Raw genomic sequence first — 72,089 nt, forward strand, 5'->3', positions numbered from 1 at the left:
GGGTATTAGAGGTTCATTGGAGGGAGATGTGTAGGGAGTATAGGAAGGCAGTGAAATCAGAGGAGAGAAGGCAAGGAGAGTTGAAATGATTGAAATCACTAAGTCTGAGAAGTTGCTCAGTATACAGGCTGTGGGAGGAAAGGAAGGAGGATATTTTGGTGAGAAACTCAGGGTGCAGCTTGGAGGGCAGTAAACAATGAGGACATCAAAGGAGAGATGGGGGTTAGAAGAAGGTGAAGTGCTCAAAACCGTAGGAGTAGGTAGGTGAAGAGATCAAGGTGTGATATGGTGATATGGGCCACACCGCTACCATGCTGTAAAAGACAGCAAAAAATAACTAAAAGATTGATTAAGAAAGGGAAGATAGATTATGAAAGTAAATTAGCAAAAAATATAAAAACAGACAGTAAAAGTTTCTATAGTTATATAAAAAGAAAAAGGGTGGCTAAAGTAAATGTTGGTCCCTTAGAGGATGAGACCGGGAAATTAATGGTGGGAAACATGGAGATGGCAAAAACACTGAACAATTATTTTGTATCAGTCTTTACAGTAGAGGACACTAAGAATATCCCAACACTGGACAAACAGGGGGCTCTAGGGGGGGAGGAACTAAATACGATTAAAATCACTAAGGAAGTGGTACTTGGTAAAATAATGGGACTCAAGGCGGATAAATCCCCTGGGCCTGATGGCTTGCATCCTAGGGTCTTGAGGGAAGTAGCGGTAGGGATTGTGGATGCATTGGTAATAATTTTCCAAAACTCACTGGACTCAGCAAAGGTCCCGGCAGATTGGAAAACTGCTAATGTAACACCCTTATTTAAAAAGGGTAGTAGGCAGAAGGCTGGAAACTATAGACCAGTTAGCCTAACATCTGTGGTTGGTAAAATGTTAGAGTCCATTATTAAGGAGACAATAACGGGACATTTGGATAAACATAATTTAATAGGACAAACTCAGCATGGTTTCATGAAGGGGAAGTCATGTTTGACAAATTTGCTGGAGTTTTTTGAGGAAGTAACATACAGGGTGGATAAAGGGGAACCAGTGGACGTAGTGTATTTAGACTTCCAAAAGGCATTTGACAAGGTGCCACACAAAAGATTATTGCTCAAGATAAAAAATCACGGGATTGGGGGTAGTATTCTGGCGTGGGTGGAGGATTGGCTATCTAACAGAAAGCAGAGAGTTGGGATAAATGGTTCGTTCTCAGATTGGCAACCAGTAACTAGTGGTGTTCCGCAGGGGTCAGTGCTGGGTCCCCAACTCTTTACAATCTATATTAACGATTTGGAGGAGGGGACCGAGTGTAACATATCAAAGTTTGCAGATGATACAAAGATGGGAGGGAAAGTAGTGAGTGAGGAGGACATAAAAAACCTGCAAAGGGACATAGACAGGCTAAGTAAGTGGGCAGAGATTTGGCAGATGGAATACAATACTGGAAAGTGTGAGGTTATGCACTTTGGCAGGAAAAATCATAGAGCAAGTTATTATCTTAATGGCAAGAAACTGGAAAGTACTGTAGTACAAAGGGATCTGGGGGTCCTGGTGCACGAAACTCAAAAAGTTAGTATGCAGGTGCAGCAAGTGATCAAGAAGGCCAATGGAATGTTGGCTTTTATTGCTAGGGGGATGGAATATAAAAACAGGGAGGTATTGCTGCAGTTGTACAAGGTATTGGTGAGACTGCACCTGGAATACTGCATACAGTTTTGGTGTCCATACTTAAGAAAAGACATACTTGCTCTCGAGTCAGTACAAAGAAGGTTCACTCGGTTAATCCTGGGGATGAGGGGGTGGTCATATGAGGAGAGGTTGAGTAGATTGGGACTCTACTCATTGGAGTTCAGAAGAATGAGAGGCGATCTTATTGAAACATATAAGATTGTGAAGGGGCTTGATCGGGTGGATGCGGTGAGGATGTTCCCAATGATGGGTGAAACTAGAACTAGGGGGCATAATCTTAAAATAAGGGGCTGCTCTTTCAAAACTGAGATGAGGAGAAACTTCTTCACTCAGAGGGTGGTAGGTTTGTGGAATTTGCTGCCCCAGAAAGCTGTGGAAGCTACATCATTAAATAAATTTAAAACAGAAATAGAAAGTTTCCTAGAAGTAAAGGGAATTAAGGGTTACGGGGAGCGGGCAGGAAATTGGACATGAGTCTAGGTTCGGAATGGTCATGGCCCTGTGGGTAGTGGAGTGGGCCCAGGGGCCGTGTAGCCTGGTTCTGCTCCTACTGTGTTCTAATTCTGTGTTAGATTTCAGGAGATGGTTTTATTCCTGTTCCTGGCTGGGGTGGAGATCGCCTTTACAGAAGGTAAGTACTGTAGAAAATATAGGGACAGAGTGATCTCCTGGAAGAATTTCGATCGCCTAGATGGGTCGGAGAGGAATTTCCCAGATTTTTTTCTCCCAAATTGGCCATTGGGTCTTTATCTGGTTTTTTGCCTCTCCCGGGAGATCACATGGGTTCGGGTGGATGCACAGTGATAGAAGATTTGAGGTTAGGATCAGATCAGCCATGATCTTATTGAATGGTGGAGCAGGCTCGAGGGGCCGATTGGCCTACTCCTGCTCCTATTTCTTATGTTCTTATGTTCTTATATTGTTGAGGTACTATCAGTGAGCATCAGAAGGCTATTCCTCACCTCACATCCACGGGATAAAACAGAGATTTCTTCATTTATTTTCATATTGTTTTGAGGTTTTTTTTTAACCAAATTTCAAAATGAATGTTTGACCCGAGCTGAACTTCTGACTTCATATCCGCTCCATTACAAAGACCACATATTTCCACCTCTGCAATGTTATCCACCTTCCTACCTGCCTCAGCCCATTTGCTGCTGAAACCCTGAGCCATGCTTTGTCACCTCCAGGCTAGACTATTCCAATGCTTTTCTGGACGGCCTCCCATCCTTCGTATACTTCAGCTCATCCAAAACTCCGCAGCCCGAATCCTATCTTGCACCAAGTCCCACTCTCCCAGCACCTTTCCACATGACCTGCATATGTTCCTGATCCCCCAACACCTCAAATTAAAAATTCTCATCCTTATGTTTAAATCCCTGCATGGCCTCACCCCGCCCTATCTCTGTAACCTTCTTCAGCCCTATAACCCACTGAGAATTCTGCGTTCTTCCAACTCTGGCCTCTTGTGCATCCTCCATTCCATTGGCGACTGTGTCTTCAGACCTAGGCGCTATGCTCTGAAATTCCTTCCCTAAAAGTAGAGGCTATCAATATAAGATCGTCACCAAGAAATCAAACAGGGAATTCAGAAGAAACTTCTTTACCCAGAGAGTGGTGAGAATGTGTAACTCGTTACCACAGGGAGTGGTTGTAGCGAATACTATAGATGCATTTAAGGGGAGGCTAGATAAGCATATGAGGGAGAAGGGAATAGAGGGTTATGTTGATAAATTTAGATGAGGAAAGATGGGAGGAAACTCGAGTGGAGCATAAACGCCGGCATGGACTGGTTGGGCCAAATGGCCTGTTTCTGTGCTTTAGATCCTATGTAATCCTATGTAATCTCTCCACCTTCCTCTCCTCCTTTCCTTAAAACCCACCTCTTTGATCAAGGTTTTAGCTATTCCTCCAGTATCACTTTCATTGGCCCAGCGTCCATTTCTGTCGGATCATGGTTCTGTGAATCACCTTTTGGAGACTTTTCTAAATTAATGGCACAATATAAATGCAAGCCATTGCTGTTGTTGTTTACACTTTTTCTCTGAGGTTTGTATGGATTTTCCACTGAAGTTATGGTGGATCATTAGGAGAACCTCCCACAGAATTTCTACCCAAATATGTTTTCCAGGATCAAGCTTTTAGAGAAATCTAACTTTATTTGTGCCTAATTTGACATAATTTAGCTGGTTGGGGCTTTTGGTATCTGATGCTGGAATTCAACTGCTTTTTCAGCAAATACGGTATTGCGCAAAGCCTACCTTATCCAAAGAAATGTGATGTGTTTCTCTGTCATTATCAAGAGGTGCGATAATAGTTAGGTCAAATGTTGAAAAGCAATTTGACTACCATGACAGAGAATGATAATATTTGAAGCTGAACGAAGATGTGTATCACTTGGCAGGGTTTTTCCAGTTTTAGATCTGGTATTGAGATAACCTATACTGTTGTTTCATACAGCTTATCAACCCAATACTTTTGGTCAATACTGCAGCACAAAATTAATTAAGGCTGTAAGTTGATGCTAATGTTTAGTTTCTTGGATGGGATATGGCACTTTGCAATAATAAACATGAATTACAATTGACTTTGGGCTTTGTGCTTGGTCCTTCTCAAATATACCAATACAATTAGGTGCAGGTCACGTTGTAGTCAGATGGCTAACTAATGGTTTATTGAGTACTTTCAGGTGTTCAGGAGTGTTGAGTAATGTTAAAATTAACTAAACATTACATGTAATTTAAGAGTGCATCAGCTGAGTGAAGCTATTAACAACTACGAAGTATAACACAACATAACCACAGTGAGCTGTTTTCTTCTTCCTTATTCAATCTCCAAGATGGCAACTGAAGTTACCAATTGGAAGAATAAAGCTCATTTGGTTGGTACATGAAGAAACTTTGCTGATGGTATTTGAGAGTTGGTGGAAATAGAACTGACAGACGATGGATGGTAAACTATAGTCAATCTCCAAATTATCGGGGTGGAGGCCATAGAGGGAGTGGGTGAGGGAGAGACTGGTGACTTCATGGCAGCCCAACAGTTAAGTGTTTTCTTCAAATACTTCTTCTCGCTAGCCCTTCAAACTCCCTCAGTGAGTATAATGCAGACATGTCTACCCAAACATCCTGCTACAGTATTCACCTTGCTACTGTGTGGAGAGGTACTTACTGCATACTCCTGATCACACATCTTTTCCTTTTTGTGTAGGTGCCTCCCAAGATGACTCAGCTGGCACCAAAGAGAGCAAAATGCTGGCTTATCACATGAGCAGCTGTCAATCGCTCCTCAGCACACAGGCACCAGCACAGAAACATCCACTTTGGGGAATCAGATAGAAAGTCAGGAGGAAACACCTAGTGACACTAGCGAGGAGAAGGAAGTGGAGGTGGTGGGAGATGAGCAGAAACAAGAGAAAGGGCCAGACATGCAGGACTGATGGATTCATACCTTACTAGGATAGCATAATGAGATGTGCTCACTAACCAGCAGAAGTGCTTCATACAGTCCTTTGAGAAGTTTTAGAGCTCCCTGCATTTCAGCTGTGGTTCAGTGGGTAGCATTCTTGCCTCTGAGTCAGAAGGTTGTGGGTTCAAGTCCCACTCCAGAGACTTGAGCACAAGAAATCTAGGCTGACACTCCAGTGCAGTGCTGAGGGAGTGCTGCACTGTCAGAAGTGCTGTCTTTCGGATGAGATATTAAACTGAGGCCCTGTCTGCTCTCTCAGGTGGACATAAAAGATCTCATGACACTATTTTGAAGAAGGGCGGGGGAGTTATCCCCGATGTCCTGGCCAATATTTATCCCTCAGTCAACATCACTAAAACAGATTATCTGGTCATTATCACATTGCTGTTTGTGGGAGCTTGCTGTGCACAAATTGGCTGCCGTGTTTCCTAGATTACAACAGTGACTACACTTCAAAAGGTACTTCGTTGGCTGTAAAAGCGCTTTGGGACATCCGGTGGTTGTCAAAGGTGCTATATAAATGCAAGTTTTTCTTTCTTGCATGGAATGTTGGAGATTATGCAGCAAGTGCTGCTCTGACATTTATGTGAAAGAGATTTGAGAACCTGTAAAACATCATGGAGTGAGTGATCTTCAGGGGAGCCCATGAGGTTAGAGGTTAGAGGGCCAGGGCAAATACAGTTTTGCTCACTAACACTGTGTCTACCACTGTTGGGACATTGGCTCCAATTTGCAGGAGGCTCTCATTTCTGGCCTTGAGAGATCAGCATGAGATCATCTTGAGGGTGCGCTTCACATTCCTTTGTAGTGCCAAATGTCTGTCTCCACCCAGATCCCTGGTCATCTGCAAAAGGCACCCAGCAACTGGGGCAGATCAGGAAGAAGCACAGATGAAGCATTAACCTCTTAAAGTGATGACCCATCTGTCCAACCCAGCCAGCCCTGTAGAAGAGGCAGTTAGTGGACAGGAGCAGTCAGCTAGCAGTTGCTTGGCTAACTCATAACCCAGCAGAAGATGGAGATTACCACATCTGAGATAGACAGGAATGGAAGTAAAGACAGTGGTGATTAGGTCTGACATGTTATTAATAGGGCTACAGTAGAATACAGAGGATCATAGGGCCACAAGTGCAGCTTATACATGAATGTTTTGTCAATCATCAATTGATGCACCATTCTTCCTGATGACTATATATGTTGCATCAATGAGACCCTGTACTTTAGAGAAGCCTGCCATCTGGTGAAAATGTTGTGTGCTCTCATGCTGTTGCTTCCTTTCTATGTGGAAAATGATAACTTCGTTACTCCTGGCAACAAAGCTTTTGTGATCTGCTTGTTGTATATTTGGACTGAAGTCTGACTAATGTGGCAAATGTCACTACTGGTGGCTTGAAAGGATCCAGTGGAACTCAGGCTTATCTGCCTGATTCCATGCTGTACATGTTCTGCCTATAATGGGCCGTCCTCGGAGTACAACATCAGGGAATCGTCCTTATTTTTCATTAGTTATCATCTTTGTTCATTTCCTATCTTGAACGACTATATGAACTGAAATATACAGCTCTTTGTGTACAACAAATAGCGCCAGACATATACCAATTACTGTGAATGCTATGTAGCTTTTACAATAATCACCAAAAGTTAGTTATATAGCTTTTGTATAGGGATTAAGACAACAACATTTTATATAGGATTTAAGACTAGACATTTAAAAAAGCGCAGACTTAATTGCATTAGTGACCGCATAATTTACAGAATGAGTATGCAGTACAAATATTTAGTATATTTCAAAATATTATAAGAGACTTGAAAGCGAACAGCAATCAGTCTGAGATGCAATAGGACATAAAACATGTTTGAAACAAGGATGTGAATAAATATGAAGTTCTAGAATGAACAGCAAGCCTCACTGTTTGGTATGAATCAGGACTGGAATATTTTAGAAAGAAAGAGAGTCAGATTTCACAGTCCTTAGCTGTAGAAAATCTTTCAAATGCATAATTTCTAACATCACAGTCTCACAGAATATCCAGGCATATATTTTTTGTGATAATTATTAAAGCATTATTTTGAGTTTGTATTTCCATTGCATGACCTTAAAACAGGTTTCAGCCAACCACTTCAGATTTCTTCAAGTTAATATGGCTGTCTTCATATTGTGCAAGAAATAATGGTTTGAAGTGCTTAGAAATTCTGTTAGGTTTCACATAATCAATCCATTGCTAAACTATTTGATTACTACACAGTGCAATTGATTCATTTATGCATTTCCTTCTAACAAACTTTTATTGAAATGCTATGGTGTATTGGTTCCTAAAACTAAATTGCATGCGTAATAAAATATTTCCATTAAAATTATTTTGGTTACATAATAGCACTTTTATAAAACACAACTGATTTACCTATAGCATTGTAATGTTATTGGACAGTTCTATAAGTATATTATTTTTAAACAATAGCTGTGTTTATACGTTGACCTGTTGCCTTTCTTTTGCATAACCAGTGACATTTTTTAATGTGAGTTCAGGACTTCTGCTTTGTTTAGATCACACTCCACTCCTGAAAAACTCAAGGTTCTCAGGATACACCTTTAATAAGGAATTTATAATCCATAACAAGCCTTTCATTCTTTTAGGATGGGAATATAATCAGAGAATGTGTAATAATCGACTAATAGATGGCTCCTGCTTTCTACTGTTCCTGCTCACTTACAATCATAGAATTTCACTGCTCAGAGGCCATTTGGCCCATCGCCCCTCTGCTGGTCCACGGGTCTCTGAAAGAGCTATCTGCGCTTTCCCCGTATGCTTTAAAATGTTTCTCTTTCAAATACTTATCTACTTACTTCTTAAAATCTCTTATTGACTCTGCTTCCACCACAATTTCAGGTAGGGCTTTCCATGTCTTAGCAACCCTCTGCATAAAAAAACATTCTCCTAACCCCTCTCTTCCTTTTGGTGATTATCTTAAATTTATGCCCTCCAGTTACTGGCTCAATGACCAGTGGAAACAGTTTTCCCCCATTTACCTTATGAAGCCCTCCCATAATTTTGAACACCTCTATCAGTTCTCCGCCTAATGTCCTTTGTTCTGATGAAAAAAATCTCCAGCTTCTCTGGGTTTCCCCCATAATTAAATCCTCTTATCCCTGGTATTATCTTCATGAATCTCTTCTGTACCCTCTCCATGGCCTTGATATCCTTCCTAAAGCAAGACACCCAAGACTGAACACAATGGGATAGATTTTGACTTTGTGCGATGGTGTAAAATGGGTAACAGTGAATCAGCAGCCCATTTTACATCTCTCCCATTCTAAATCTCCATTGACTTCAATAGAAATAAAAATCAGGAGAATGTAAAACAGGCTGCCGATTCGCTATCACCCATTTTACACTATTGCACAAAGCCAAAATCTACCTCACTTTTAATTGCAGGCTAACTAATGATTTGTTTAGGTTTGGCATTTCCTCTGCTTTTGTACTCTAGACCCCTATTTATAATGCCATACATAGTTTTTTACAGCTTGATCAACTTGTCCTCTCATTTTTAAAGACTTGTGTATCTGAATTCCCAAATCTCTTTGCTGCTTTTAAAGCTTTACCATTTAGTGTACATGTTCTCTCCTTGAACTTCCAAAAATATATCGTCTCACATTTTTCCATGTTTAAATTTCAGCTGATATCTATCTGCCCAATCTACTAACCCATTAATTCATTTCCACTTTAAAAAAAATTAAACAACATCCAGAGTAAAATATGACCCACTGTCCTTTTAAAGTTTTAATTTTGTTTATGTGGGATAACAGTAGAAGTCAACCTCACAAAAATGCAGTCACTATTTCATTAGAATAATTGGTTGGTTTCTCTGGCCAGATCACACATGGAAAGGGGAAACATATTTATTGATTTTGTGTAGTTACTGAGCCCACACGAGTGACTATACTTACTGTGGTTAACTTAGCTGTTTCACGCTATCTAGCTCAGTAGTGCTTGCTAAATATAATGTCCTTAATACTTCTTTCTAAAATACATTTTAAAAATGGACCAGATAAAAATTGTTAGTGTGAATTATAATAAAAGGTTGATTGAAGGAGTACTGATAGTAGACTCACTTTTCCAAGTTTCATCATCTCATTATTATTCTATGATAAAACTTCTGATGCTGAAGTCGCTTATCTGTTAAAAAACTGTCCCGCCGAATGCTATCCGTTATAAAGATCAGTTTCAGGAACATGCAGCTCTTGGAGTCACACCACTGACCTTTTCTCTTTGCCCCTGGGTTCCTGCCAATCACAGTCAGAATTCAGGGGTGAAGCACAGAGGTCAACTGCACGAGTACACAAATCACATCATTAGAGACTGTAACAACTTATACATTTTCACAGTAGATGCTGCTAAGAAGAACAATTTTCAGCTGGTAAACTTTAGTTTCCCTATATGTAAAAAGAAATAATTAGAAGCAATTGTGGGCCAATGCAGTGTTAATATTTCTTACTGAATCAGGTGGTTACCAACAATGTTCCCACTAATTTTATTTTTGGGTGCGTGGCCCCTTCAACGGGCTGTGCGGCCCATTCAAATTTCTGCGCATGCGCGGTTTGTCCCATTGTAAAGCCGGCAAGTGGCCTGCGAGGGACCTCCAGACCGCCGCGCAGACGTGCAGCTTAATGGGAAAATTGGTTACCAGCATTTCTTCCAGTTATATAACCTTTATCCTTTTGTCTTACTGTAAATAATCTAAATCTCAGCGGTAACTAAATTTAATCTTAATGGGGACAACATTCCTCACTGCTAATTTTAGCTACAAAATGTATGTGAGTAAAAAGTAGTTTCTTGTCAGGAGGAAGCACCAATGGATGATTTCTGTGCTTAGCATTGATCTGAACATTCGTACCTCTCCAAAAAAGGAGTGGCAACAACTAAGAAGTACGATTTTTGCTTGTTCATGCTTTGTTAAAGGTAATCAATCAATGGCTCAGTCAACATCCCAGATCTGCATATTCAAATTGAAAAGTGAATATTTTACTCCAGATCAGAGCTGGTAAACTTAACAAAGGAAAAGATTTTGAAGTATCACTACAGCAGTGGCAAAAGTGCATAATGCAGATGAGTTTTCTGTCTGACTGGATGGGTGTAGCAGTTATTGGGGGGTGGGGAGGTGGGGGGGTGTGCATATTGCAATACCTCAGGAAGAGAAACATAGGGCCACTTAGATGGCATAAGAAGCATACAACTTTCAGCAGGTAATGCCCAGGAAGTGGCTGTACTGCAAGAGTCTGCTATCTGGATATGGCAGAGGAGAAGTACAGGAGTAAACTAGACTCACCAGGGAAATATGACTGAGCCTTGCTACCTGGCTCATGAAGAACAACATAGACAGCCCACCATCTGCCATGCACTAATTATGGTAGTGAAGATCATTACTGCTCTCAACATTTATATCACAAAGGTCTTCCAGACACCTACACAAGGTTTTTTTAAAATTCGTTTTTGGGATGTGGGCGTCGCTGGCAAGGCCAGCATTTATTGCCCATCCCTAATTGCCCTTGAGAAGGTGGTGGTGAACCGCCTTCTTGAACCGCTGCAATCCGTGTGGTGAAGCTACTCCCATAGTGCTGTTAGGTAGGGAGTTCCAGGAATCAGATTCTTTTCTTGTTCAGTTTTTGCACAACCAATACCTATCTTAAATGCAATGAAAGAATAATGACTGTTCTCAAAGAGATTTGAAGCTGACAATGAGTGAATCTTAAGGTTTTGATCCTCAAATCCTCAATTGACACAATGGGACCATTCACAAGAAATGCTTCTACTATTGCTATAGTCTGTGAAACTGCATTCATCACTGCAGATACCTCTGGTATTTCTATATGGCCAGTGACAAACTGTAGTGTGTACAGTTGGTGCTCCATTACATGAATCATGTCAAGGCATATCTGGATTTTGACTCACCACATTACTTTTCAATGTAGCGTGCATGGAGGGATGTAACTCTGCAATATGGCGCTGTTGCTATAATACCCTCCATTTGAAAATGAATCAAATATCCCCATACAACTAATTAGGTGGCTTCAACATGCAGTACCTCATCAACCACCATCTCTACAGCTATTTGCTCACCAAGAACAACAATAACTTGCATTTATATAGCTTCTTTAGTGTCAGCTGTGGCTCAGTTAGTAGCACAGTCATCTCTGAGTTCAAGAAGGTTGTGGGTTCAAGTCCCACTCCAGGGACTTGCGCACATAAAGCTAGGCTGACACTCCAGTGCAGTGCTGAGGGAGTGCTGCACTGTCGGAGGTGCCATCTTTTGGATGAGACGTTTAACCGAGGCCCCATCTGTTCTCTCAGGTGGACGTAAAAGATCCCATGGCACTATTTCGAAGAAGAGTAGGGGAGTTATGTCCTGGCCAATATTTCTCCCTCAACCAACATAACAAAAACAGATTATCTGGTCATTTTCACGTTGCTGTTTGTGGGAGCTTGCTGTGACCAAATTGACTGCTGCGTTTCCCACATTACAACAGTGACTATACTCCAAAAGTACTTCATTGGCTGTAAAGCGCTTTGAGATGTCTGGTGGTCGTGAAAGGCGCTATATAAGTGCAGGTCTTCTTTAGTAAAATTTCCCAAGTTGCTTCACAGGAGCGTTATCAAACAAAATTTGACACTGAACCACAAAAGGAGATAGTAGGACAGGTGACCAAAAATTGGTCAAAGCGGTAGGATTTAAGAATCATCTTAAAGGAGGAGAGAGAACTAGAGAGATAGAAAGGTTCGGGGAGGGAATTCCATTGCTTAGGGCCTATGCAGCTGAAGGCATGGCAGCTAATGTTGGAGCTATTAAAATCAGGGATGCACGAGAGGCTACAATTGGAGGAGTGCAGAGATCTTGGAGTGTTGTGGGGCTGGAGGAAGTTACAGAGATAGGAAGGGGCAAGGCCATGGAGGGATTTGAAAACAAGGATGAGAATTTTAAAACTGAGGCATTGCCGGACAGGGAGCCAATTTAGGTCAGCGCGCACAGGGGTGATGGGTTAGGATATGGACACCAGAGTTTTGAAAGTGATCAAGTTTATGCTGGGTGGCAGATGGGAGGTCAGCCAGGAGAACATTGGAATAGTCATGTCTAGAGGTAACAAAGGCATGGATGAGGCTTTTAGCAGCAGGTGAGTTGAGGCACGGTGGACACGGATGATGTTACAGAGGTGGAAGTTTGTGGTCTTGCTGATGGCGCAGATATGTGGTTGGCAGCTCATCTCGGGGTCAAACAGGACACCAAGGTTGCAAATGGTCTGGTTCAGCCTCAGACAGTGGCCAGGGAGAGGGATGGAGATGGTGGCTAGGGAACAGAGTTTGTGGCGGGGACCAAAGACAATGGCTTTGGTCTTCCCAATATTTATTTGGAGGAAATTTCTGCTCATCCAGTACTGGATGTCAGACAAGCAGCGTGACAAATCAGAGACAGTGGAGGGGTCAAGAGAGGTGATGGTGAGGTAGAGCTGGGTGTCGTCAGCGTACATGTGATACCTGACGGGTTTTCGGATGATGTCGCTGAGAGGCAGCGTGTAGATGAGAAATAGGAGGGGGTCAAGGATAGATCCTTGCGGGACTCCAGAGGTAACAGTGCGGGAGCAGGAAGAGATGTCATTGCAGGTGATTCTCTAGCTACGACTGGATAGATAAGAATGGAACCAGGCGAGGGCAGTCCCACCCAGCTGGTCAATGGAGGAGAGGCATTGGAGGAGGATGATGTGGTCAACTGTGTCAAAGGCTGCAGACAGGTTGAGAAGGATGAGAAGGGATAGTTTACCTTTGTCACAGCCACATAGGATGTCATTTGTGACTTTGACAAATACCGTGGTTGGGGCAGAAAACTGACTGGAGGGGTTCAAACATGGAGTTGCGGAAAAGACGGATTTGGGAGGCAACAACACATTCAAGGACTTTGAAGAGGAAAGGGAAGTTGGTGATGGGGCGGTAGTTTGCAAGGACATAGGGTTCAAGGGTGGGTTTTTTGAGGAATGGGGTGATGATGGCAGATTTAAAGGGAGGGGGCAGTACCTGAGGAGAGGAAACCGGTATCACTATCAGCTAACATGGGGGCCAGGAACGGAAGTTGGGTGGTCAGCAATTTAGTGGGAATAGGGTCAAGGGAGCAGGAGGTGGGTCACATGGACAAGATGCGCTTGGAGAGGGCATGAGGGGGGATAGGAGAGAAAGTAGAGAAAGATGCAAGTTCATGGCTCGGGTAGGGGGTAACCTATAGGGAAGTTTGGCTTGGTGGGCTAGGGGAAGGGAGGGAAGCGGCAGAGGCAGCTAAGCCAGTGTTTGGTTCCTACAATAGCAAAATACTGCGGATGCTGGAAATCTGAAATAACAACAGAAAATGCTGGAAAATACTCAGCAGGCCAGGCAGCATCTGTGGAGAGAGAAACAGAGTTAACGTTTCAGGTCTGGGACACTTCATCAGAACTGGAAAAAGCTGGAAATGTAACAGATATTAAGCAGGCGCAAAGACAGTGGGGGGGGGGGGGGGTTAGGAGGGGAGGAAGGAATTGAAAGAACATACTGTGAAAATTTTTGCAAATGGGAATGACAAAATCATACAGCATGAAAAATGGGGGCAGGGATTATTATCTGAAATTGTTGAACTCGATATTGAGTCCAGAAGGTTGTAAAGTGCCTAGTCGAAAGATGAGGTGCTGTTCCTCGAGCTTACATTGAGCTTCATTGGAACAATGTAATAGGCCGAGGACAGAGAGATCAGAGTGGGAGTGAAGCGGAGAATTAAAGTGACAGGTGACCGGAAGCTCAGGGTTTACCCTTACGGACTGAACGGAGGTGTTCCGTAAAGCGGTCACCCAATCTGCGTTTGGTCTCCCAAATGTAGAGGAGACCGCATCATGAGCAGCGAATACAGTAAAAGATCTCTCTGTCCTCGGCCTATTACATTGTTCCAATGAAGCTCAACGTAAGCTCGAGCAACAGCACCTCATCTTACAATTGGGCACTTTACAGCCTTCCGGACTCAATATCGAGTTCAACAATTTCAGATAATAATCCCCGCCCCCATTTTTCATGCTGTATGATTTTGCCATTCCCATTTGCAACATTGTCACAGTATGTTCTTTCAATTCCTTCCTCCCCTCCTAACCCCACCCCCCTGTCTCTGAACCTGCTTAATATCTGTTACATTTCCAGCTTTTTCCAGTTCTGATGAAGGGTCCCAGACCTGAAACGTTAACTCTGTTTCTCTCTCCACGGATGCTGCCTGGCCTGCTGGGTATTTCCAGCATTTTCTGTTGTTATTTTTGGTTCCTTACTCTTTGCTTCCTCATCATTACCATTATATATTTGTTCTATTTTATGTATTTATGTGCTGGTGTCTGCTTCAAGTATGGATGGTGTTGGTTAGTGCTCAGGTGTGAGGTACTGTTTAGTTGTGGTTGATGCTCAGGTGTGAGCTGCTCCTTGGGTGAGGCAGGTGCTCAGGTGTGAGCTGCTCTTTGGGTGAGGCTGATGCTCAGGTGTGAGCTGCTCTTTGGGTGTGGTTGATGCTCAGGTGTGAGCTGCTCTTTGGGTGAGGTTGGTGCTCAGGTGTGAGCTGCTCTTTGGGTGTGGTTGATGCTCAGGTGTGAGCTGCTCTTTGGGTGAGGTTGATGCTCAGGTGTGAGCTGCTCTTTGGGTGAGGCAGGTGCTCAGGTGTGAGCTGCTCTTTGGGTGAGGTTGATGCTCAGGTGTGAGCTGCTCTATGGGTGAGGTTGATGCTCAGGTATGAGCTGCTCTTTGGGTGTGGTTGATGCTCAGGTGTGAGCTGCTCTTTGGGTGAGGTTGATGCTCAGGTGTGAGCTGCTCTTTGGGTGTGGTTGATGCTCAGGTGTGAGCTGCTCTTTGGGTGTGGTTGATGCTCAGGTGTGAGCTGCTCTTTGGGTGAGGTTGATGCTCAGGTGTGAGCTGCTCTTTGGGTGAGGCAGGTGCTCAGGTGTGAGCTGCTCTTTGGGTGAGGTTGATGCTCAGGTGTGAGCTGCTCTTTGGGTGAGGTTGATGCTCAGGTGTGAGCTGCTCTATGGGTGAGGTTGATGCTCAGGTATGAGCTGCTCTTTGGGTGTGGTTGATGCTCAGGTGTGAGCTGCTCTTTGGGTGTGGTTGATGCTCAGGTGTGAGCTGCTCTTTGGGTGAGGTTGATGCTCAGGTGTGAGCTGCTCTTTGGGTGTGGTTGATGCTCAGGTGTGAGCTGCTCTTTGGGTGTGGTTGATGCTCAGGTGTGAGCTGCTCTTTGGGTGAGGTTGATGCTCAGGTGTGAGCTGCTCTTTGGGTGTGGTTGATGCTCAGGTGTGAGCTGCTCTTTGGGTGAGGTTGATGCTCAGGTGTGAGCTGCTCCTTGGGTGAGGCAGGTGCTCAGGTGTGAGCTGCTCTTTGGGTGAGGTTGATGCTCAGGTGTGAGCTGCTCTTTGGGTGTGGTTGATGCTCAGGTGTGAGCTGCTCTTTGGGTGTGGTTGATGCTCAGGTGTGAGCTGCTCTTTGGGTGTGGTTGATGCTCAGGTGTGAGCTGCTCTTTGGGTGAGGCAGGTGCTCAGGTGTGAGCTGCTCTTTGGGTGAGGTTGATGCTCAGGTGTGAGCTGCTCTTTGGGTGAGGTTGATGCTCAGGTGTGAGCTGCTCTTTGGGTGAGGCAGGTGCTCAGGTGTGAGCTGCTCTTTGAGTGAGGTTGATGCTCAGGTGTGAGCTGCTCTTTGGGTGAGGTTGATGCTCAGGTGTGAGCTGCGCTTTGGGTGTGGTTGATGCTCAGGTGTGAGCTGCTTTTTGGGTGAGGTTGATGCTCAGGTGTGAGCTGCTCTTTGGGTGAGGTTGATGCTCAGGTGTGAGCTGCTCTTTGGGTGAGGCAGGTGCTCAGGTGTGAGCTGCTCTTTGGGTGAGGTTGATGCTCAGGTGTGAGCTGCTCTTTGGATGAGGCTGATGCTCAGGTGTGAGCTGCTCTTTGGGTGAGGTTATTGCTCAGGTGTGAGCTGCTCTTTGGGTGAGGTTGATGCTCAGGTGTGAGCTGCTCTTTGGGTGAGGCAGGTGCTCAGGTGTGAGCTGCTCTTTGGGTGAGGTTGATGCTCAGGTGTGAGCTGCTCTTTGGGTGAGGTTGGTGCTCAGGTGTGAGCTGCTCTTTGGGTGTGGTTGATGCTCAGGTGTGAGCTGCTCTTTGGGTGAGGCAGGTGCTCAGGTGTGAGCTGCTCTTTGGGTGAGGTTGATGCTCAGGTGTGAGCTGCTCTTTGGGTGAGGTTGATGCTCAGGTGTGAGCTGCTCTTTGGGTGAGGTTGATGCTCAGGTGTGAGCTGCTCTTTGGGTGAGGTTGGTGCTCAGGTGTGAGCTGCTCTTTGGGTGAGGTTGATGCTCAGGTGTGAGCTGCTCTTTGGGTGAGGCAGGTGCTCAGGTGTGAGCTGCTCTTTGGGTGAGGTTGATGCTCAGGTGTGAGCTGCTCTTTGGGTGAGGTTGATGCTCAGGTGTGAGCTGCTCTTTGGGTGTGGTTGATGCTCAGGTGTGAGCTGCTCTTTGGGTGAGGTTGATGCTCAGGTGTGAGCTGCTCTTTGGGTGAGGTTGATGCTCAGGTGTGAGCTGCTCTTTGGGTGAGGCAGGTGCTCAGGTGTGAGCTGCTCTTTGGATGCGGCAGGTGCTCAGGTGTGAGCTGCTCTTTGGGTGAGGTTGATGCTCAGGTGTGAGCTGCTCTTTGGGTGTGGCAGGTGCTCAGGTGTGAGCTGCTCTTTGGGTGTGGTTGATGCTCAGGTGTGAGCTGCTCTTTGGGTGAGGCAGGTGCTCAGGTGTGAGCTGCTCTTTGGATGCGGCAGGTGCTCAGGTGTGAGCTGCTCTTTGGGTGAGGTTGATGCTCAGGTGTGAGCTGCTCTTTGGGTGAGGTTGATGCTCAGGTGTGAGCTGCTCTTTGGGTGAGGTTGATGCTCAGGTGTGAGCTGCTCTTTGGGTGTGGTTGATGCTCAGGTGTGAGCTGCTCTTTGGGTGAGGTTGATGCTCAGGTGTGAGCTGCTCTTTGGGTGAGGCAGGTGCTCAGGTGTGAGCTGCTCTTTGGATGCGGCAGGTGCTCAGGTGTGAGCTGCTCTTTGGGTGAGGTTGATGCTCAGGTGTGAGCTGCTCTTTGGGTGCGGCAGGTGCTCAGGTGTGAGCTGCTCTTTGGATGCGGCTGGTGCTCAGGTGTGAGCTGCTCTTTGGATGCGGCTGGTGCTCAGATGTGAGCTGCTCTTTGGATGCGGCTGGTGCTCAGGTGTGAGCTGTTCTTTGGATGAGACAGGTGCTCAGGTGTGAGTTGCTCTTTGGATGCGGCTGGTGCTCAGGTGTGAGCTGTTCTTTGGATGAGACAGGTGCTCAGGTGTGAGCTGCTCTTTGGATGCGGCTGGTGCTCAGGTGTGAGCTGTTCTTTGGATGCGGTTGATGCTCAGGTGTGAGCTGCTCTTTGGGTGTGGATGGTGGTTCACTGAGTTCAGCTTGCGTTGTGAAGACAGTAACGAGGATATTGTTAAGACATAAACACACTTATTCACATTGGTGCTGTTTTGCATCACGTGCTCAATTAGTATTTATGGACACGTTGATGTAAGAGAGCTTGTACACCATAGAATATATGTTTAATAAGGACATATTAGTAGTTCTGTGTAACCTTTGCATTCCTACTTTGAATGACAACACAGCTCAGATCACAGCAAGCTCCCACATTTCCTTCTCAGGGATGGCATTGAAATATGGCCGCATTTTAAGATTAGATTGGGCAGCCACACCATGATGGCCCTTAGTGGAGGAAAACCATCAGGCGAACCCTGAACACAAAAGTCTGGTCTGGATTCAAATTCAAATGCTAGATGTGAAAGGATTGTTCGAATCCACTTTATCTTACCCAGCAGTTTCTTTTTGTTTCACTATTGGGTAACATTACTGTTAAGCTGTGCGGCTGTGCAGTGGTCTGGAGGTCCCATGCATGCCGCGCAGTGGCTTTTAAATGGAAAAAAAACACGCATGTGCAAAAATTTGAATGGGCCGTGCAGCCCATTAAAGGGGTCACGCACCCAAAAAAAACGAGGGGGAACATTGCTATTGGGGTCTCACTGTGCCATGCACCATTCTTTGACAAACTCTAACCTGCTCCTAGACTTCTACCAATGGCACTTTTTAACAAATACTAACGGGTATATAAGAGCTAATGTACTTGCAAATGTCCTTTACCTCACCTCCATTCTCAGTCTCCTCCAGATGACCAAGGTGAGAATGGGAATTCACCATCAAGGCAAAAACAATCCTCATGGCACAGCACTTTGATGCAACATCACCTTCTAATGGGGCGAATGTTTTAAGATTTTTGCAGCTTAGAAATGCATTTGAAATTATAATTTTAGTCGAGGTAAATTGCTTTTGGAAACTAACATTATTGGTATTGTATCTGTTGCAATACTAAGAGATTTTACTAAGGCTAGTTAGTAAAGATACATCTTTTTCCATCTTTACAATTGGCTCTTCTGATGTATCACAAACACATTCCTTAGCCAAGAAATACTTCTATACTCACGATGGGAGGTTTGTTGAATGTTATACAGTGAGATAGTGTCTCAAATCCTATATATCACAAAAATACATCAAAACACAAGTAGTGAAAATAAGCATGAAGTGACCTTGACAAAGTTGTAGGAATTGTCAACACTTTTAATGAACATGACTGTAAAGCAACTGAGGGCAATACTAGATTATAGGAATATTTTCTACATGGAAACTTTATTGCCCACCTGTTGGTGCTAGTCAGCGAGAATTACTGAGTAATATCACGCATTACACTGAAATCTCAGGAGGCAGTTATATATCTAAGTTCTGTACAGTCTGATGACAGCTAAGGGCAGACAGTGACTACTACAAGCAGAGAAAGGTGCTTCATTTCACAGCACTGTAAAAAGATGAAATGTACATATGATATCTGAGTCTAATGACTTCCAAGAAGCATGAATTGTATCAGTTACATAATTTCACATACTGCGCTCATAAAAAATGACTCTGCATCAAGGGGCGTTTACAGTACCTGTGTGAGCTATCCATATGCTGCCCCCCTCTGGGGAACTACAGTCAAAACTCTGAATGGAACACACAAAGCCTTCACACACGGGACCTCGGCGACCATCTGCACTTCTCATTATCACATACAGCCAACAATTTTTAAAATGTACAAGAAGTCAAGGGTTAGCCAAATAGAACTACAGATCACTATGCAGCTTTTTTTTTCTTCCAGAAGCCCTCCACAGCACTCCAGTCTGAGGAATGGCAACAATATATGCTGAGGTTATGACACCGTAATCTGTGGTGACCTCACAGTCATCAGTTTACAGTCAGTTTGAAGGTTTTTGTCCTGCTGGCCGTAGAATTGATGGAGCAGTAGACAATGGGCCGTCTTTGAAATCTGTCTTGCCCATGGTATTATCTTCACTCAATTTAGTTCTTTTAAGATTAATATTGTTGTTGTATGGGTATAAGGAGAATAATCTGAATGCAGTCTGATTTACTTTTTGTGACCAGTCAACCCTTCCAAAGATGATATACAGTAATAAGTATGAAGTGATTAGTCACACTTTGTTAATGATTTGTTTATTTCTTTTGGGTAGTATTTTTGACTAATTCAATGCATTCATTCAGATTTCATTTAATTTATAAAGACACTTTTTTGCCGTAAAGTCATATTTATTGGGAACTGAATTGAGATTGCTTCAAGTCAGTTCGCTTAGCATCCTTAAAGAAATATTCTTTGCTATATCTTCAAGTTTAAATAAAGGAAAGCTGCATAATTAGCTCCATTTCATCATTAAAAAAGAATGCAATTGTACCTGTAATAGGCACTGGTATTTTAGATTGAACAAATGATTTCTCCCTCATGGGTTTCAAATCTTCATGTGCTCGCCATGTCTCAAAATTTACCTCTCCTTGCCAACATGACTCCTCCTCCTCCACATTCTGCTGTTTTCTCCAACTATGACCCCTACCTCCTGCATATCTCTGATATCTCAGCTTCAGGCATCTTTCCAGCATGTTTATGTCTCATCCCATCCTCCCCTGCCTGCTAGCTGTAAACACTCCTCCATGCCTCCTCCATACTAACATCAAATCCCTTCTTTCTCTTGCCCCATGACCACCTCTATCTTTATTTGGCTTTCTGTGGTCCTTTCTTCCTGCAATCAAAGAGCAAATGCCATGATAACAGAGCTATCCCAGTATCCACAGTACCAATATTAGTAGTATATTACCTTCAATGGTGCTGACGATGCCAGGAAACCCCTGCTGCCTTAATATTCTCTGAAGCTAAAATATTGAGAGGAAGGAGAGAAAGTGCTAAGGAATGGAACACATTTTCTACTCTTGGCATCTAAGGGTTAATTCACTGAACATATACACCCAGGGAGCATGGGTCAGAGAATTGGCATTACAGTGTTGCAGCCCTACCTCTGGCCTGCACGGCCTTCGAGTGTAGCTTTCTGCTGGGAATGCAGAATCAGTGAATTTATCCTCCAGTGTCAGCATCAAACACTTCAGATGCCCAGTAAATTTCCCTTTACTTTTTCCCAAACATATTCCTTAATCCCAATTTCAAAAAAGCACCTCCTACATAGCTAGTGTGATACTCTAGCTATGGTATGGGACCAGCCATACCAGTAACCTCTCTAATATGAATTTGGCGCCAATTAGTGCTGTAGATGTGCATTCAGAAGCAGACCGAGAGTTTTCCTACTCATATCATTTACGAAGACAGAAGGAGTAGACCTTCAGTCCATCAATCTGGGCTGGATTCAGACCCTGAGGTAAAAGTGCTAACTCATTGCACCACCAGTCCTGGAAAATGACCAGATAGAAAAGACGAAAGAGGGAAGAGAAAGCAGACTAGCAGACAAATCAGGATGAGCAATGGTAAGATGCAGGTAATGCGGCCAAGGGGGAAAGTGAAGAAACAGTGAGGGCAAGTGGCAAATTGAAGAGGATCAGAAAAGGAGGTGAAGTGACAAGATGGAGATAGAGGTCAGCAATGAAAGCAGTGGGATGCAGATTTATAGCACAGTTATAATGACGCTTTCGTGTTAAAGCAACGTGGTTTCTGCTACAAATCAACATGAAAAGGGTCATATAGTTTGGGAATCAGATCCATATCTGGCTCTCAAGCGCACTAAAGCCAGAGGTGTGAAACTCCCGCCAGAAGACACCCTCACGCCAGTGTGGGTCCATACTGGGAGCAGTATAATTCTAAACTTGGAGCAAAGCCGCATTTTAAAAGTTTAGATTAATTATTGAAAACATTTAGGGGGAAAAATTCGGTATCGCCCATTTTAGGGCGTTAATATCGGCCGGGCGCAAAGTTTAGCACCCAGCGCTAATTATCGCCTCCGACTGCAAGATTTGCCTCTATCGCCCCTGGAGGTGATTTGAGCGCTAAATCAGGTGCTACACACCTCTCTTAAGGCGCAAACGTCAGGGAGCGAGGTGCTACCTCAGAACACTACCGAAGCTCAGGCGATGCCAATTACCATGGAAGACAGGCACACTGGCGCCGTCCAGTTCTTAAAGGGGAGGGGCCATCTTGCTGGCCAGCCACACCCTGCTCATTGCAGCCTTGAATCTCGGCCTGGAGAGACCTCTAAAGCAATTGTGTTGGAAGCACTAATGGATAGGCCCAGGGAAAGAGCTCGGCGTTTAGGAACCTCAAAAGTGGTGCTGAGGGCCAAAACTCCTTAGGGCAGCGTTAAAACCAAAAATTTTGCAGACAAGAAAAGGCAGGAAGTGCCCACCTTTAAATAGTGCTCCCCCAGCCCCTTCCCGACTTGAAAACGTTCCTCTCTACCTGTCGTTCCTAGCGGCAAGTGCTACGACAGGGGGCGTGACTCAATATCCAGTCTGGGGCGCTACCAGGGCGTTGCACACTTGTCACGATCCGTGGGCGCAGGAGATCGTGGCGGTAGTGTTTTAGCGCCGCTGCAAAACATCTGGTCAATTTTGCGAGCGCCGATAAAATCGCCGCGCTCGGGCGCTAAGTTCCTAACATCCCGTTAGTGCCCCCGGAGACGCTAATGGGAGGCGCTAACCAACCAAATTTTTCCTCCTTAGATTTTATTCCAGTCAGAACTTAAATCACACCAAGAAAACAACTAAGAAAAAAGCATGTCTAAATGCCAAAATAAATGATTAAAATGCTTAACATTCCAGAATATTCTTGAAATTATGGCATGTAGAACTTATATCAGAGTGCCAACTATAGCTTTATCTGATGGATGTTTTGCAATAAAGGAAAACAGGCTTAAGTAAAACATCCCTGAGCAGAATGAATTATCTTGTACTACACATGCATTGAAGTTGTTATTTCAATTTAGCAGTTTGTGAATATTTTTAAATTTTAAATGTTGTTATTTCAGAGGATGTTTACTGCACCGATAAATAGCAAAAGTACCTACAACATTACAACATCTTCCAGCCATACAGCCTGTTAAAGCTTGTAAACAGAAACTTTTAAAATGAGGTATTATTTTCATGAGGAGACAATCAGCAAGTACTCAGTGACTGAGGTGCAGGTGTATGACGCACATTACTTCCCCTTGAAATGGAGGATTAGCACATTTTACACCTCCAGGGCTGGAGCAAATCTTCCACAAGTTAATACACTTATAATTACCTTTTGCTTTCCTCCAGGGCCCCTCTGAGTTCTGTTTTGACTTTAAGTGGAGAAAAGGTTTTTTAAAATGAGGACCGTCAAGAGTGAGCTCTTTCTTTATCTGTACCCGAGGTGATTCTGCAGAACAAAAGTAAGTAGGAAACAGAAGTAAACACTTCAAGAGCATAAAGGAATATTACTGTTCAAGTATATTGCCATGTCATCTTTATATTCATGTACTCCAGACATTATACATGACTGCATATAATATTCAAGCACCTCATTTTTAATTGAGCTAAAACTTTCAAGCAACATTTTTCTAGCTGTTTTCAGGATTAAAAGTTTGCTTTTCTCATGAATCTTTCAATATGGCAAACAATGTTAGATTTTTTTCTAAATAATAGGCCAGCTGCACTACATTTTTTGTATTAATACAAAGCATTTTTGATTTCACATCAGCATAATTTGTTGCATAACTCGAGTGGGACGTCATTCATATTGAATTTAGGCAAGCGGTGGGAGAGCATCTTGAGGACATAGTCTCACATTGCACCAGCTGTAGTATAACTACAACCAGGGCAAAGCAAACTTTATAAAGTTCCCAGGCAGTCCAACTGATCCCTCAGGACCTTTTAAACTTCATCTTCCACCCTTTTAATGTTAACAAAGACCCGACTGTCCTGTCATCTCTTTTTTTAATGGTAAAAATGTAACTGCCACTTGGACATTGGTTAGGGGGACAGGGGTTCTACAAATAAGCACACATGTACAGAACTCTCTGGAGGAAAAATTCGGTATCGCCCCATATGGGGCGCCATTATTGGCGGTGTGCAAAGTTTAGTGCCTGGCGCTAATTATCGCCTCCGACAGCAAACTTGGCTTTTATCGCCCCTGGAGGTGATTGGAGCGCTAAATCAGGCGCTACACACCTCTCTTAAGGCGCTAAGGCCGAGGAGCGAGGTGCTACCTCAGAGGGCAGGCGCAGCGCAGGTGATGTCAGTTGGCGATTGAACACAGACACACTGGCGCCGGTCAGTTCTTAAAGGGGAGGGTCGATCTTGCTCTGCAGCCACACCCTGCTCATTGGAGACTTGAATCTCGGCCTGGGCAGACCTGTAGCTAAATCTAGCAGCCAGACACTATGGAAAGGGCCAGGGAGCGAGCACAGCGCTTCTGCGAGCGGGCTTTGGAGGCTCTGGTTCGCGGGCTGGAGCGCAGAAGATCCATTCTGTACCCAGAGAGTGGCAGGAGGCCTTTGCCACGCGACTACGGAAGAGTGTGGAGGGAGGTGGCTCAGAGCGACTCCTCAAGCAGCATGGTGCCTAGGACCCATGTGCAATGTAGGGAAAAGTTCAACGACCTCACTCGGGTCGTCAGGGTGAGTGTTTTTTTTCAAAACCTCTTCATCCCTCCATCTCAACCTCACTTTATGGCCAGAGGGTCTTGAAAGCCCCAATGCCCAACACTCATCCAACACCTATGGCCCTTTCATCAAACACACATGCACATTCCACACTTTGCATACAGTAAGGGCTATTTAACTGTGGGAGGTACATCAGGCAAGACCATGGCTGCATACAGTAAGGGCTATTCAACTATGGGAGGCACATTAGGCAAGACCATGGCTGTATATTTACTCAGACACTGTCCTTTTTCTTGCAGGCCAAGCTATCTCATAATAGGAGACAGCAGCAACGGACCGGTGGAGGGCGGCCTCAGCTTCAACCCCTCAGCGATCTTGAGGAGCACAGGATTGTGGCTAGCCGGGTGATTGGTCCCGTCGCCACTGGAGACGCCGACCCCGTTCTGGACAGCGATGGTACGGTCATCAACTTTTTGTCCTCTCTCCTTCCACTTGTTCCTCACAACAGCAGCCTTTGACACTTTCAATCCAAATCACTAAATCGCTGCACTCATGCCTCCCTTGCTGCCCCCCTGTCCACACGCTAAAGCCACTCTTGTACCTCCCTGCTTTCAGATGGTGATTCACCAGGTGAGGAGTCGGGCCCTCAAGCTGCCAGTGAGAGTGAAGCTGAAGGCGAGGAGGAAGAGGAAGCCAGACCATCAGCACCACCCTCTACCGAGGCAGCCCATGCCCATACTGGGGACACACCTTCCCTGGAGGGGAGCAGGGGGGAATGGTCTGATGAGGGTGAAGCTCCAGGACCCAGCGGGCTGCAGCAATGCGATGTGGTAGGGAAGCTCGGGGGTCTTCTCCCCGGAGGGAGAGTATGGCCTCGAGTCCTGCTGCACTGGACGCAGATGAGGAGCGGGTCCTCACTGAAATGAGTGCCCAGGCGGAGCAAAGGCACACTGAGCTCATGGCTGCAGTGGCAAGGTTGCCCGAATCCATTGAATCACTGGCAAGGAGTGTGGAGCACTTCGCTGTAGCACAGGCGGCTGCCATGCAAATGCTAAGTGCTGCAATGCAGTCAGTGGCTGGTCTCATGCACACTCAGATTGAGGCCACGCGAGCACTGACTGCTACCACCCTCGCTGGATCGGGCAGATTTCCCCGGGGCTCTCACCGCGCCGCAGCAGGCCAGCAATCTGTGCTCCATCAGATTGCTCTGGATGCTGAAGTGCTGCCCCGTGGGAGTGCAGTGTGTTGGTCGAGCAGGGAGTTGCTGTCCTCTCTCAAGATGACAGCATTCCTGCTGCCACCACTGGCACTTCTCCACTGCAGTTGCCACCACCTGTAGGACAGACTGCTGCCGCCTATGCAGAGTTGGTGCAGTCAGCAGCCGGGCCCTCCAGGCCCAGAACTGGTCCAGGCCCAGAACTGGTCCAGGCTGTCCCTCAAGGGCATCTGCAGTCTCAGTTTCTGACACTCAGCAGCCTTCCCCCGGCCTTGCTCCAGCCACTGGGGTCCCATTACGGAGGAGCTGCAGGGTGGGAAGGGGGGAATTTCGCAAGGGAAGCAGATCACCATCGAAGGGCAAAAAGTAGGAGGTGTGGCAAAATGTTTTTCATTGTTTTGTTGAAGGCCAAGTATTGTGGTCAAATTTTTGTTACTGTTTTGGACATTGTCTCCAGGTTGTGAGAGCCAGTTATGTGAATGACTGCTTTTTTTTGTGTTTCTTTCTATTACTTTGTCATGTGGAAATGAGACACACACGGGGAGAAATTGAGTATAGCCCCGTTTGGGGCGCCAGCCTCGCCAGGGCGCTAAAAGTAGTGCCCCAGAAACATTCGCGCCCGTGCACCGGAAATTGAGTTGTTGCGCCCCAAAGGGAAGCACGGCGTTACTGGAGGCGCCCCGCATCCCTCTTGGGGCGCTGCGAGTGAATATTGTGGCGCTACGTGCCGCAGCGCCACACGCTGCGGCACGTCATGCTGCGGTATTGCAGGCCTTCCTCCCCTTCTTAAAGGGGAGGGGCCTTGTGCAGTGCGATCTGGGGCCCGGCTGGGCCCCTGAGGATCGGGAGTGCAGGCAAAAGCCCCACAGCGACTGGGATGCGTTCCAGTCAACCTGTCGTTGGTAGCGCCAGGTGGAAAGGAGGGGGGCGCCACTCAATTTCCGGTCCGGGGTGCCCCAAGTGCGTTGCACTCTCGAATGACGTCAAGATCTGCGTGCGCAGGAGATCGGGCGGTATCGTTTAGCGCCGCCGCAAAATGTCCGGTCAATTTCGCGAGAGGCGCAGATATCGCCCCGCCCGGGCGCTAGTTGGTTTGCACCCACTTAGCGCCCTCTTAAGGCGCTAATGGGTGGCACTACCAACTGAATTTTTCCCCTTCTATTCCTAACCAGCTGCTGATTTTGGAAGGAGCAGTATAAATCTCGTGTGCCAGCCTCTCATCACTCTGTGTCAAACTGGTACCTTGGCCAGGAAATTGGACCCATTGCGCCGGCTGTTAAGGCCGGTTTGGAGGAAAAATGGCAGCCCCCTCGCTTCCGTCCACTTCGGGCAGGTCAGCAGTGCTGCCGTTGCCTGCAATCAGTGTGCAACGCTGATTTGACACACGACCTGCCATTTTGGATGTTGCTGCTCCTTTTAACACCCTCTCCAAATCATGACCAACTCAACATGTGTTCAGCAGCACTAAGGACCCCCCCCCTACCAGCGCTATTTAAAGGGATCACCAACAACTTGCAGCTGATCTCCTTTTTCATTTCTACCGGCTCTGTGTAACTTTGTGCAACTGTTTGGAGCTTTCTACAATTATTTAAAGTTAGTGAGGTGACAGGGAGTGTTGCTGCAAGTGGAGAACACCTTGCTTCTCATTTAAAGAGTTCTGCTCACACCACTTGCTCCCAGTCATGGGGGCTCTACTCGAGCTCAAGTATGAAAGGGAGATGGAGCGGAGGCAGCGAAGAGGAGGAGAAGATGTTCATGGAGGGAGGAGGGGGAAGAGTAGAAGGGCTCTCAGCAGAAGGCCTTACCCACCCAGGTCTTCCGAGAGCACATCTCCTACCTGCACTTAAGCCAGGAGCAGTGTATTTGGAGGCTCAGCTTCACTAAGGAGGTGGTCACAGAACACTGCCACCTCCTGCAACCAGACATGCAGCCTCAGAGTAGGGCAACGACGTCCCTGCCAGTGGCCCTCAAGGTCATCGTGGCCCTCAATTTAGCTAACATCTCCCAGTTCGCCATCCATCGCTGTATCCGGGAAGTCACACAGGCTCTGTACCCCAAGAGAAGGGACTTCATTGTCTTCTCTCTGAACAGAGAGAAACAGGAGGAGCACGCATGTGGCTTTGCCAGGATATCAGACTTCCCCATAGTGCAGGGCACCATCGACTGCACACACGTGGCTTTGCGGGAGCCGCATACCATCCTGAGATGTTCCATAACCACAAAGCCTACCACTCTCTTAATGTGCAGTTGGTCTGCGACCACGCCCAGCGGATCATGATGGTGAATGCCCGGTATCGTGGCAGCAGTCATGATGCCTTCATCCTGCGCCAGTCCACTGTGCCAGCAATCTTCCAGCCACTGCGCCAACCTGAGAGTGGCTGCTCTCAGCAACAAGGACTATCCGCTCGGCACCTGGCTGATTACTCCCCTCCGCAACCCCACCACTCTTGGCCAGCAATCTTATAATGAGAGCCATGTTGCCACGAGGAACCTCATTGAGCAGACCATTGGGGTGCTCAAGCAACGGTTCCACTGCCTTGACCGCTCGGGAGGAGCCCTCCAGTACATGCCGGAGCAGGTGTCCTATTTCGTGGTGGTCTGCTGCATGCTCTACAACTTGGTCATCATGAGGGCGCAGCCCTTGCTACCACGGGTTCCGGGACCACCTCAGGAAGAGGAGAAGGAAGAGGAGGAGGAGGAGGTGGAGGAAGAGGAGGAGGAGGAGGCAGGCAGCAGATCTCTGTTCGGGATGGGCTGTCCGTGAGCATCTAATCAGACTCTGGTTCCAATGAATGAAACCTCAGATCCCCTTTGTTTACCACTTCGCCATCTTACCATCCCTCTGACAGGGAACATCACAGCGTCCTCCTGGGCACAAAGCTGAAATGAGAGCCACCACAAAACAAACATTCTAAACATAATTTATAAATTTATCAAATCTAAATCAAAACAACAACGTCAACTAATCACCCTTGTGCATTCCCTCAGTGACTGTCTTTCGTGTTGCTTTTCCTACTCTAGTGCTCCTACGAAGTGCTCCCCCAGTGGCTGCAGCATGGCTGGTGGAAGGCTCTGACTTTCAGTGAGGGAGACTGCAAATAGCTTTGTAGAAGGACCTGAAGCAGCTTTGGGCCTAGAAGGCCCCGCTGTAGACGCCACCACCTTAGCATGGGTGGCAGCAGTCTGGACTGGCTGGATGACAGGCAACAGCAAGGCCACTGGTGGAGTGGCAGTGGTGGGAGTACAAATGCCGTCATCCTGAGAGGGACAGCAGGTTCGAGCACCTTGGAGCCACTGCCACTCCCTCGGGGCGGCACCTCAGCATTCTTAGCCAACTGTAGGGGGACAGATTGCTGGAGTGCTGCGAGACCCTGCAAGCTCCTTTCCATACTCGTAAACCCAGCCATGATGGCAGCAGTCTGAGCTTCCACTGCAGCACTGAGACATTAGGTCGCTTCTGCCTATGTTGCAATGGAAGCTGTGACATCGCCCATCACATGTAGCATCATGGCTGGGTCCACAAGGTCTCTCATGGAGTTACCCATCATTTCCATCCTGGAAATCATGGGCTCCAAGCTCTGCGCAAAGCCTCGTGTGATGTTGGAGCTGGACTCCTCCATGTTCCAAGAGGCTTGCCATTGCACCAAGCATTTCTGTGTGCATGCCCATCACCCTTCTTCTGAAGGCTGCCCCATCAAGGTCTTCACCCGAGTCCTGTGCAGCAGAACCGTGCGCAAATCTGCCCTCCGGGGAGCTGGCACCCCGAGCTACCCTTTCCCCCTAGCCTGGCTGCAACCCACTCGTGCCCGGTGACTCACCACGTGCAGATCTCGCCTCTATACTACCCTCTAAAGTCCACGCAGTGCCATTTTCTGAGCTGGTGCCTGCGAGTGTCATATCCAGTGACGGTGTGTCTTCTCCTTCACTCTCCTCCTCCATCAGTCGGGGACTGGTTGTGCTGGTAGGACTTCTTGGGTATCTGAAAGGAGAAAGGCACAAGGGTCGGGTTGTGGTGGGGGGGAAATCAAGATATCCATGCATACATTAGCAGCTTGTAAGTGAAAAGAGATTGTGAGAAGAGGAAGTGGGAAGTGAGAAGAAGGATTAGGTATGAGCATACCATCATCAGCAATGCTTTCAGCCTCGCTGCTAGCTGCAGACTGTGACGGCTCCTCCAATGATCTCCAGCACTGCTTCCTCCAGCTCTGTCAGGTTCTGCAGATGGACTTCCCCTCCACCCGTCTACTGCTGCTCCTGCCGGTTATGAGCCACCTTTGCCTGCAAGAAAAAGGGAAGTGTGTCAGTGAGTGTGGTGCAATGTGTTTGGGTGATGTACCTGCATGAATAGCTGGCAGTGTGTGCAAGGTGTGAGATGTGGGTGTGAGTCTTGCAGCAGTGGTAAGTGTGTGAGGGTGAGGTGAAGCTATGATTGTGAGGTATGAGTGGTGATTGCTAGAGATTATTGGTAGGTGAGTGATGGGGGTGTGGTGCATTGAGCAGTGTGTGAGGCTTGTGATGCAGATGGTGGGATATGGCATTTGAAGATGCATTCACTCACCTTGACCATTCGTGTGAGGTCATTAAACTTTTTGCGGCATTGGATCCAGGTCCTGGGGATAACACTTGTCGCACTGATGGCTTCAGCAATCTCCTCCCACAGCCTTCTGCTGCTCTGTCTTGAAGGCCTCCTGCCCCCTTGCGGGTAGAGGTCCTGACAATGTCTTTGAACCCCCAGGATCTAGGCCTCCAGTGCCACATCAGAAAATCTCCTTGCCTTGTCTCTTGGCTATTGGGCCAAGACTTTATCCACAATAACAATGAGGTGCTTCTTCAACAAAGCACCTCCCCTTTAAGTAGTGCAGAGAGCCTAAGCCAAACTTCATTGGCCAATAGACTGCACTCGATATTGGCCCCCCTGTTCATGCTAAGTCAATCAGCAATGCGTTTACCGCTGAGATCAGCACTGCAATCATTATACTGAGCAGGCAGCACGAACTCTGCGTGCTGCCTGCACCACTTTGAATGGGCACAGGCACATAGCACTTCGCGCTGCCCGCACCCGTTTTCGGGCCATTATCAAATTTCTAGGCCCTTGTCTTTAACTCTGCTCTAATTCTCCTTTTGATGAGATCTGTACATATTTTGTGTGTGTAACAGATTAATAACTGCTGAAAATATTCCATCTATATGTGTGACATCTTACAAAGTATTATGCTCCAGTTATACTGCACCAGAGGGAACATGCACAGTTTAACTGGAACAGAATCCTTTGCACGAGTGAGCAGTCACGATTATAATGATGCTACGCAAGGAGATTACAAAGATAAGTACAGATGAGGAAGACTACTTGGCCCATCTAGTTTATCCTTCTATAAAAACTAACGGTCAGCCCACCATCATATCCAACATGTCTCTTGACTGATTACACTGCTCGATCCAAAGGACCATTCCAGGCATTGATCATTCTTAGTGTGAAGAAGTTCTTCCTGACATCAAATGTGACTTTGCCTTCAATCAATTTTTACCTACATCCTCTTGTCCTGCAGTCATGGTTTAATGCATAATAGTACTCTGGATTAACCTTTCCAACTCCACTTGGTATCTTCTACAAAGCGTCCCCTGCCCACCCCCCCCACCCCCCCACACACACAATTTGCCTCTTTTCAATCAAATCTGAAGGTCTATTTGTTCTAACGTTTCCTCATAAACCAGTCCTCTGATAAAAGAGATCAGAGACATGACCCTTCTCTGTATCCTTTGACTGGATGTTTTCCTCGTACCAGAGCGGCCAGAACTGAATGTAATATTCAAGGTGCAACCTGACCACCACACTGGATTTCAGTTGAGTGGCGAAAGGCGGCGGGCCACGTATAGCTATTCAGATGCGTGCAGCTATTTACTGCCAGTGAAATAAAAATATCCAGTCAGCTCTTTTCAATGATTGCAAATGAAAAGAAGGGGCAGTGAACAACCCCAGGGTTTTTCTTTACCCTTCAGAGTTTAATGTTTTTACTGTAGTCAGTATGCATTATCAGCAGCAGCGAATTATCGTTTTCAAGCAGAGTCCCAAGTACGGCTGGAACATAATATAATGGCCCAGAAATTCAGGTCGGGGGCTTCCCGCAGGTGCAAGCCCCCGACCTGCACGCCCCCGACCTGCACTTACCTTGCGTGCCGGCAGTTGAGCTGTAGGGCCCCGTGGAATTCCGCTCCGGGGCCTGGCCCAGCTGCCGGTGCGCTGTGCTTGCGTGTCCCAGGGGTGTAGTTAGTGCGATGCTTCCCCTGGGATCAGATGAGCCATGGGCAGCCAATCGGAGGAGGGAAAAGCCCATTCATAAGATTAACAGGTAGACCTGTCAAAACTTATAAATACTACGGGCCCAAAATAGCAGTAAACCTTCAAATAATTTTTTTTTTTAAATCACACTTTTTAAATAAATTATAAATTACATTAAATAACTATTTTAAACAATAATTTAAATTTTTGAAAAAAATAATTTTATATTATAACGGGGCTAAAAATAAACTTACCTTGCTTTAAAGTATTTAAAAATAATAAACCTGTGAAAAAAATGTTTTAATTTTAATTAATTGACCACTTACCTTGCAAAAAGCATGCTTTACACCTGCTTTTTAAATGTGTAAATTCTGCAGGCTTACCCTCCCGGGAAAACCTGTAAAAAAACCTAAGTTCAAAGCGCACGCGCAGCCTCCCCTGCGCGCGCGTTCGACCTCTGAACCCCTTCGTTCAGAGGATCGGAAGTGCCGGTTTCCCGCGCATGCGCAGTGCATGCAGGAAACCGGCAATTCCATTCGGCCTACGGGTGAGTACCCCGTGCGTACTCACCCGGGGAGAGCCGAATTTCTGGGCCATTGTAGATTTTGCATTGGAGTTATACAAAGCTCTGTTGTACTCCATTACAGGACCTGCAGTGTAACCAAGACATTGACCTGTTGCAAATATATATATTTGATATATAAATTGGAAGTTGCTCAGGTGTCAGAAATGTAAAGAATATTTGAGACCAGAACTATATGAGTATATAATGCAGATGTAATCCAAATATTAAGCTCACCTGCAATTAATGAAGCCTCTTTATTAACTAGTCAACATTTTTCTATCCAGGCATTCCACTCTATGATGTGAGATTTTTCAGTTCTTTTTCTATTTAAAGAGAGAAAGAGTTGAAACTAATGTCTGCAGGGTTTCTTCAAAGATATCAAAACTGAAATTCACACTGGTCACTCTTCAAATAACCTCTTTAACAAATTATATGATTTTGACAAAAAAGTTGTATTATTTCTCTAAATTATATTTATGTGCAAGTAAAAAAGTGTGATTGTTGGCCCAATTTTTGTGAGACCAGCAAAACTGGAGCTCGACTTGCCCATGGCATGGGCCTGCAGTTGGCAACGGTAGGGTGGGCTGGCCTTGGCATGTTTGTGAGGTAAGTCCCTCGCCTTATTTTCCATATTCTCCCTACACATGGAAAATCCGCACAAGGTAGCAAACCTGTAGCCTGGTTGGCTGGGAGTCACAAAATTAAGTGAAGCAGCAGCTCTTGAAAGGCTACTGCTCATCAATACAGGGGAGTGGCCTGGTTTTTTTTCAATTCACCTTGCTGCAAAAGGAGACTTATTACCATGAGGAGATGCAAATGTTTTTGTTTTTAGAATGTTTGCCATTAGGGCCTTTTCAGAGGAGTCTTCAGAGGTTCTTCTGCAGGAGGAAGGTGGCTCTCTTTTGAGCAGAAAGCCACCCTAATAAAGAAACCAAGCTGCATGGGTGGACGGTGCCAATTGTGTTAATGCAAGTCCATTGGATCTGGGAGTGAATGTAGAAGGAACTCAATGGCATCAGAAGTGTCAAGATAGCTTTGTATACACAGGTAGTATTCAACCATAGATGTGGCTCAACTGAAAATAGTCAATTGCTGCATGCTCAGGGAGATAGCACGTAAAGCATGGAATTAACCGTTGCCTCTTTTCTCTTTACACTATCATTGAACTAAAGCTGCAGGGCACAATTCTAGTGGGGCACATTCAAACCTTGAACATAACAGTTCAAACCTTGAACAAAGCAGTTCAAAGTTCAGTTCAGAATGAGTTTTGCAAGCACAAACAGAAAGAAAAAAAAGAAAGTCTTGCATTTATATAGTGCCTTTCATGACCTCAGGATGTCTCAAAGTGCTTTACAACCAATGAAGTACTTTTTGAAGTGTAGTCACAGTTGTAATGTAGGAAATGCGGCCGACAATTTGCACACAACAAGGTCCCACAAACAGGAGTGTGATAATGATTAAATAATATATTTTTTTAGTGATGGTGGCTGAGGGATAAATATTGGCCAAGACAGTAGGAGGAACTCCCCTGCTCTTCTTCGAAATAATACCACGGGATCTTTTACATCTTAGAGGGCAAACAGGGCCTCGGGCTAACATTGCATTCAAAAGACCAGCACCTTCGACAGAGCAGCACTTCCTCAGTCTAGATTTTTGTGCTCAACTCTCCGGACTGTGACTTAAACCCACAACCTTCTGACTCAGAGGCAAAAGTGCTACTTATTGAGCCATGGCTGACACCATGAGTATATACAGCAGTGCACTCTGACCTCACTGCAGTCACACATGAAGAATGCAGTCAAATGTAGAGTACCATGGAGCAAGTGGTATCTGCATAGCTATCTGCAGGGGAGCCCCAAAGCACAGAGCGACAAGGTAATAAGTGATGGGAGGGTACAACAGTTCAGCTTCAGTAGAGGAAGTGTGCAGCTTGCTCTTTGGGGAAACAATGGGGGAATTTTAACCCCAAAAAACAAGTGGGTTGGGGTCAGGTGGGAGGTTAAAGTGTTAAAAATCTGAATCCCGACCCCAACCCGCCTCCAACCCGCCCACTTCTGGTTTTAACGGAGGCGGGACAGGGGGTGGGCAGCCAAGCCGCTCCCAGGAGGGTGGGCTGGCCTTGGCATGTTTGTGATGCTGGAAGCCTCATATTTAACCTGCTGTGGAGGTTTAACTGTGGCCGGTTCTTGGGTCTCGGAATTCCTGGCAGCTACAGCAAGGTGAGGACAGCCTTGGGGAGCAATCCTTTGTGGGCCAGGAGGAGCAGGAGTGCTTCAGCCCGACCCGCAAGCTCCCCCACCATCAGCCCCCACCTCCATACAAAGCCTCCCCCGGGTCAGAGATTGGACACCCGCTCCCAGGAATGAACCCCCCCCCCCCCACGGGGTCGGGGATTGGTCACCCACAGGGTCGGGGCTCGCACCTACCTGGAGTTGCAGCCTCTTGTCCAACGTTCCCTGCCCGACTGGAGGCCAGCCTGTCAATCAGGCTGACTTCCAGGCGGGGAACCTGTCTGTGATGTCACACGCACGCTGTGGAGTTAAAACACCACAGCGTACGGGGAAACTCGGACTTCCGGGTTTCCTGCGCTTTACCAGGCCACCCTGCTTCCGACGGGTCCAAAAGTAAAAATTCCGGCCAATGTGTGAGTTTTCAGAGCAATGACACAATTGCTCAGTGGCAGAGTGTGTCGATTACAGGGAGTAGTTCTTGATCACAGAGTCCTGCATCAATCATCTGGGCTGTATATCAACTCCCTCCGTGTTCATCTCCACTTCCGCCTCTTTTTTATGTCCGCCTGAAGCCTCATGGGCCTCCTCTTCTGCCTGCTGCTTGCACACTCTTCTTTTGATGACAGAGCTTCGCAGTATGGTAATGATTTTGGTAACCTTGACTGGACTGCAGAGCAACACCCCACCTGAGTAATCCAAATAAATGAATTGTTGCTTTAGTATTCCTATGGTATGCTCAACAGTAATTTGGGTGTACTTAGTGTAGTGTATGTAACCGTTTTACCTTTAAGAGAACTATTGTATGTAACCGTCCACCTTTAAGAGAACTATTTTAGGTGTTGCACTACTTTATCTTGGCTGCTGTATACTGTAATACCGGTGGTGACCACACCGGTATATAAGTGCTGTGTAAGGATTTATTGGGCAGATTCGCCCTGACCTTCGAATAGTAAAGTCCTGTTAAAGTTACTCTTGTAGTCTGTGTATTAATTCACCATATAACCCACAGACTTTACAGTGGCGACGGGTTCGATCTTACCCTGCGGCAGCGACACACCCGAAGCAGTTAACGAGCGTCGAGAAGAGGCACCCGCCCTCGTCGTTCTGCTGGGAGAAGACTCGAGTCTGCAGAGCAAGGAAGAAGGAAGGATTCAGACACGAAGCCTTCCATCAGCAACAGGCTGTTATTGTCCCTTCTGCCACGGCAGTGAGTGAGCCGATCAGCCAAGAGAAGCAAGTCGGCCACGTTGACTGTGAGTAAGGTGAAAATAAAAAGAAACGGAGGATAAGGGCGGTGAACTCGACCACGGTCGGGGGAAAGGAGCCGGACAGAAGTCGGGCCCAGAGGCGCTGAGACTGGGGCAGCGTAGGGCACGGAAGCCGCGGTACAAGCGGGAACGCAGCCGGTGTGAGAGACCGGGCTACAAGTGGGCTGGGAGACGCAACAGCGTCGTGAGACAGCTCGACCGCGACCGGCGAAAGGCCGGGCAGCTACCGAGGCCACGAGGCGCTGCGACCGGGATCGTAAGGCGCGGGAAGATATAAAAATAAATAAAACTGCGGAGAACTCAGCCGCAGCCGGGGGAGGAAAGGACCGGACTGCGAGAGGGCTGGGAGGCGCGATTGGAAGCCGCTGAGGGAGAGACAGAGCCCGAGTGAAGGGGGAACGGGACCGAGCGAGGGAGACCGAGCGAGATTCTGCCCAGCGGCTGGAACTGTTCGCCGCCAACGGGTTGTCCCCAGCGCCGGTTGCCGGCCGAGAAAAGGGAACAAGGAACGCACTGAAGCCGGCGCGCAGGCTGCGAACTCCGAAAGCCAGCGGTCGTCGCCCGAAGGAAAGCTTACCCCTCCCGCCAGGGGAAGAAACGCGGGAAGCCGCCAGTAGGCGGGGAAGAAGACAGAAGCGGGAAACCGCCATTTTGAAAGTGGGCGGGGAAGAAGACAAGCGCGGGAAATCGCCATTTTTGGAAAAAAAAAAGTAACGAACAAATTCGTTGTGGTTTCTCAAAAAGATAGTGAAGATGCCTAAGCATGGTAACATCAACAACTTCGATTCCGAGGTGGAAGATTGGGCCACGTACGTAGAACGCATCGAGATATATTGTGAGGCCAATAAAATAGCAGATGATGATAAAGCTCTCACCTTATTAAACGCAATGGGGGCGAAGACATACGGGCTATTGAAGCATCTTCTATCACCAGCTAAACCGACGGATCAGACTTTCGCTGATATTGTTGCTGCCCTGAAGGATCATTTGAACCCCACACCGCTGATGTTGGCGGAACGATTCAAATTTTATGCGAGAACGCAACGGAAAGAGGAAAGCAACGCGGAATACTTGGTCGAACTGCGTAGACTAGCGAAATACTGCCAGTTTGGGGAAAATCTGACAGAGGCATTGAGAGACAAGTTCGTGTGCGGGTTGTCGAAGGAAGGAACACAAAAGCGACTGCTCAAAGAGAACGATCTTACACTTGACAAGGCTGTCCTTATTGCAGCATCACACGAAGCAGCCGCGAGAGGCACTGCGGAAATGCAGCTGAAGGCAGCGGTACTCAGCGTGGATCAAATGACTTCGGGTACAACAAAATGTTATCGTTGTGGGAAGACAACACACGACCAGAACCAATGCTGGTTTAAAAACCAGGAATGTAGAAAATGTGGCAAGCTTGGTCACATAGCTAAAGTATGCCGGTCAGGAAAGAAGACCAACAACAGAAAAAAGTCACCGCAGGAAAAGTACAGCAAGGTACACAAGGTGGCTGAGAAGAGTTCAGATGAACAGAATTCGGATTCAGACCCGAACGGCCAGGAACTGGGTAGTCTGAGAATTCACAATGTGAGTAAGGAAGCTGACCTACAAACTATCTGGGTCACACTAAAAGTAGCCGGAGTCCAAGTGAAAATGGAATTGGACACAGGATCAGCCCTATCAGTCATAAATCGAAGGGATTACAACCGGCTATTCTCACATATACCCTTGAGAGATACCAAGATCGTATTGCAGACATACATGGGGCATAAAGTATACCCCATGGGAAAGATACAAGTCAAGGTGAGAGACAGGGGCAAAGAACACCAAGGAATGGACTTATATGTACTACCTGAGGGAGGTCCACCACTTCTGGGACGGGAGTGGATCAGGGAAATAAACATGGAATGGCACTACCTAAAAGCAATAACGAGTGAGAACTCGGTGAAGACAATCAGCTCAGACTCTGAAACGGATGACGACAAGACCAGCCCAGGTGCGAAAGACAAGTCTAAAATGGACTTGCTGACTAAGGTTGGAAAAACGAAGGAGTGCATAAATACTGATGCTTCAAAGGAGAACAAAGTTTCAGAACAGAATTCCACTGAACAACAACAACATAGTTTGGCAGAGAATTCTGAGTCTGTCCAGTTTACAGACATGCACAAGTCTGAGGAACACCGGGCTCGAACTCAACTCCATTTCAAATTACAACAGCAATTAGAACAATTGAGTTGCCGTCTCGAGCAAGAGATAAAAGCAATGAAAACGTTCTTTGACACAGAGTGGGAGAATCTGGAAAGACAACAGAAACAGCTGAGGGAGAAAAGGGAGCAGGAGCACACAAACCGTCTGCGCAAGGAGGCCAAACGAATCAAAGCTGATTCGGTTTCTGAAGGTGCGTGCTCTAATCTGGTGGAGCAAGATGTTCAGCAACTGAAGGCGCTTGTTAGCAGATTGCAGGCAGAAAAGGCTGAGTTGGTCGCCATGAATTCCGAGCTCCTACTGAAGTTGGGTGCAGCATCACCGGACGATTCATTTGTGGAAATTCGAATGGTGGAGGCTGCGGATGATGGCGAAATAGAAACAGCAAAGGAGCCCCAGGGCAAGGTTATAAACAGCCCTGCAGCTACTGGGAAACGGATGAGGTCAGAAGAGTTAACGGTCAGCCAACTCCTTCATATGCTGAGGGACAAGACTCTGAAATGGGAACAATTTGAACACGAGCTTCAATCTTCAAAGGAAAGGGGTTCGGAGCTCTCAAAAGTTATTGAAATAGCTGAGGTTGCAACACAGACTGAGAAGATGGCAGCAGAGCAACCCTTGGATGCCAAAAGTACGCTGACTCACGTCAATGTCGAACAACAAAATGCTGAAACAGCTGCTCCAGTAGAGGGATTGAATAGTACGATCAATCAATCTCCGAAGGAAGTTGAAGCATTGAAATCACGAATGAGGTCATTAATAAAAGACTTGCAGGAAGCCCAGAAAAAGCTGGAGGAAGCTGAACACATGAAGAAGTCTCTTCAGGAGAGATGTCGGGACTTGGAACAAAAGCTGGCTAACGTCCAGCTGGGCATGGAGGAAATAAAAGACCCTCTCGCTGGCCTAGCTCAGGACGACACCGATTATTACCATGTCCTGTTGAATGACACCGAATATAACGATGACCTGTTCTGCCCAGCTTGTGGGGAAATCTTTCGAAGTGCACAAACCCTGAAGAATCACAAAAAGTCTAAGAAACACCGGGAGACGGTGGCGCTGCTAAGGCAACAGGAGAAAGAGGAGGAGGAACTGTGCATGCGGCTGGCAGCGGAGCACAGAGAGTCTCCAAGAAGCAGGAAAGGAAAAGACGAAACAGAAGAAGATGTCCCATCTGAACCATTATCACCTCTACCAGATCACGCACGTGGTCCCTCCGAACGGAGCCAAATCAGTTTGGAAGTAGAAAAACTTCCCAAGGTACTCAAGCTTTTAGAAGTCAACAATGCTGGTTCAGAAGTGACGGAAGTTCAAGCTGTTAAGTCCAGTGAAGGACTATTGGATGAGTCACTCCAGCAACGTGAACCGACTACACCACAGGAAACTGCTACACCACCGAGGCGTTGTCCGGACCGAGTCAAGAAGCACAGGAGGCGCCTCCACAGAGACTGAATCTGTGAACTGTTTTCCGCAGAGACTGAATCTGTGAACTGTTTTCCGCAGAGACTACATCTGTGAACTGTTTTTAAGTGAAGTTGGATAGATGTTATGATGTTATGTTTAATGGGGAATAAGTATGTTGTAAGCTAAAAAGGGAGGATTGTAGTGTATGTAACCGTTCTACCTTTAAGAGAACTATTGTATGTAACCGTCCACCTTTAAGAGAACTATTTTAGGTGTTGCACTACTTTATCTTGGCTGCTGTATACTGTAATACCGGTGGTGACCACACCGGTATATAAGTGCTGTGTAAGGATTTATTGGGCAGATTCGCCCTGACCTTCGAATAGTAAAGTCCTGTTAAAGTTACTCTTGTAGTCTGTGTATTAATTCACCATATAACCCACAGACTTTACACTTAGCTTTGTGATCTCCTTGTGAAGCATCATTTTAACTATGATTGCTTATTCACAATGGGCCAGAAATTAGGATCGGGTGCTTGCCGCGCGTGCAAGCCCCCGATGTGCACTCACCCTGCGCGCCGACATCTGAAGCCCGGGCCTGCTTGCATTTCCTGTCACTGGCCCGGTTCAGCTGTCGGCGCGATGTGCTTACCTGATCCAGCAGCGTAGTTAGTGCGATGTGCTGGCTGGGATCAGGTGAGCACTCTGCAGCCAATCAGGGGAGGGGAAACTCATTCATGAGTTTCCGGAGAGAGAGAGGGTAAGAAACAGCTGGGTTCTAGACTGAGCGGCGTCGACAAATATCAAAAGAACGCGCAGAGCACAGCCAGGGATCACGGGCTGATCAGGGTCCACGGGGCGAAGCGAGGGGAGACGCCATTGAGCCGCGGAGAAGCAGGGAGAGCGCGGGAGACGACATTGAGCCGCGGAGAAGCAGGGAGAGCGCGGGAGGCGCCATTGAGCCGCGGAGAAGAAGGACGAGCGCGGGAGACGCCATTTTGCGAAGCCGCAGCGGAGAAGACGGGCGAGCGCGGGAAGGAAGGAAAGCGTGGGAGATGCCATTTTGTGCCAGCGGAGAAGAAGGGGAAGCGCGGGAGGCGCCATTGGTGATAGTTAACGCACAACCAAGGATGCCGAAGAGTGGCAGTATCTCTACGTTCGACAATGAAGTCGAAGATTGGGCGACATATGTGGAACGTATTGAGGTGTACTGCAGGGCAAATGAAGTGCCAGATGCTAATAAAGCACTGGTTCTGTAAAATTCCATGGGTGCAAAAACTTATGGGTTACTGCGAAATCTAATAACCCCAGAGAAGCCGGTAAACAAGAATCTTGAAAGCATAGTAGAAATCCTACAGGACCACTTAAACCCCACACCGCTGCTGATAGCAGAACGATTTAAGTTCCATATAAGGAACCAACACAAAGACGAAAGCAATGCTGAGTACCTAATGGAACTGCGCAAGCTATTGAAATACTGCCAGTTTGGAGCGGGACTAGCAGACACGTTAAGGGACAAGTTTGTGTGTGGGCTACAAAGCGAAGGAACCCAGAAATGGCTTCTATCAGAAAAGGATCTTATGCTGGACAAAGCTTTCAGTATGGCAGTATCACACGAAGCAGCCGCAAGGGGCGCTGCAGAGATACAATGGAGACCGCAAGAATATAGCACCAACGAAATGACCTATGGAACAGGAAAGTGCTATCGCTGCGGCAGAACAACACATGACCAGAAAGATTGTTGGTTCAAGGACCAAGTGTGCAGACAGTGTGGGAAAGCAGGACACATAGCAAGAGTCTGCAGGTCTGGGAAGAAAACCAACAGTAAGAAATCTCCACAGGAGAAGTACAAAAAGGTACACCAGGTGATGGACAGTGGTTCAGACGAACAGAAAAGTGACACAGACTCCGGAAGCAAGGAGCTGGGTTGTCTGAAACTACATAATGTAACCGAAATGGAGGATCACCAGACTATCTGGGTTACACTCAAGATAGACGGAGTCCAAGTGGAAATGGAATTGGACACAGGGTCAGCTCTAACAGTCATAAATCAAAGAGACTACAAGTGGCTATTTTCACACATACCCTTGAAAGCTACAGAGATTGTCTTGAAGACGTATACGGGGCAAAAAGTCTACCCCAAAGGAAAAATAAGGGTGAAAGTGACATATAAAGGTCAGGAAATACCTAAAATGGATATATATGTATTGCCAAATGGAGCACCACCACTGCTAGGACGTGAGTGGATCCGGAAGATACATTTAGATTGGCATTCCATACAGGCACTGAAGGTGGAGGCCAAAAAGGATGACGACGTCGCACCTGGACGACTGTCAAAAATGCTAACTGACGCAAAAGAAGTGGTCCAGGAGGGACTAGGAACACTAAAAGGAATAACAGCAACAATTAAAATAGAGGATAATGCAAGCCCAAAGTTTCTGAAGGCCAGACCAGTGCCTTATGCGATCAGACCAGCAGTTGAAGCAGAGCTGGAAGGGTTGGAACATTCAGGAGTACTGTCCAAAGTGGACTGGAGCGAGTGGGCTACACCCATCGTTCCTGTAATGAAGAGGTCGTTGAGTAATACGCCTGGGGAACCAAAGAAGGTCCGCATCTGTGGGGATTTTAAGGTGACAGTGAACCCAGTCCTTCACACGGTGCAATATCCGCTTCCACGAATTGAGGATATTTTCGCCTCGCTATCTGGTGGTAAACGCTTCACAAAAATTGATCTAGCCCAGGCGTTCTTGCAAATGGAGGTAGAAGAAGCTTCGAAACATTACCTTACGATCAACATCCATAAAGGTCTCTATCAATACAACCGGCTGGTGTTTGGAGTAGCCTCGGCTCCGGCTATCTGGCAAAGGGCGATGGATCAGGTCCTGCAAGGGATTCCAGGGACCCAATGTTATTTGGATGACATCTAGGTCACGGGCGAAAATGACGGTGATCACCTCGCTAACTTGGAGAAGGTGCTCGCCAGATTAAAGGAATATGGGCTACGAGCTAATTGCCACAAGTGCGAGTTTTTCCAGAAACAGATCTCGTATTGCGGCCACGTCATCGATGAAGAGGGGTTACATAAGTCCCCTGACAAGATAGAGGCAGTAGTCAAGGCTCCAGCACCGGAAAATGTGTCACAACTGAGGTCGTTCCTCGGGCTGGTAAACTATTACCACAAGTTCTTACCAAATTTGTCTATGGTATTACACCCGCTGAACACCCTACTGCAAACAGGGGTACCATGGAAGTGGGATGACAAACATAGACGAGCTTTCCAGAAGTGTAAAGAATTGATCACATCAAAAGAGGTGTGGCCCATTTCAACCCAGCACTACCAATTCGTTTGGCATGTGATGCATCACCCTACGGCATTGGAGCGGTGCTGTCGCACAGATTCCCGGACGGTTTGGAGAGGCCAGTAGCCTTTGCGTCTCGGTCACTAACCTCAGCCAAGCGCAACTACGCCCAGATTGACAGGGAGACCCTCAGCCTAGTATGGGGAGTAAAAAAATTCAACCACTATCTGCATGGACAGAAGTTCACCTTGCTGACTGACCACCAACCACTTGTTTCCATCTTTAATCCTAAGAAGGGCGTGCCAGTAATGACTGCACAGCAGTTACAAAGATGGTCCCTGTTTCTAGGGGTGAATCAATATGAAATAGAATATAAAGGCACGAGACAGCATGGGAACGCTGATGGGCTATCGCGCCTGCCCCTGCCTACTGTGGAGGAAGCACCAGCAGTGGACCCTATCGAGATATTTTATTCGTCGATAATTGAACGATTGCCAGTAACAAACGCGGATATAGAGAAGGAGACCCGCAATGATCCGACGCTGTCACGGGTATATGAATTGATGGTGAGGGGATGGCCAACACATGGCGACTCACTGTTGCCAGCATTCTCATCCAGAAGAGAACAGCTGTCAGTATGCCAGGGGACAGTGATGTGTGGATCCAGAGTGGTGATTCCACCCAAGTTATGGGAGAGAGTGCTAAATGAGCTACATGAAGGTCATCTGGGGGGAGTGAAAATGAAAAGCCTAGGGCTTATGTGTGGTGGCCGGGAATCGATCAACAAATCGAAGACCTAACTAAGAGCTGCTTAGGATGCCAGAAGGTCCAAAATGCACCACCACATGCCCCTCTACACCCATGGGAGTGGCCCTCCTCTCCATGGCAACGGATGCACATTGATTTCGCTGGTCCATTCATGGACTCAATGTTCTTAATAGCAGTGGATGCTCATTCAAAGTGGCCTGAGGTGATAAAGATGTCTTCAACCACTACAGAGAAAACGATTGCAGTTCTACGGACCATATTTGCCAGAAACGGGTTGCCAGAGCAGATCTGCTCTGATAATGGACCACAGTTTGTGTCCGATGAGTTCCAAAAATTCATGAAAAGGAATGGGGTAAGGCATTACACATCCGCCCCGTATCATCCAGCCACCAATGGATTGGCTGAGAGGTTCGTACAAACCTTTAAGAAGGCGATAAAGGCCACGTGCGATGAAGAAATTCCACTACAGCATAAGATGGACAATTTCTTATTAGCCTACCGAAACGCGACACATGCAGTTACCAACCAGACCCCGGCCATGATGTTCTTTAACCGAAGGTTGAGATCTCGTCTGCACTTGCTCAGACCAAATGTGCGAAGAAATGTTGAGGACAAACAATTCCAGCACATCAACGAGAAGCCGACAAGGAGCTTCAATGTAGAGTAACCAGTCTTGGCCCGGGACTATCGAACAGAGAAGTGGCAACCCGGAACAATATGTACAAGGCAGGGGCCATTAATGTACACAGTGGATGTCGGGGAGAACATTGTGAGACGCCACGTCGATCAGATCTTAGCATCACAGGAATGCATCAACCCCATGTCTCGAGTACCTGGGGATGAACCCGACATACCGGTAGTATCTACTTGAGACCCAGTAGCAGTGGAACCCGATGAACTACCCGATGAAAGGGGGTCAGAATTGCCTCTGCACCAAGAGTAAGAACCTCCGGAAAGGCGCTATCCCGAAAGGGTCAGGAAGCCGCCCCAAAGACTGAATCTATAATTGGACTTTTGTTATTGAATGTACATGTAAAAATGTAATTGTTATTTGAATATTAAGGGGGTATTATTAATCTAAAAAGGGAGGAATTGTAGTGTATGTGCTTTAAGTCAGAACTACTTTTTACAGCTCCTGTATACTGTAGTACCAGCAGTAACCACACCGGTATATAAGCTGTGCGCATGCCTCTGTACTCCAGTCTAGAGATTGCCCTCCTCCAGTAAAGACCTGTTATTTGTTTATGTACAGCACCCGTGTATGACTTCAATCACTTGCTTTACACAGGCAAGAACCGCAGACTGACTTATCTGGCAGATGACACTACAGTCATCTGGAAGGATTCTGCAGCATAGAAGATTAATGTCATTGTGACCTTCATCATCATGGGAAAAGCTGTCCCAGCACTTGGAGTTATCTGTAAGTCATCCGACAACACAGGGCACTGATTGGTCACTGCCTCTGTGATGAAGCACAGATAAAGAAGGTAGGTCTCTTCCGACGTACCCAGATAGGGGTGGCATGATCTACAAATAGCATATTGATGGAATCAAACAAACAGCCTGAGGTGGCATTGGAACCGAAGATTTTATCACCATAGAAAATGGTCAATCTCATCTAATTCATTCAGCACAGTGTAACCTGTAATGCAACAGCAATTGAAAAGGCCTTCGTAAGGTCTTGTTTTGCAAAGTTAAGGCTTTTGAAAAATTGCAGAAATGCGGACACAAATTCTATCCGAGATGTTAAATGTAAAGGTAGATAATGGCTCTAAAAAAACCCAACTGCTAACTCCAAAAATCAAGAAGGCAGGCCTCTGGAGCAATCATGCACCCGTGTAACCAGCAGTGCATGTAGGGGCAGAGCTTTGGTCAAAGTCATGAAATTCGGTGAAGCACCTTGGCTAAATAGTTATTACATTTAAATGAAGCTTGAACTTACCTGAAGTGCAGCCCCGCTTGGGCCAAGGAAAAATGCACCTCATAAAACTCAGTGTGTTGTGAATTGGACACCAATTTTGTGACCAAGCCCACCAGTAGCGAAGATTGCGCTGTGGGCAGAGTAAAAACAGCCAAGTGCTCTCCACAGCTGTAAAACAGAATTTGTCAAGAGTTTTATTTTTGTAAAAGTTATCCCATCCTATTCTTTGAAAAAATATGAAGATACATCTCCAGCTGTCTTCAAATATTTTTTATTTTGTCAGAGAATATAATCTCACCTCCATTTCCTAATGGTAAAACAGAGTTAAAGTAACCGAATTGAAACACATTTTAGGTGCTAAGAATTGCAAGGCTCTTAAGAGTAAATAGTCACTTTCACTCCGCCACAGGCTTCGTATTCAGGAACGGCTAAACCCAGGAATGGCTAAACCCAGGAAAGGCTACACCCAGGAAAGGCTAAACTCAGGAACGGCTAAACCCAGGAACGGCTAAACCCAGGAACGGCTAAGCCCAGGAACGGCTAAGCCCAGGAACGGCTAAACCCAGGAACGGCTACACCCAGGAACGGCTACACCCAGGAACGGCTACACCCAGGAACGGCTACACCTAGGAACAGCTAAACTGAGGAAAGGCTAAACCCAGGAATGGCTAAACCCAGGAATGGCTAAACCCAGGAATAGCTAAACTGAGGAAAGGCTAAACCCAGGAATGGCTACACCCAAGAAAGGCTACACCCAGGGGAATGGCTAAACCCAGGAATGGCTACACCCAAGAAAGGCTACACCCAGGGGAACGGCTAAACCCAGGAATGGCTACACCCAGGAAAGGCTACACTCAGGAAAGGCTACACTCAGGAAAGGCTACACCCAGGAAAGGCTAAACTGAGAAAAGGCTAAACTCAGGAAAGGCTAAACTGAGGAACGGCTACACTCAGGAAAGGCTACACCCAGGAATGGCTACACCCAGGAATGGCTAAACCCAGGAAAGGCTACACTCAGGAACAGCTAAACCCAGGAAAGGCTACACTCAGGGAAGGCTAAACCCCAGCATTTAATCAAATTCTTGATGATGATTAAGTACCATTTTTCAGTTGACCTGAAATGCCTTGCTCATGTACCTTTGGGTAATTGACAGAAAGACATAGCCAGCCCACTGCCACATTGATAGAGAATGACAGGATAGACTTAGAGTATTATAATTATAATTCATAGTCTCTCTTTCTCAGGGGGTGGTCAAAGATGTGGGGCTGGGGGAGTAGTTAGTATGACCATAAAGTTTACATTATTAGAACATTTTAAACAGGGATAATTAATTTTTTAACCTTATAGATTTGAATGGAGAGATACTAAATATCCGGGAAAAGGGATATTAAAAATTGATATGATCACTTTATTTGAAGAAAATATTGCCGTTAACTTTAGAAAGTTCCATTCCCACGCTGTTTATGCCAATCTGACCACACATTTTAGTTGACAGCTGTGTGACTGCAGCAGATATAAATAAGAAGACAGTAAAACACTCAGAGATAATCATTTACAGCTACTTGTGATTTACCAGTGGATACTTCAAATGGTTTTCTGTTATATAATACTTATGTGAAACTGTATGATTTATAGATAGTGAAACTGGTGGTCTGTAAAGAGGGCAAACTGATGGGATCAACTCACTACCTGACTATTCAGTTGCCTATTTCCAGTATCTTTACATATCTTCTAAAAAAAATTGAATGAATAACAATTTTAGAACAGAAAATAGAAAACAAGCTAAAAGAATATGTTGATTCCTATAGGAGAAAATTGGATACCAATTAATCGGCTTTCAATGAATGTCGAACAGCTGTTCATAGAATTTGAACTAAAAATAAATATCCATTTACATATGTAGCAATCCATTGTATCATTGTCAAAATAATAATGACAGAAAGTCAGCAACAGGAAGGGCTCCCATATTATCGTGCATCTGTGGAGTTGCTGCTGGTTGAAGTCAAGGTGAGAAGGGATCGACTCATGGGTACAGAAGGCAGAAAGTCCCATAAGAGGGTGGCTCAGGCTGACTTGGAGAGAGGCTGCAGAAATAGTCAGCCCACCCCTGTGATCCAGCCAGAATCAGCAGAGAATGAAGGAAAGTGGGGGCAGTGAGGCCTACCGCTATCTTACTGCCCGACCTGTGTTTCTCTGTCCCGGGTCAACTGGGACTGCCGTTGGTAGCTTCTTCGACACTCACTGCATGTAAATAGCAGTGGGATTTGGGCAGGGGTACCTGGCACATTTTCCTCCTGTGTGCCTGTGTTACTGCTACTTCCCTGGGAAGCCATTGAGAAGGTGATGGTCAACCCCGTGAAGCACTGGTAATGGCCCTGAGATACCCTCATAAAGGCTTTGGTCCTGGCCGAGACTTTCAGTGGGGCATGCACTCTGATCTCTGGGGCAATTATGCCTGTTTAAGGATCCTTTTAGGTCCCTCACCAGATGTTCTATGACGCCTGACCCAAGGAAATTGATTGGGGCAGATTCGGAGGGTTGGGCACAACTCTTCTCCGAAGAGGAGAATCCCAGGCCACGCTCTTTCTATCATCTCCCGGTGGCAGAGAAACTCACTTGTGCAAAGGGAAGCACCAGCTGAATGCACAACCACTCCGTCACCTGACAGTGCATATAGGAGATTGCATCAGGTTGCCCTGAGCAGGGCAAGAGATGTAGCCTGCAGTGGGGTCCTCCTAGGGTCAAACCCCCATTATAGGAGGGCAATCTCAGTCCCATGAGCCTTTTGTACTACAAGAGCAGCCAACCACCTCGTGCAGTACTGACCCACGGATTGCACCTAGGAGAGGCACTGGAATAAAATAATGAAATATACATTTAGACAGCTAGGAAAAGCATGGTGTAAAGGAGTATGAAGGTTAATGATCATGTTAGATTGGTTGTAATAAAAGAGAAGGTCCATTTACTTTGTGCTCATATATTTCTGGAGACTTGCAGGGTCAGGCAGGGATAAATTGGTGCTGTGAGGTTCTAGGCTGTGTACTGCATTGAAAGAATTATAATTTCTTTGAAAGATGGGGAAATGGAGTAATAGCAGCCGTGACAAAGGGAAATTATTAAACAGATGAGAACACTTCACTGATAGTTGATTTTGGATTCCCCTTGCAGCCATCACTGAGGACTCTTACAAGTGAGAGTTCTCCTTATGATCCTCTCCAGGCTCCTCTGCCTCTAAAGCAGTTGGGGCCACCTTCTCAGGAATCTCCATGTCCAGGCCTTTTTGGATGGCATAATTGTACAGGGCACAGCAAGCTACAACTATGTGGCATACACACTTAGGAGTGTACAGTAAAGTCCCTCCTGATCCATCAAGGCAATGGAAGCGCCCCTTTAGGATCCCTATGATTCTCTCAATCACAACTTTACAAGGGACATGCGCTTGGTTGTGCGCGTTCTTACCACTGCAGAGGAACATTATCAATTATTAACTGTGCTCGATCAAAGGCGTAAATTTTTTTACCAGTGAATAGTTGAGCCATGCAAACCAAGAATATCCTAGTTTTGCTCACCAATCTATGCTGAGTTAACTAATCTTAGCTGCGACAGGAGTAGAGGTTACTACAGTTGGCCTCAACATCTCTGGGTCAGGAAAGAAAATAGTGTCCAGGGATCCTGCGCTTAATCACTTTCTCTTCTGGGAGTGCACATGCTGTACATTAGTAAGGGCAGAATCACACTTGACTGTGACAGCCTCAGCGATTGAATACACCTCGTGAGCATTCATTGTGAAGAGTCACACCTGATTATCACTTGGAAGAGCTCCTGGATGGCAACAGCGCTCTTGGAATAACACCCCAGCAAGGAATCAATGCCTTCAGGAGGGGAGGGAAGAAAAGTGGTGAGGTACAAAAAGAATTGTTAACTGCTCTGATTAGTGGATGTATAGCAATTTATCATCACCACTTCAGAAACAGTCAGGTGAGTCGGCAGCTGAAAAGATCTAAAGTGCTTCCGATTTCAAGAAACAAATTAATCTTGGCTGCCGTAGTGTAAGTCTAACCAAGGAACAGAAAATCAGCTTTTGTAATGTGTGGCAATTTTAAAGTCACAAACATTACATCAATGTTCATATAACCTTAGTCATATGGGGGAATAAAGCCAAAAGTGGGGCAGCAAATCTAGTGCAGCAAGTATATACACTACCTGGTTTGGATCTGAGATCAGCATTGTCAAAAAAATGCAAACTGCTTTGTTCTTTTGAGTGTTGCTCAGCTGCCAAATACAGATACAGACATTTACTAGCTATACGTATAGGGGCTGACATACAAATATTAATGTCAGTGGGAGGAGGGCTGTGAAGGCAGTCGGGAGTGGGGCGGGTTCCAGCGCGATCAGGGAGAGGCCGGGACTGGGGAGGCCCAAGGACCCTTTGCAGGGCCTGTGGAAAGCATTCCTGCTCTTGCTGGCCCCCAAAGGAGTTCGAAAAGAAGTACATTTTTAAAACTTTTCGTGGCCAGTCGGCTCCTCCCGCTGTGGTTCTGTTGCTGGGCTGAAGTCAGTGCGGGACTCCCCCTGACGTGAAGTTAGTATTACCTCGCACCACCGATGACATTATTGGGCCGCCTGCCTTTAGCGTGAGCCTCGTCGATGGCCCGATTCGCCATCATAGAAATTACGGCGGCCTGGAATGCGACGGGTTGGAGCCGGGAGGTAGATTTTCCAAATTTCAAACCTGGGCACATTCTCGCTGGGCAAGGGGGTTAAAATCCCGGCCTATGCCTTTTTCCCCAATATGAAACTGAACATTTTTGTGTGGCTACAAAAACCTCAAACGTTCTTCCACAGTGTGTTTAATTCACAGGCATTGAATAGGTTGTCTACTGAACAGTGTATTGGCATGTTTTTAAAGATTTGTAGAAAATAAACATTCATCGCAGGATAATTTGTTAATTCTGGAGATTAATTTGACGTGCCTGAGCCTGGGGAAGCAGGAAATGTAAAGCTGTCCACTTACCTTTAAGCAGGTGATAATTTCAAAGTGGGAGTTCTGGTAGAAGTTAATACTGTGTGCATACAATTTTTTTTGAAAATTGTCCAATAACAATTTCAAATTATGACTCTACATGACATATTAAAAAAGTTGAATTTCAGGAAACCATTGAAATATTAAGGAGAGCCCACCATGCCTTCTTAGCCTCCCACAGTGTTAGTCAAACTACCATTTACCTGACTGAGAGATGAAAGGGCATATTTTCCGGTCGCTTAGGCCGCTGATGCAGGAGCACAACGGGTACCAGAGGACTGAAAAATCTGGCACAGGTCCAGTTAGCCAGGTTTGTGCCACCTTAGTGCTGAGAGTGATTTACAGGCAGGTGTTTTAGACCAGCTCGTGTGAAAGCTTTATTTAAATATTATAAACCATTTAAAGAAAACTCAATCACAATTTCCAATTCACTTAAAATAGAATTGGGGGGCTCTCCCTTTGTCCATCTGAAGTGGACCCAAGGGAAGTTCTACGCACGATAGATTTCTTAAAGAGTCTGAGGCTTTTTATTTTCCAGTTTTGCGATAGGTTTTAGTACAAACATCTCTTATTAATCTTTACAGGATGTTTTTTCATCGCCGTTATCTTTTAAATTTCTTTTGCAGATTTTTTCCTCTAACTATATGTAATGTTTATGCAAAACATAAAATGCCCAAATTGTCTGCTAAATTAACGGTGGTGCTTAGTTTGGAAGCACCACAAATGCAATAGGGTGAATTCACTATGATATTCCCAGGATGAGCAGGAACAGAACAGTGTGAGCTTTGCCCTCAGCAGAATGGAGGATGCCGGAGATTTTTTTTTTATTCGTTCATGGGATGTGGGTATCGCTGGCAAGGCCAGCATTTATTGCCCATCCCTAATTGCCTTTGAGTGGCTTGCTAGGCCATTTCAGAGAGCAGTTAAGAGTCAACCACATTGCTGTGGGTCTGGAGTCACATATAGGCCAGGCCGGGTAAGGACGGCAGATTCCCTTCCCTAAAGGACATTAGTAAACCAGATGGGTTTTTATGACAATCCGGTAGTTTCATGGTCACCATTACTGATCCTAGCTTTTTATTCCAGATTTGTTTAATTAACTAAATTTAAATTCCCTAGCTGCCATGGTGGGATTTGAACTCTTGTCACCAGAATATTAGTCCAGGTCTCTAGAATACTATCCCAGTACAGGAAACTTTTGTTTAACCGGAGGTTAAATGTCCGGAAAGCTCTATCTACCAGCAAAATTCAGGAGCCGTTTCCTATAAGTTTTTTTACTTCTCGTTGCTTTTTTTTCCCCAGTCAGGCTCTGCAAGGTCTAGCTGAAGCTGTTGCTTAGCTACAGAGACGCTTTTAAGCTGTGGCCGACTGTTTTGAAGCTGTTGCTAAGCAACAGGGTTTGTTGATTCACACGGAGCTGAAAAGCTCCGTATGTTTTAACATTAGCGCTGGTTTATACGGCAGTTTTGATGGGACGGCACCAACTCGGTCCCGTCAGTGCCGGATACCAGAAAGTTTCCTGTACCACTATGCTACCGTGCCCATTGCCATCTCAAATTTTCCAAGGTCAAGCCTATTTACATATTTCTAGTGAGATAACAGCATGAATAATGCTTCCTATTTGGTGCTTGTTCTTTAGGGAGGCGGAACATCCGATGCTGCTGCAGGGATTTAAAGGCCTGCAGTCACAGTTTAAAGGGGAAGGTGATCTTGAAGGCAGAAATTTATGGACAATCAGGAACATGGAGAAGAGGGCTAGCAGAGCCAGGGTGTATTTATGCCTGTGTAGAGGTCCTACTGAAGGATGTCCGACAGAGGAGGGTGGTCATGTTTGGCACCACTCACATAGATGAGCTGCGCAGAATGCACGGGAGAAGGTGAAATTGTACATCAATGTGGTTTCAACCGTCAGAGGATATGGCTGCAAATCAGGGAAAAGTTAGAAACCTCACCAGATCAACTAAGGCAAGAGTGCCCACAATGACCTTGTACCATATAACTGAGCAAAGCCTGCACAATGCATTTCCTCCCCTTCACACTAACCACGTTACCAGAGGGCAGCCTTAGTGATTTTAACAGTACCTCAGAGAAGAGTCAATGCCATCGGAAGAGAAGAGGGGAGAGGAGAAAATTGGTAAAAGACAAAAAAGGGTTAGTTAATTTGTGTTTATGTTAGCTCACATTTCTACACAGGCTTAAAACAGTGATCAAACTTTTGCACCAGTATGTAGAAAATAACAATTAAGCCAATTAATTTGCTCGGGGGTACGGATTCCTGGGAGATCACAGGGACAAGTAAGTGAAGCTGCATGGAGGTGGATTTGAGGAGCAGATATTTGAAACAAATGAATTGGTGTGAGCTGGGGTGGTGAAGTAGCACGGGTGACAGATCAGCAGGGTGCATCAAGCTTGACAAATTTTATTTGCAGGAGACACTACATTTTATACAAGTACAAAATTCATCTTAAGCAAGGTTAGGAAAATATGCTGGAGAAGATTGGTGAGAAAGAAAAAAAGAACTTGCTTGCATTTATATAGCACCTTTCACCACCTCAGGACACCTTAAAGCATTTCAAAGCCAATGAAATATTTTTTAAGTATTGGGGGAAATTTTAACCACAAAGGATGGGTGGGTTGGGGTCAGGTGGGATGTTAACATTTTAAAAATCTCAAACCCGACCCCAACCTGCCTCCAACCCTTCCATTTCCGGTTTTAATGGCAGCGGAATAGGGCGCGGGCAACCAACCCGCTCCCAGGAGGTGGGTTGGCCATTTAAATATTGTAATGAGGCTGCGTGCCTCATATTTAACCTGTCTTCCAGGTTTAACCCTGGCTGGCCGGGTTTCCCAGGCCTTGGGAAACCTGGCAGTTGAAGGGAGAAGAGGACTGCTTCTTGGAAAAGGTAAATGCCTTTGCAGCACTGCTTGTGGGCCAGGAGAAGCAGGAGTGCTTTCTCCCAGTCCATCAATCTTACCTTCTTCCCTGCCATCAGACCTCCCTCCTTAAAACCCCCCCGTATCGGACACCCCGGGTTCAGGGATCGGAACCCCCCAGTATCGGATCCTTTCTCTGGGATCAGGGATCGGACCCCCCCCCCCGGGATTGGGGATCAGCCCCCCAAGATCCAGACCCCCCACCGCCCCCCAATGCTCCCACTAACACTGCTGCAGGCTCCCTACCTGCTCCTGGGCTGCGACCTCCTAAAGAGCTTTCACCGCCCGACAGGGAGACAAGCCTATCAATCAGGTCGACTTGCAGGCGGGGATCCTGCTAGAAAAAAAAGACGCACGCTGTGGAGTCAAAACGCCAAAGCTCCTCTCCCCCGCTCACGGAGCCCGCCCCACTCAATATCTTTAAATGTAGTGAAATACGGTAGCCAATTGGCACACAGCAAGAGCTCATTAGTATCCTTTGAACTCTGAGAGCAGGGCCACCTCCATTCTAAGAGACCTATTGCAGTGTGCCACAGCTGTCCACATCTCAGACCCTTGGTCCTCAGGCAGCACTTAGAAAAAGCTTAGAATAGGCTTGGAGAAAAGTTGTACTGTTACTAGGGAAATGCATGGCGAAATCACAGAATAAATATTGCAACTTAGGTATAATGGCTTATCGGAATGTTTAATATTGTGATTATTTGATTTCTGGAGACATATCCTTTTTCTATAAATTTAATGCTTTGGCAATTCTTTTTCCTGTCATTGCTAGATATAAGGCGGAATGGTGGGAGCTTAGGAAAAAGTCAATGGTTCTATATGGTGCTGCTCTGTGATGGGAGTCGTGTTGTGATAAGAACTGGATTATGCTTCAATGAAAATATCGCAGGTAAACTTCCTGCTTGTGCACCTGCTGCATCTTTTTCACAGCCCTGTTGCACATCGTTCTTACTTCAGGTACACACATGATGGAAAATCTACCCTACCTATCTGTCCCAAAATAGTTACCGCATATCCATACTGGCAGGGTTACCTCCAGCATGTTCTTGGAATCCTTCTTTGGCTCCTTTGTATACATCATTTATGTGTCTACCTACATTACAACAGTGACTACACTTCAAAAGTACTTCATTAACTGTAAAGCTCTTTGCGACATCCTGAGGTTGTGAAAGGTGCAATAAAAATGCAAGTCTTTTTTTCTTTTACTAACCTTTGCCTTCATCATCCACAAGCAAGGGGTCAGCCTCCATATGTATGTTTGGAAATGTACTTGAAGAGGACTAATTTGCAGGGTTATGGAGTCTAAATGGGACAGCTGTTTCAAAGAGCCGGCACAGGCATGATGGACTGAATGGCCTCCTTCTGTGCTATAAGATTGTATGTATGCTGATGACACCTAGCTCTATCTCTCTTCCAGCGCCACTGACTCTAAGGCTGTTGCTACCCTTTCTGTCTGCCTGTCTGACATCAAGTCCCTGTATATTACAACATTTTCTTCAGCTCAATGTTGGCAAAACTGAAGTCATCCTTTCCAGCTTCCACCAGTACCCGATGTGCCTCTGATCCCAAATCAAACAATCTTCCTACTGCCCTCTCAAGATAAATGCAATTGTATACTGCCCTGTTAGATCCTGAACTGAGCTACTACCTCATATCCAATCCACCAACAAAAGAGCAAAAGAGATGTGGTTGCATAACGACCAAGGTTGTGAACTAAATATTCCAGGTTACTTGATGTTTCGAAAAGACAGACAAAATGGAAGTGGGATGGCGGGTTGTGGGGGTGGGGTAGTCCTGATAATAAAGGATGACATAAGGACAGTAGTGAGGAAGGATATTGGCCTGGAAGATCAGGAAGTAGAATCTGTATGGGTGGAGATAGGAAATAACAAGGGGCAGAAAACACTGGTGGGTATAGTTTATAAGCCCCCTAATAGAATATGAAAGTAAACTAGCAAGAAATATAAAAACAAATTGTAAGAGCGTCTACAAGTATGTAAAAATGAAAAGAGTAGCAAAGGTTATTGTGGGTCCCTTAGGGGCTGAGACAGGAGAAATTAAAATGGGGAATAAGGGAATGGCAGAGACATTAAACAAATATTTTATATCTGTCTTCACAGTAGAAGACACAAAAAACAGACCAGAAATAGTGGGGAACCAAGGGGCTAATGAGAGTGAGGTACTTAAAGTAATTAATATTAGTAAAGAAACAGTACTGGAGAAACTAATGGAACTAAAAGCCGACAAACCCCTTGGACCTGATGGCCTACATCCTAGTGTTCTAAAAGAGGTGGCTGCAGTAATAATGGATGCATTGGTTGTGATCTTCCAAAATTCCCTAGATTCTGGAATGGTCCAAGTGGATTGGAAGGTAGCAAATGTAACACCACTATTCAAGAAAGGAGGGAAAGAAAAAATGGGGAACTAAAGGCCAGTTACCCTGATATCTGTCATCGGAAAAATGCTGAAATTCATTATTAAGGAAGTGGTAACAAGGCACTTAGATTAGGCAGAGTCAAATTGGTTTTATGAAAGGGAAATTGTGTTTGGCAAATCTATTAGCGTTTTTGAGGATGTAACTAGCAGGGTAGATAAAGAGGAACCAGTGGATGTAGTATATTTGGATTTTCAAAAGGCATTTGATAAGGTGCCACACGAAAGGTTGTTACACAAGATAAGGGCTCATGGGGTTGGGGTAATATATTAGCATGGATAGAAGATTGGTTAAAGGACAGAAAACAGAGAATAGGAATAAACGGGTCAATTTCGGTTTGGTGGGCTGTTACTAGTGGAGTGCCGCAAGGATCAGTGCCGGGGCCTCAGCTATTTACAATTTATATTAATGACTTAGATGAAGGGACCAGTGTAATGTATCCAAGTTTGCTGATGATACAAAGCTAGGTGGGAAAGTAAGCTGTGAGGAAGACACAAAGAGCCTGCAAAGAGATATAGACAGGTTAAGTGAGTGGGCAAGGAGGTGGCAGATGGAGTATAATGTGGGGAAATGTGAGGTTATTCACTTTGGAAGGAAGAATAGAAAAACAAAAAAATTTCAGTTTTGAGAAACTATTAAATGTTGGAGTTCAGAGGGATTTGGGTGTCCTTGTACACGAAACACAGAAAGTTAACATGCAGGTATAGCAAGCAATTACATAGGATACATGGCACAAAAACAGGCCATTCGGCCCAACCAGTCCGTGCCGGCGTTTATGCGCCACTTGAGCCTCCTCCTGTCTTTCCTCATCTAAATCTATCAGCATAATCCTCTATTCCCTTCTCCCTCATGTGCTTATCTAGCCCCCCCTTAAATGCATCTATATTATTCACTACAACCACTCCCTCTGGTATTGAGTTCCATGTTCTCACCACTCTCTGGGTAAAGAAGTTTCCTCTGAATTCCCTATTGGATTTCTTGGTGACTATCTTATATTCATGGCCTCTAGTTATGCTCTTCCCCACAAGTGGAAACACTCTGTATCAACTCTATCGAAACCTTTCATAATTTTAAAGACTTCTTTTAGGTCACCCCTCAGCCTTTTTTCAAGCGAAACGAGCCTGTTCATCCATTCCTGATATATATGCCCTTGCATTTCTGGTATCACCCTTGTAAATCTTCTCTGCACCCTCTCCAGTGCCTCTATATCCTTTTTATAATATGGCGACCAGAACTGCACGCAGTACTCCAAGTGTGGTCTAACCAAGGTTTGATACAAGTTTAGCATAACTTCACTACTTTTCAATTCTATCCCTCTAGAAATAAACCCTAGTGCTTGGTTTGCTTTTTTATGGCCTTGTTAACCTGTGTCACTACTTTTAGTGATTTCTGTATTTATGCTCCGAGATCCCTTTGTTCCTCTACCCCACCCAAGCTCGCACCCTCCAAGTAATAAGTGACCTTCCTATTCTTCCTACCAAAATGTAATACCTTACATTTATCTGTGTTGAATTTCATTTGCCAATTATATGCCCATTCTGCAGGTTTATTAATGTCTTCCTGTAATTTGTTGCATTCCTCCTCAGTATTGACTATCTCCCCCCCAATTTGGTGTCATCTGCAAATTTAGAAATTGTGTTTTTGATTCCAAAGTCTAAGGGATAAAAATTGAGTAGCACCTCGTTTGGGGTGCTAACTTTGCCGGGGAGCTACTTTTAGCGCCCCGGAAAGATTAGCGCCACCGTGCTGTAACTTGAGTGGTTGCGCTCCAAGAGGGAAGCGGGGCGCTACTGCAAGTGCCCCACATCACTCTTGGGGCGCTGCGAGTCAATATCGTGGCGCTACGTGCCGCGGTATTGCAGGCCTCCCTCCCCTTCTTAAAGGGGAGGGGCCTTGCGCAGCACGACCCGGGGCCCAGCTGGACCCCCGGGGATCGGGAGTGCCAGCAAAAGAGTCTGGCACTCAAGAGTAGTGCCAGGCTCTTGGAGCGCAGCCGGCACTCTGCGGGGGGTGACGTTCAGGAGGCCGGGGACGGGAGCGCAGACAGGTGCTGGCAGGTGGCCAGCAACAAAAATGGTCGCCCCGCACTCGCCTTTAAATTGCGCCTCCCCGGCCATAGGTAGGCCCCCCCTGACCCCGTCGGACATAGCGTCCAGCGGTAAGTCGGGGGGCACTCCTGAAGATCGCGGCCGGGGCGCGAGCGGGGCGCTGCGCATGGCGATGATGTCATAGACGGCGGCGAAGCGCCATGGGGCGCTACTGGTTAGTGCCGCTGCTATCCTCCCGTTGAATTTTGTGGAAGGCGCTAATGGGAGGCACAAAGCAACCCAATTTTCCCCCCTAAATCATTAATATAAATTGCGAACAACAGTGGTCCCAGCACTGATCCTTGTGGAACACCACTACCCACCTTCTGCCACTGTGAATAGCTACCCTTTAACCCTACTCTCTGCTTTCTGTCTTGAAGCCAGCTAACTATCGATTCTGCTATTTGTCCCTGACTCCGCATCCTTTGACCTTATTTATTAGTCTATTATGGAATACCTTATTGAAGGCCTTTTGAAAATCTAGATAAATTACATCTACTGCATTACCCTTATCTATTCTCTCTGTTAACTCTTCAAAACATTCAATGAGGTTGGTCAAGCAAGACTTTCCCTTTTGAAATCCATACTGACTATTCATTATTATATTTTTGGTTTCTAGATGTTCTTCTAGTTTCTCCTTTAGTAGAGATTCCATTATTTTTCTACCAACGATGTTAAGCTGACTGGTAGTTCCCTGGACATGTTCTATCTCCCTTCTTAAATAAAGGTATTATGTTAGCTATCCGCCAGTCCTCTGGCACTACACCTTTTTCTAATGAATTATTAAATATGTGTAGTAATGCCTCTGCTGTCTCTTCCCTAGATTCTTTTAAAATACACGGATATAATCCATCCGGAACAGGGGTTTTTTCCTCTTTGAATTTGATAAGTTTATTTAATATATCTCCCCTTTTTATTTTAAATGTAGTTATTTTATTACTAATCTCATGATCCAATGTCATGTCCACCTGTTCTATCTCCCTGGTAAATACTGAGGCAAAGTAATTATTTAATATTTCTGCCATCTCTCTAGTACAGTACTGCCTGTGGTATTATCCTGTCCATCCCTTCGTGGCCCTATTCCTATCCTGACCTTCCTTTTTTTATTGATATGCCTGTAAAATATATTACTATTTTGTTTTAAGTTCCTTGATAATTTAATTTCACAGTTCATATTAAATAATTAGGAAGGCAACTGGTATGTTAGCCTTTATTGCAAGGGTTGTTGGAGTAAGGAAGCCTTGCTGCAATTGTACAGGGCTTTGGTGAAACCATACCAGGAGTACTGTGTTTTTTTTTGTTTTAGGTAGTCCCTTGGAACCGAGGATGACTTGCTTCCACATTAAAAATGAGTTCGCAGGTGACTGATGAGTCCAATGCGGGACCTACAGTCTCTGTCACAGGTGGGGCGGGTGGGTGGGGTGCTCGGGTTGACTTGCGCTGCCTGCGCTTGGCTTCCGCTTGCTCCCGGCGAAGAGACTCGAGGTCTTCGGCGCCTTCCCGGATGCTTCTCCTCCATTTTGTGTGGTCTTGGGCCAGGGATTCCCAGGTGTCGGTGGGGATGTTACATTTTTTCAAGGCTGCTTTGAGGGTGTCCTTGAAGCGTTTCCTCTGCCCACCTGGGGCTCTCTTGCCATGCCAGAGCTCCGAATAGAGCGCTTGTTTTGGGAGCCTCGTATCGGGCATGCGGACAATGTGACCCATCCATCGGAGCTGATTGAGCGTGGCCAGAGCTTCGATGCTGGGGATGTTGGCCTGAGCAAGAACACTGCGCCTATCCTGCCAATGGATTTGCAGGATCTTGCGGAGGCAGCGTTGGTGGTACCACTCCAGTGCTTTGAGGTGCCTGCTGTACATGGTCCATGTCTCTGAGGCATACAGCAGGGCAGGTATCACTGCTGCCCTGTAGACCATGAGCTTAGTGCCGGGTTTGAGGTCCTGGTCTTCAAACACTCTCTTCCTCAGGCGACCAAAGGCTGCACTGGCACACTGAAGGCGGTGTTGGACTTCGTCGTCGACGTCTGCCCTTGTTGACAGTAGGCTCCCGAGGTATGGAAAGTGGTCCACGTTGTCCAAGGCCTTGTCGTGGATTTTGATAATCGGGGGGCAGCACTGTGTGGCAGGGCAGGTTGGTAGAGGACCTTTGTCTTACGGATGTTTAGTGTAAGGCCCATGCTCTCATACGCTTCGGTGAAGGTGTTTACGATGGTTTGGAGTTCGACCTCCGAGTACAGTTTTGGTCTCCGTACCTAAGAAAGGATATACTTGCTTTAGAGGTGGTGCAACAAAGGTTCACTAGATTGATTCCTGGGATGAGAGGGTTGTCCTATGTGGAGAGATTGAGTCGAATGGGTCTATACTCTCTGGAGTTTAGAAGAATGAGAGGTGATCTCATTGAAACATATAAGATTGTGAGAGGGCTTGACAGGGTAGATCCTGCGAGGTTGTTTCCCCTGGCTGGAGAGTCTAGAACTAGGGGGCATAGTCTTCGGATACGGGGTCTTTAGGACTGAGATGATGAGAAATTTCTTCACTCAGAGGGTTGTGAATCTTTGGCGTTCTCTACCCCAGCGGGCTGAGATGCTCAGTTGTTGAGTGTATTCAAGGCTGAGATCGATAGATTTTTGGACTCTGAGGGAATCAAGGGATATGGGGATTGGGCGGAAAAGTGGAATTGAGGTCAAAGATCAGCCATGATCTTATTGACTGACGGAGCAGGCTCAAGGGGCCGAATGGCCTACTCCTGCTCCTATTTCTTATGTTCTTATGTTCTTATTCTTCCATCTCCATAGCATTGCCCCACTACTGCTGAAACGTTAATTCATGTTTTCCTCACTAGAAGGAATGATTTTCCAATGTTCTCTTCATTGGCCTCCCCATTTCGACCTTTCACAAATTTTAGTTAATTTAAAATGCCATAGTTCGTGTCCTCTCATCTTGAAACACCCATTCCTTTGCTAAGCTCTGCTTGATTCCTGTGTACCAGCAAGTCAGATTCAAGATCCTTGTCATTAACTTCAAATCTCTCCAGGGCTTTACATCACCCTTTCTGAGTGATATTCTCCAGCCATGTGTCCCTGTGCCACTGGATTACTATTTGTTCTCTGCTCCAACATCGGAGGTTTGTCGTTTGGTAACTAAGCCCCATCTTTTTATATTCTCTCTCGAAGCCACTTTACCTGGCTACCTCACTCCCTGCCTTCGGTTCTCTGAAAAACCCTTCTCTTTAACTGTGCCTTTGGTCTCCCTTTCTAAATTGCTTTCTTTTCTCCATCGGTGCCCCTATCTTCACCTGACATGATGTTTTATGTGAGAAGCTCCATATAAGTGCAAGTTGTCATTGATGATGGGAATAGGTAAGCAACATGCGAGATAGGTTTGCTAATGTCATCAATCTTCTGATGCATTCTGTAAAATACTACTTAATAGTGACTGGGTTTATCTTTTGGGATTATCTGCAGATCCATCCTGATTATACAAATAACAATGAATGAGCAAGTCAACTGAATACTCCCTATGTAATGCAAAAGAAAATACGAGTTAACTCATTTATTAAACTTGTGTCTACAGGGAGATATCAAGATCATTCTAAAGCTGAATTTCTTAAAAAGAAAACACACCACCATGCATTAAAGTCTGTCATTTTGCAGTGACTGTCTAATACGCTTAAAGAATCTGCCAGCATTTTCATTAAGGTGAACCTTCACTGGCAGTGCCTTCTGCGTATAATTAAGGTGAAATGCATTACCAAAAGAAGATACATTAAAAGAATTAGTGGAGCTCTACAGGCTAGCAATTCCTCGGCATTAACACTTAATTTGCTGCAGTTAAAGGGTCCAGTTTTACTCTTTCTTATTACCAATAAACTGAAGTTGGCAGTAACTATGTCCCATACTGGGTAAACTACAACAAAGGGTTTTCTGCTGATAATACAGGAAACAAATGGTGCAAAAAAGCGGGTGCTTTATGTTTATGCTTGGTACTGAAAGTTCTCATCAACTTTCAATTAAGTATGTGTAACGTCCGTGTGTAATTGAGACACGGACTGCAGAAGTTGGTTATAACAGGTGTTTACTGAATGGAGACAAAACTGGAACTACTCTACAAAGTTACTTCACAGGCTTATATACAGGGGTGGTCACTACTGGTACTGCAGTATACAGGGGCTGCAGAATATAGTTCCTTCTTCAAGGTACATACACTACAATTCCTCCCCTTTTAGCTAAACAGTACATAACATTCGATTAATAATTAAATAACATATTTACAATTACAGTTGCTATATACATTAGCTGAAGTTAATCAATTATAAATTCAGTCTTTGAGGAGGCTTCCTGATTCTGTCCGGATAACGCCTCTTTGGGGTATCAGGTTCTTCTGGCAAAGTTGATTCGGGATCAACGTCGTTGTTTGGTTCGTCTGCTTCCAATATCACCGATTCTGAGGTAGATGCAATTGGTACTTCGGTTTCATCACCAGGTGTATAGGATCGTGGTGTAGATTTAACGTTTTTCAGTGACTCTAGAATCTGGTCAGCATGGCGTCTTACAATGCTCTCTCCAACGTCCACGGTATACATTAGAGGTCCTTGCCGTGTGCAGATCGTTCCTGGCTGCCATTTCTCTGTGCGGTAGCCCCGGGCCAAAACTGGTTGACCTATCTTAAAACTCCTGGTCGGCCTTTCATTCATATTCTGAAACTGCCTGTTCTCCACATCTCTTCTGATGTTTGGCTTAACCAAATCCAAGCGGCATCTTAGTCTTCGATTGAAGAACATCATGGCTGGAGTTTGGTTGGTAACCGCATGTGTCGCATTCCGGTAGGCAAACAAGAAGTTATCCACCTTGTGTTGTAGGGGTATGTCTTCATTACACATTGCCTTGATAGCCTTCTTGAATGTTTGAACGAACCTCTCAGCCAATCCATTGGTGGCTGGATGATATGGGGTGGATATGTAATGCTTAACACCATTGTTCTTTAAGAACCTCCAGAACTCTTCAGACACAAACTGTGGTCCATTGTCGGAGCAAATCTGTTCAGGCAGCCCATTTCTGGCGAATATGGTTCATAAGACTGTGATAGTTTTTTCTGTGGTGGTTGAGGGCATTTTTATTACCTCTGGCCACTTTGAATGTGCATCCACCGCAATTAAAAACATCGAGTCCATAAATGGACCAGCAAAATCAATGTGTACCCTTTGCCATGGAGATGAGGGCCACTCCCATGGATGTAGAGGGGCTTGTGGTGGGGCGTTTTGGACCTTCTGGCATCTTGGTCATCTCTTCGATTTCTCTATCGATTCCCGGCCACCACACAAACGCTCTGGCTAAGTTCTTCATTTTTACCCCTCCCAGATGACCCTCATGAAGCTCATTGAGCACTCTATCCTTCAATTTGGGTGGAATTACTACTCTGGATCCACACATCAAGGTTCCTCGGCATACTGACAGCTGTTCTCTTCTCGGCGAGAATGCTGGCAACAGTGGTTCGCCATGTGCTGGCCATCCCTTCACCGTTAAATCATAGACCCTGGAGCGTGTCGGGTCATTTTGTGTTTCCTTTTCTATGTTTGCATTCATCACAGGTAGACATTCGACTATGGTCGAGTGGAATATCTCCACAGGATCCACTGCAGGTGCTTCTTCCACCGTCGGCAACGGTAGGCGCGACAATCCATCAGCATTCCCATGCTGTTTAGTTCCTTTGTACTCGATGTCATATTGGTGTGCCCCTAGGAAAAGGGACCACCTCTGTAGCCGTTGTGCTGTCATTATCGGGACGCCCTTCTTAGGGTTGAAAATGGAGACAAGAAGTTGATGATCAGTTAGTAGAGTAAATTTCTGTCCGTGCAGGTAGTGATTGAACTTCTTCACCCCCCACACCAGGCTGAGGGCCTCTCTGTCAATCTGGGCGTAGTTACGCTCGGCTGCAGTTAACGAGCGTGACGCAAAAGCTATCGGCCTCTCTGAACCATCAAGGGATTTATGTGACAGTACCGCTCCAACGCCGTAGGGAGACGCATCACACGCCAGTCTTATCGGTAGTGATGGGTTGTAGTGAGCCAATACTTCTCTTGAAGTGATCAGGCCTTTACACTTCTGAAAGGCCCGCTTACATTCATCGCTCCATTTCTATGCTACTCCAGTTTGTAGCAGGGCGTTCAGTGGGTGCAGAATTGTGGACAAATTCGGCAAAAACTTATGGTAGTAATTCACCAATCCGAGGAATGACCTCAGTTGCGACACATTTTCAGGCGCTGGAGCCTTAACTACCGCTTCAATTTTGTCAGGGGACTTATGTAACCCCTCTTCATCAATCACGTGGCCACAATACGATATTTGTTTCTTAAAAAACTCACACTTGGGGCGATTGGCTCGTAGCCCATGTTCTCTTAGTCTAGTGAGCACCTGCTCTAGGTTGGCAAGGTGTTCACTGTCATTTTCACCCGTCACTAGGATGTCGTCCAAGTAACACTGAGTCCCCGGAATCCCTTGCAGGACTTGTTCCATCGCTCTTTGCCATATAGCCGGAGCTGATGCAACTCCGAATACCAGTCGATTATACTGGTAAAGACCTTTGTGAGTGTTTATCGTGAGATATTTCCTAGAGGATTCTTCAACCTCCATCTGCAAATATGCTTGCGCTAGGTCAATTTTTGTAAAACGTTTCCCTCCAGATAGTGAGGCGAAAATATCTTCTATCCTCGGAAGCTGTACTGTGTGAAGGACTGGGTTCACAGCCACCTTGAAGTCCCCACAGATGCGAACCTTCCTTGGCTCCTCGGACTTATTGTTTAACGTTTTCTTCATGACAGGAACGATGGGTGTCGCCCACTCGCTCCAGTCTACCTTAGTTAACACGCCTGCATTCTCCAGATTCTCCAGCTCTGCCTCGACGGCTGGGCGAATTGCATACGGTACCGGTCTTGCTTTGAAAAACTTGGGAATTGCATTCTCTTCTATTTTTATCGAGGCGGTTACGCCTTTAAGAGTTCCCAGTTCTTGTTGAAATACCTCTTTAGCGTTAGCCAAGATTTTTGACAATCGTCCAGGTGTGACGTCGTCATCCTTTTTACCAGCCACAGTCAGTGCCTGAATGGAGTGCCAGTCTAAACTTATCTTTCTGATCCATTCACGTCCCAATAACGGTGGTCCACCATCTTGCAGTATGTACAGATACAATTTCTGTATTTCCTTGCCGTTGTATTCGACAGGCACCCGTACTTTCCCTCTGGGGTATACTTTCTGCCCCGTATATGTCTTCAAGACAATGGATGTGTCTTTCAAGGGTATGTGTGAGAATAGCCGCTCGTAGTCTCGTCAATTCATGACGGTCAGGGCTGATCCTGTATCCACTTCCATTTTGACTTGGGACCCTGCTATCGTGAGGGTGACCCAAATGGTTCGGTGATCCTCTTTTGTGATTACGTTGTGTAGTTTGAGACAGCTTAGTCTCTTGTTCACTATCGCTCTTCTGGTCTTCGGAACTACTGTCCGTCATCTTTTGTACTTTCCTGTACTTTTCCTTAGTCTTTTTGTTGTCGTTAGTCTTCTTCCCGGACCTGCAAACTTGTGCAATGTGTCCCATCTTTCCGCATTGCCTGCATGTTTTGTCCTTGGACCAGCAGTCCTTCTGGTCATGGGTTGTTCTGCCGCAGCGATAACATTTTTCAAATCCCCGTGTCATTTCATGGGTGTCGTATTCCTGTGGCTTTAGCTGTATTTCCGCAGCTCCCCTTGCTGCTACTTCGTACGATACTGCCATGCTGAAAGCCTTATCTAGCGTCAGCTCTTTCTCTGAGAGTAACCTCTTCTGGGTTCCTTCACTCAGGAGTCCACAGACAAATTTGTCCCATAGGGTATCTGCCAGTCCTGCTCTGAACTGGCAGTGCTTTGATAGCTTGCGTAGTTCCGTAAGGTAATCAGCATTGCTCTCATCTTTATGCTGATTTCTCTTGTGGAATTTAAATCTTTCTGCTATCAGCAGCGGTGTAGGATTTAGGTGTTCCTGTAGGATATCAACAATTTCGTTAAAACTCTTCGCCATCGGTTTGACTGGAGTGATCAGGTTCCGCAATAGGCCGTACGTTCTTGCGCCCATTAAGTTTAGTAGTACCGATGCCTTTTTCTCATCGGCTACTTCATTTGCCTTGTAACTTACTTCGACTCTTTCCACATACGTGGTCCAGTCTTCTATTGCATTATCGAAGGCAGTGATATTGCCAGTCTTCGGCATCTTGGAGATCTAAGATGGCGCCTCCCGCGCTTTGCCTTCTTCCCCGCTGGATTAAGATGGCGCCTCCCGCGCTTTCTGTCTTTTCCGCTGCTGCCAGCGCTGTTGCTGGCGTTTTTATGCCTTGATGGCGACGCCCTATGGTCTTCGTGCACTTCCCCCCCGCGCTGCTGCCAACGCCGCTCTCCGCGGTCCCCGTGGCAAACTGCAGCTCCTCGCGGCTTTCTGCGCTTCTAATTTCTTTTATTTTAATTACTGTTCCCGTCGTTCGAGCAGACCCTATGGGCCACTTTCCTCCCTCTTCTCGGGTCTGTACGCTGCCCGGCTTCGTAGCACCGGCCGCGCTCTGTGTGCTCCACCCTCTCTCTCTCTCTCTCCTCTTCCCGACAACGCTGCTCGGCCCCGTTGAAAAGCCACCCGATCGAGTTCTAGCCCGCCACAGCCCAGGAAGGATCAGTGTACTACCTGCCACCAGCCTGATTAGCTGGAACACCATAGACTGGAGAACCAAGCCCAGCTCTCGGCAGTCTCTCCTGCAAATCTTCAAATTCGATGAATCAGAGGGCGGTTGCCCACGGTCGACGCCCGTTTCTTCTGTTTGTTTTTTTTATTTTTGGATTTCTTCCTTCTGGCCTCGACCTCTAACAACTTCGCTTCAGGGATGGATCCCTGTGAGGTGGTGCAGAACTGTAGGTAAGTTCGGATCTGTTCGTCGCCAATGTAACGTCCGTGTGTAATTGAGACACGGACTGCAGAAGTTGGTTATAACAGGTGTTTACTGAATGGAGACAAAACTGGAACTACTATACAAAGTTACTACACAGGCTTATATACAGGGGTGGTCACTACTGGTACTGCAGTATACAGGGGCTGCAGAATATAGTTCCTTCTTCAAGGTACATACACTACAGTATGCATTTCATAATTATAAAAGATCTGCAAAACGTCTATACATTTCTGCTTAAATAAGGGATGATTTTTACTCTAACTGCCCGACATAAACTGCGTGGGTTAAAATAGCCCATGGGACTTACCCACCAAGGTTTTCACACAGGTTCCTACTTTAACCGGCTCTTCTGAATAGGCCAGAGGGACACCCAGCAGAAACTGGCGGGCTTCTTCGTTAAATATGCAGAATGGGCTCCGATGACATCGCTGCTATTTTAACCAGAGGCCTGCACGGGAATGCCGTTGTGGCTTTCCCACCAGGCCAACCTAGCGGGAAGGGGAGTTGGGGCCAGAAGAGTTTCCTGTGAGGCCAGGAGGAGATGGTTTTCCTTTGGTCCCTGGCGGTGATCTCCTGCCGCCCGACATTTCGCTCCTGCCTGCCGGCCAGCTGCCACTTCCTGCTAGTTTCGGGCAGAAGACCGATGGGACTTATTCAGATGAGGGCTGGAAGTTAAAATCTCCCAGGCTTCACACTGTTGAGGTCGGGATGGTTTGCCGCCCACCTTTGCTCCTGCCCGCATGACTCCCTCCCCGAGTTAAAATCGGGGCTTGTAGAACAGAAATGTATATACCTGTAGAAGATTATTGTATTGCTAGTTTTCAGACTAAACAAAGATATTTCACACTTGTTATAGCTTTGTTTTTGCTGTAGAAGTGCTCCTGAAGTCCTTAAAGGTTAGTTGGTAGGCATTGGGTGGTGCGCTGAGTTAACACATTGGCCTTTCACCCTGGGACCTTCATTTAAATCCATCCCAGACTGATTGGATGAAATTCAGAAGAACATACGATTTAGGAGCAGGAGTAGGCCATACGGCCTCTCGAGCCTGCTCCGCCATTCAATAAGATCATGGCTGATCTTTGACCTCAACTCCAGTTCCTCGCCCGTTCCCAAATTCCTTGATTCCCCTAGGTCCAAAATGTATCCATCTCAGCCTTTATTATACTCAACAATTCAGCATTCACAGCCGTTTGGGGTACAGAATTCCAAAGATTCACAACCCTCTGAGCGAAGAAATTCTCCTCATCTCAATCTTAAATGGCCAACACCTTATCCTGAGACTGTGCCCCCTAGTTCTAGACTCTCTAGCCAGGGGAAACAACCTCTCAGCATCTACCCTGTCAATCCCTAATCCCCCTCAGAATCTTATATGTTTCAATGAGATCACCTCTCATTCTTCTAAACTCCAGAGAGTATAGGCCCAATCTACTCAATCTCCCCTCATGGGACAACTCTCTCATCCCAGGAATCAATCTAGTAAACCTTCGTTGCACTGCCTCTAGGACAAGTATATCCTCCTCAGATAAGGAGACCAAAACTGTGCACAGTACTCCAGGTGTGGTCTCACCAAAGCCCTGTACAATTGTAGTTCCTTATTCTTGTACTCCAACCCCCTTGCAATAAAGGCCAACATGCCATTTGCTTGCTGTACTTGCATGCTAGCTCTCTGTGTTTCCTGTACAAGGACACCTAAATCTCTCTGAACACCAAAATTTTATAGTTTCTCACCATTTGAAAAATATTCTGTTTTTCTATTCTTCCTTCCAAAGTGAATAACCTCACATTTCCTCACATTATACTCCATCTGCTACCTTATTGCCCACTCACTTAACCTGTCTATATCCCTTTGCAGGCTCTTTCTGTCCTCCTCACAGCTTACTTTTCCACCTAGCTTTGTATTGTCTGCAAACTTGGATACATTATACTGGTTCCTTCATCTAAGTCATTAATATAGATTGTAAATAGCTGAGGCCCAAGCACTGATCCTTATGGCACCCCACTAGTTACAGCTGCCAACCATACAATGACCTAACCCTAACCCTAAATAACCTACTCTCTGTTTTCTGTCTGTTAACCAATCCGCTCTCCATGCTAATATATTACCCCCAAACCCATGAGCCCTTATCTTGCATAACAACCTCTTGTGTGGCACCTTATCAAATGCCTTTTGGAAATCCAAATATACTACATCCACTGGCTCCCCTTTATCTACCCTGCTAGTTACATCCTCAAAAAACTCTAATAAATTTGGCAAACACGATTTCCTTTTCATAAAACCATGTTGACTGTGCCTAACCATATTATGATTTTTTAAGTGCCCTAATTCTCCTCTTTTTGCTGGCTATAAAAATCCTCTATGAAATGAGTTTGGGCAGTCTCAATGTAGTTTCTGGTAGAAATGGGCCTACCACTGACAGCTGACACCTAAATACCCCACGATTATGATCCTATGTTTCTTACTCATTTCATAGATTTGCCTACATATTTCTCTCTCCACTTCCTTTTCACCATTTGGTGATCTGTAGTAGGCCCCTAATATTGTGACCAATGTCTTCCTATTCTTTATCTCAATCTATAGGAATTATGTTTCTATCTCTTTGTTAGTTATGTCCTAACTTGCTACTGCCACTATGTCATTTCTGATTAATACAGCTAGCCCAACACCCCATCTTCCTTCCCTATCTTTTATAAATACGTTAGAGCCTGAAATATTTAACTGCCAATCCTGTCCTGTCTGCAGCCATGTCTCTGTTACCCCATTACATCTGTTTCCATATCTCTAATTACTGCATAAAATTTCCCCATTTTGTTGCGGATGCTCTGTACATTAATATGTTCATTTTTTTATTACTCCTGCTTTATTTTTAACCTTTTCTGTTCCCTGAGTATTTATAGAAGAAACATAGAAGATAGGAGCAGGAGTAGACCATTCGGCCCCTTGAGCCTGCTCCGCCATTCAAGGAGATCATGGCTGATCATCCAAATTTAGTACCCTGTCCCTGCCTTCTCCCCATATCCCTTGATCCCTTTAGCCTTAAGAAATATATCCAACTCCTTCTTGAATATATTTTATGAATTGGCCTCCACTGCCTTCTGTGGTAGAGAATTCCACAGGTTCACCACTCTCTGGGTGAAGAAATTCCTCCTCATCTCTGTCCTAAATGGCTTACCCCTTATCCTTAGACTGTGGTCCCTGGTTCTGGACTCCCCGGCCATCGGGAACATCCTTCCTGCATCCAGTCTGTCCAGCCCTGTTAGAATTTTATAAGTTTCAGTGAGATCCCCTCTCATTCTTCTAATCTCTCCTCATACGTTATTCCTGCCATCCCAGGTATCAGTCTGGTGAATCTTCGCTGCACTCCCTCCATGGCAAGAACATCCTTCCTCAGATAAGGCGACCAAAACTGCACACAATACTCAAGGTGTGGTCTCACCAAGGCCCTGTACAACTGCAGCAAGACATCCTTGTTTTTGTACTCGAACCCTCTCGCTACGAAGGCCAACATACCATTTGCCTTCTTAACCGCCTGCTGCACCTGCATGCTTACCTTCAGCGACTGGTGCACAAGGACACCCAACTCTCGTTGCACTTCCCCTTTTCCCAATCTATTGCCGTTCAGATAATAATCTGCCTTTCTGTTTTTGCCACCAAAGTGGATAACCTCACATTTATCCACATTATACTGCATCTGCCGTGCTTCTGCCCAAATCATACTGGAGTTTCTCGGCATCCTCCTCACAGCACACACACCCACCCAGCTTTGTGTCGTCTGCAAACTTGGAGATATTACATCTAGTTCCCTCGTCTAGATCATTTATATATATTGTGAATAGCTGGGGTCCTAGGACCGATCCCTGCAGTACCCCACTAGTCACTGCCTGCCACTCGGAAAAGTTTTGTAGACAGGAAGTACAGATGTAAGATCTTTAATATATTATCATTATGTTATCATTATCTCTTTTTTTTGTACTTTGACCTTTGCTATCAATCCTTATTTTTCTTATCTTTAGGTTGCTTTTATTTCCACCAAAACCCTCTCTCCCTTTACTAGTTAAAATCTTTTCTATCGTCCTATTTATCCTAGGTTCCGACTAAGAGGATAAATAGGACAATAGAAAAGACTTTGAACTAGTAAAGGGAGAGAGGGTTTAGGTGGAAATAATAGCTGTTTACCCCATGCCAATGGTTCAGGTAATATTCCAGAGATTACCACCCTCAATGTCCTGCTTTTTAATTTAGCTCTTAGCTTCTGATACTCCCTTTGCAGGACCTTCACTGTCCTTTCCAGCCAATTTGAAATATCCCTTACCCTTGCTCACAGTAGGTTATATATCCTCCTGGATGAATATGGCATTTGAGTTAATTAAATGGAATTGTGACACATATTTTGCATGTGCCTGAAATGTGATGAATGATTGCTAGATTTTTATATATTGATAATATATTAAAGATCTTCCATCTGTACTTCCTGTCTACAAAGCACGGTGGCATAGTGGTTAGCACTGTTGCCTCACAGCGCCAGGGACCCGGGTTCAAATCCGGCCTCGGGCGACTGTCTGTGTGGAGTTTGCACATTCTCCCCGTGTTTGCGTGGGTTTCCTCCGGGTGCTCTGGTTTCCTCCCACAGTCCAAAGATGTGTAGATTAGGTTGATTGGCTATGATAAATTGACCCTTAGTGTTAGGGGGATTAAATACGTTGGTTTACGGGGATAGGGTGGGATATGTGTTGGCATAGGGGTTACGGGGATCGGGTGGGATATGTGTCGGTGCAGGCTCGATGGGCCGAAATGGCCTCTATCTGCACTGTGGGGTTTCTGTGATTCTGTGAAAACCTTACTTCGTATTTGTAGTGTATGTACCTTGAAGAAGGAACTATATTCTGCAGCCCCTGTATACTGCAGTACCAGTAGTGACCACCCCTGTATATAAGCCTGTGTAGTAACTTTGTATAGTAGTTCCAGTTTTGTCTCCATTCAGTAAACACCGGTTATAACCAATTTCTGCAGTCCGTGTCTCAATTACACACGGACGCTACACTGGCGACGAACAGATCCGAACTTACCTACAGTTCTGCACCACCTCACGGGGATCCATCCCTGAAGCGAAGTTGGAAGTTGTTAGAGGTCGAGGCCAGAAGGAAGAAATCCAAAAAGAAAAAAAACAAACAGAAGAAACGGGCGTCGACCGTGAGCAACCGCCCTCTGATTCATCGAATTCGAAGATTTGCAGGAGAGGCTGTCGAGAGCTGGGCTTGGTTATCCAGTCTATGGTGTTCCAGCTAATCGGGCTGGTGGCAGGTAGTACACTGATCCTTCCTGGGGCGGGCTAGAGCTCGATCGGGTGG

This window comes from Somniosus microcephalus, chromosome 8, assembly GCF_052327205.1.
Source record: "Somniosus microcephalus isolate GS21.2 chromosome 8, FLI_Smic_1.0, whole genome shotgun sequence".
NCBI classification, from domain to species: domain Eukaryota; kingdom Metazoa; phylum Chordata; class Chondrichthyes; order Squaliformes; family Somniosidae; genus Somniosus; species Somniosus microcephalus.